This window comes from Engystomops pustulosus, chromosome 7 (assembly GCF_040894005.1).
Source record: "Engystomops pustulosus chromosome 7, aEngPut4.maternal, whole genome shotgun sequence".
NCBI classification, from domain to species: Eukaryota; Metazoa; Chordata; class Amphibia; order Anura; family Leptodactylidae; genus Engystomops; species Engystomops pustulosus.
Genome location: NC_092417.1, coordinates 150,915,648 through 150,972,193, shown reverse-complemented (window position 1 = coordinate 150,972,193; position 56,546 = coordinate 150,915,648). Strand labels below are relative to the sequence as shown.

The window sequence follows — 56,546 nt, the reverse complement described above, 5'->3', positions numbered from 1 at the left end:
ATGTATCACTGTTAATACAGGTGACATGGCTGTGGCATTTTAGTTCAAACGATAACCCTCCCCTCTTCTGGAACTTAACCCCCCCCCTCCCCATCACTATTTGCCCCCTGCTCAAAAGCGCAATATTTTTTTATTAAAAATGTTTGGGAATCTAGTATCATTACCTTGACTAGGATTTAAAGGGAACCTGTCACCTGAAACCCTTTTATTAGCCTCCTCCATACAGACAATAAACAGCAAATTCCCAAAACATAAATTATTTAATAATAATAATAATGTAAAAAAAACTTTGCACTTGCGCGATCCCCTTGCGGAGGGGCAAGGTGTCATGATGAACATGCTATATATATATATATATATATATATATATATATATATATATATATATGCAGCAATATACCTGGCTTACAGTGCAAAGATCACAGTGCTCATCAAAAATTTGGGTTCCCTTTAAACCTGCTCCCTCAGACACAAACCTCCAACAAGATCTAATATAATACAGCAATATATAGAGCAGCATATCCCCTTTGTATCCCTATCAAAGTTCTTCTAAAATTATATGATGCTCTAATTTGATTTACTGGTGGGGGCAGCTTTGCAGCTGTCACGCTGAGATAAGAGGGCGCTCCCGTGGCAGAGATCTGCATTATGGTCCTGGACAGTAGCGTTTCTTTATCTTCTTCCACAAATCAAATAAGGCCAGTCCTCCCTTTAATGTGGTATATGATGTTCTTCATCTGGGTAAATGTCCTGCATAGTTAGGGCAGGGGTTCTATGTGCTGAGCACAATCTTCATGATCCTTCCGTCAACCAAAGGGTCGAACCCAGATACCACAAAGAAAAACAATGTAAGACCCCATTCAGACATCTGTATAAGAGTGCACCAGCCATGAGGTGAGTTGAGCCTCTTGGCTCAGGCAGCACCAGGGGTGGGTGCAGCAATTGAGTCACAGTCACCTGGTACAGGATCCGACAATTCCAAATAGCGTCTCTTCACACCTCAGATCATGGATGTCCATGACGAACGCTGTCACTAAAATAGGGTAGGAAACGCACTGTTTTATAGTTTGCCTCAGGCGGCAGAAAGTGTAGGTTCATTCTTGGCCGTATCCTTGTCGTACTAATGGCAGCTAGCCTACGCTTGCTTGGTTGCTATAGAAGTGAATTGTGCACGGCACAATATGGTGAGCACACGTCTGTCTTTTGCCACACTTACGGCCCGGGACCCCGTCTCCCTATGGAGAGAGGAATTATGAGGGGCGGATGCTATGCCCAACGGTGCCTTAAAAGAAGCCTAAATGCATTTTTGCTTAAATCTGGTAGGACAAGAGAATACATTTGACACCCCTGTGATAAGAGGAAGGAGGGGTTATGTTGGTTTTCTGGTATATTTATATGTTTTATTGTTACTAGAAATGTTACTTAATTTAACTTGATCACTTGCATGTAATTATAAAAATATACATTTGCTTACATGTGAGAACTATAGCTCAGATGTATGAGCAGGTGATACATAACTGTCATAAATCTGATGTTTTTGATAAATTTCAATAAAAATATGATTAAAAAGAAAGGAGAATAAATTTATGGTTAGTCACAAGGTGAACTACCAAATTTAAAGTGGAAAAAAACAGGAATCATCCAGAAAATGTTAATAAAAGCTCATCAATGAAACATATGTACCCCTACAAGCTGCTATTAATCAGTAAAACGTATCCCACAAAAAGCAAGCCCTCAATAAACTTGTCAGGCTTCTGGGGTAGTGGACCCACTGGACCACCGTGGATGATGATGTAAGCTGACACCTGGGACCAGAATCAAAAACGGGTTGGACTTGCTGCGGCGTGGTACCACCAGGACGTTCCACAGGTGCGACTTTGTCCACGGTGGAAGCCAAGGGGAGGTACAAAGACATTAAGCAGAATCGCAGTCGGGGGCAGGCAGGAGGTCAGGACAGGCAGCACGGGATCAGAGTCGGGACTGAGCAATAGGTCAAGGCAGGCAGCGGAGGAGCATAGTCAGGAACGGAATCGGGGTCACAACGGGAAATCACAAAACCAGCAAAGGGCATGGAACACAGCTTTCTCTATGCAGGGAGAGGCAGGTTTATATAGAATTCTATGAAATGGCCAGCGCCAATTAACGGTGCACGGGCCCTTAAGGAAGACAGGGATGCGCGCGACAGCCTGAGGATCGGGATCAGGAGAGAGGTGAGCAGCGTGAGCGCTGCCGCACTGACGTGTACAGAGGGGCACCCATATCTCAGGTTGTGGGAGCACCCACGACAAAACTTTTTCACAGGCGAAAGTGCAGTGATATTTATACACAGCCAATGCCATAAGCACGTAGTATGTTCTCTTAAATGAGCGAATCAATCAGTAAATAACGTAGCATTGGCAGAAAATGTAAAAGGTAAAGTAAGGAAAAGTAAAAATGGCTCGGTCATTAAAGACTGAAACAGGACACTCGATAAGTGGTAACGTTGTCCATACGATGGGGCACATTTACTAAGGTCCATGTGCCAGTATCTGTCAAACTTTATGTGCAAACTGCTGGCACATGTATTTAAGAAGCATCCACGCCCATAAGTGTCGCACGTGACCCTTTTGTGTCCGGGCTGCACTATTCTTCATGTGACACAAATTTCTGCACTGAAATGGACGTTCCGGTGCTCAGTCGGACCATGAGCCACATTTATAATGCAAAGTCCGACAGAAGTGTGTCGTATGTTAAAGGTGCGCCAAAAAACTTGATGCACTCTGTCGGATCAGTGCAGAGGGCGCCATGAATTTGGTGCACCCTACACACGCCAGAGGTGAAGTGCACACAGTACATAGTGCACTGTTTTTAGTGAATGTGTCACAATACGTATTAGATTATCAGCAAATCCATGGGATATAATGGGGTTGGTGTTTGGGGGAAAAGACTACCAACCAATCAGATCATGGTTTACAATTTGACAAGATTAAATGCTGGATTCTAATTGGCTGCACCTGACAACCTGCCCGTGCTGGTGTTCATTATGACATCACTGAGTTGTCATAGAGAACCTGAGACGGATAGATGTTGCTCAGATACTTAGGGATCTTCTTTGAAGACGAGACACCATTATGCCGCTATGGTGACTTGGGGGGCTCATTTCTGCTCTTCTCATATTAAAGGGGTTTTCCCACATAAGTTAGGCCCTATCCACAGGGACCTTAGGGATCTGTGACCTTGGGCTGCGTTCACATGCTGCATTTGAATAATTTTTATAAAATCCATTATAAAGTTACAGCTTCTTCCCCGATTGCATATGAATTTAGACCTAAACACTTCTGATCAGGAATACAAAACGTTCAAAATGTGTTTGTTCCAAATCGCAAGTGTTTTATGTCTAAATAGATGTGTAGTCAGGGATTACTCCTCCCTGCGTTTCTAAACGTAATTCAAACGCAGCGTCTAAACACTGCTTCAGTTGGCATTCACGCTTTGCGTTTTGCTTGCATTAACGCATGCGTTTTCAAATGCATCACAACAGCTGAGGAGAGAAGATTTGCCGAATTACATCTCTGTCACCATTGCATTTACACAACACATGCATTACTGGTACATTAGCGCATGTGTTAACAATGTGTAAACATGTGCGTTTCGTAAACACAATGTTGACAACAGTGTATTTAGGCAAAGGTCCTCTTCTCAGCTGCTTTAACGCAACGTGTGAATTTCATAATGCAACGCATGAAAGGGCTTTGGCCCAATCACAAATGCTTTTCCAGGGAAACGCTTGCGATTGTTAACCAGCCCCCGATGTCTTGCATTGAAAGAATAAAAGACACCAGGGTCTGGTTACCAATCACGTTATTCTACATTGCTGTATGTGTAAGGCCGGTGGCACACGTGGCGTTTTGAACCCGGTTTTGGGCCGTTTTTAAGCAGTCCGTTAAAAACCGCATCCGTTTTTTCTGTTTTTCCCCAATTATGATATTTATGGTAATTGGGAAAAAGGGACAAAAACTGGAAAAAAACGGATGCGTTTTCAAAAAAACTGATGTGTTTTTAAAACGCATTCATTTTTTTTAACAGACTGCTAAAAAAAGGGCCAAAAACGGGTTCAAAACGCCAAGTGTGCCACTACCCTAAGTAGATGTTACAATGCATTTGGCTACTCTGGAAGTGTTTTTCTTCGTTGCAGTATTTTCACATTTAAAAACACATGCGTCCTGATGCACCTATTTTGACGCTTTCAAAACGCCAAGTGTGAATGCACCCAATGGATCAGTTTTTAAAAAAATTTTCATGAATAAAACACATAAAATAGAGGGCGTGTTCACATGTTGCGCTTTGGTTGCGTTTTCATTGTGTTTTAAAACGCATTACAACAGCAGAGGAGAGGGGATTTGCCTAATTACATTTGCGTTTACAAAACACATTGTAAACACAACGGTAACACGTGTGTTAACACTATGTTAATGTGTTGTTTTGTTAACGCACGCGTTAACATCGCATTGACAAATATAAATAGTAATGTAATTAGGCAAATCACCTCTCCTCAGCTGTTGTAATGCAACGAAAACGCAACCAAAGCGCAACGTGTGAACGCACCCAAAGGGTTAAGACACACATGGCGTTTTTGGGCCGTTTTTACTAAGTGCGTTTTCAGATCGTTAAAAACGCATGCGTTAAAAAACGCATCCGTTTTTTAAAACACGCATGCGGTTTTTTGAAAACGCACGCGTTTTTGTCCGTTTTTCCAAAATTGCGCAATGAAAAACGGACAAAAACGCATGCGTTTTCAAAAAACACACATGGCGTTTTTAGGCCGTTTTTGGGCCGTTTTTACTAAGTGCGTTTTCAGATCGTTAAAAACGCATGCGTTAAAAAACGCATCCGTTTTTAAAAACCGCATGCGTTTTTTGAAAACGCGTGTGTTTTTGTCCGTTTCCCGAAATTGCGCAATGAAAAACGGACAAAAACGCATGCGTTTTCAAAAAACGCATGCGTTTTTAAAAAACGGATGCGTTTTTTAACGCATGCGTTTTTAACGATCTGAAAACGCACTTAGTAAAAACGGCCCAAAAACGGCATGTGTGTCTTCACCCAAAGGGTCAGTTTGTCTACTGAAAATCACGAACAGCATACTGAAAAAAGAAAACATTGCGTTTAGGCCGCGGTCTCACCTTACGCTAGCGTCGCGTTAATAATGCGACGCTAGTACACAGTGGGCAGGCCTCGGCCAGTCGCATATGCGTTTCCAGAGAAACGCATGCGATCAGGTTATCGATCGCATGCATTTCCCGGTGAAATGCATATGCGATCGGCGCAAGGCCTGCCCCCTGTGTACTAGCTTCGTGTTATTAAGGGTGATGCCACCAATGGCGTTTTAAACCTGTTTTTGGTCCATTTTTAAGAAGTCTATCCAAAAAACGCATGTGTTTTTTAAAAATGGATGCGTTTTTGACTAGTTTTAATTAAGATAATTGGTAAAACCTGTCAAAAACTGATGCGTTTTCAAAAGCTCATGCGGTTTTTAACGCTTGCGTTTATGGACAGACTGCTTAAAAATGGACCAAAAACGGGTTAAAAAATGTGTGGCATCATCCTAACGCGGCGCTGGCGGAATGTGAGACGGCGGCCTTAGTTTTGAACCCGTTTTTAAGCAGTCCGTAAAAAAAACGCATGCGTTGTCAAAACACGTGCGTTTTAGAAAACACATGCGGTTTTTGAAAATGCATCCGTTTTTGACATATTTCTCCAATTATCTTAATGAGGAAAATTGTAAAACGGACATAAAAACGGTCAAAAAACGGATGCGTTAGAGCCAGGAATTAATTTGTATGTGCACACCTAATATTTAGCAATAGTAATGCTTTAATCAACAAAATACTTGTATTCATTTAACATAAATGATCAAATTCAATTTAATATTGCAATTAGTAATAACCAAATTAAATATAAAAATGAAATTACAAAAAAAAAAAAAAGTTTGACCCCGACGTGATTTGAACACGCAACCTTCTGATCTGGAGTCAGACGCGCTACCGTTGCGCCACGAGGTCAGCTTACTGGAGAGAGATGTCTAGCAGTCTATGTACACAACTCCCGCCCTCCGTCTTGTCCTGGATGTCTCTGTACTGAGCAGCCGCAGATCGTCACTGAGCTGTAGATATCATGATGTCTCACAATTGCAAACACAACACAGAACCTAATGCTCTGCTGCACTGCAATCACTGATGGGGCAATCAGAGATATTATAATGCCAGACTATGTGATCAGCTGCAGTATATTCCCTTATAGTGCTATTTACTGCAGCATATACCCTGATTGTACGATCAGCTGGAGCATATCCCCTGATTGTGCAAACAGCTGCAGCATATACCCTGATTGTACGATCAGCTGGAGTATATGTATTCCCCATGAAGGTGCGATCAGCTGCAGTATATGTATATTCCCTGAAGGTGCGATCAGCTGCTGGACGTTCGTCTCCTGGAGACTGATACAAGCTTTGTCCTTTTAAACAAACATTCTCTGCAGTGTCACTGATCCTCCTATACAATGTGATCTCTCTGTAACACCTCATGGACAACACTAAAGTTACTATGTTATGTATGAACGTGGATGTCTCTTTGGAGACTGATACATTGCTGTATGTCAGCCATCCACAATTAGGAGTTTCCGTAGTGTAGTGGTTATCACGTTCGCCTCACACGCGAAAGGTCCCCGGTTCGAAACCGGGCGGAAACACTTTTTTTTTTTTGTCTACCTATGCTATGTATTTGCTTCTGTCCGGTGGGAAAGACTTCATTAGTCAAAGCCAAAACATTTTTTGGCCCTAAAGATTATTTTAAGGCAGCAGTCACTGCTAGCAGCCCCAGGAGAACGCATGTGATGGGTAACCAGACCCTGGAGCAAGACACACGTACGCTATTGTTGTGTTAACGCAGCCTCAAAGCACATTTCATTTATATTTATAACATCACATGAAAATCTTCTTTGAAACTTTTTGAAACTTGCCAATAAGAGAACATAACGGAGGTGAATGACTAAATAAGTGACCGTATTGGTCACGTTGGCTGTTCTTCCCAAATCTAGTGGGAGGGTTGTCCACTGAAAGTTACTCTGATGCAGATTTGGTGTGATCACGGGGGTAGCAGACATACTCCAGCACCTGTTATGGGGCCCAGTAACTGAAAGGGCCTCTGTCCACTTACAACATGACATGGCTAACGACTATAGACAATACACATTTAGACGACAACCCTAGTCCTAATTATTATATGAAGTCCAATAAAGGTACATGTTGTGTGCAGTCACATTGTGTAGGGACCCAGATGTTAAGGGCGCCAAATGTTTCCACCGTCCCACGTATGGACTGCTTGAGCCCCAAATTATGGAGCAGGCATATAGGTGCTGTACTGAGACACATCTAAATACAGCCTCCAACCCCCCAGTAATACATATTTATGCAGCCACCAATCCCCAAGTAATACATCTATTTACAGTCTCCAACCCCCCAGTAATACATCGATATACAGCCTCCAACCCCTCTGTAATACATCTATATACAGCCTCCAACCCCCCAGCAATACATCTAAATACAGCCACCAACTCCCCAGTAATATATATATATACAGCCTCCAACCCCCATTAATATATGTGCATACAGCCGCAAACCTCCCAGTAATACATCTGCATATAGCCACCTCATCCCCCAGTAATACATCTATATACAGCCAACAACCTTCCAGTAATACATGTATATACAGCCAGATCAATCCCCCAGTTATACATCTATATACAGCCACCAACCTTTAAGTAATACATCTTTGTACAGCCGCCTAACCCCCAGTAATACTTTTATATACAGTAACCTACCCCCAGTAATACTTCTATTTACAGTCGCCTAACCCCCAGTAATACATCTTTACACAGCGGTCAACCCACCAGTAATACATCTATATATAAAGCCACCAACCCCCAAGTAATACATCTTTATACAGGCACCAACCCACAAGTAATTCATCATTAAACAGACACCAACCCCCCAGTAATACATCTATATACAGCCACCTCACCCCCCCGGTAATACATCTTTATACACCTACCCCCTGCCAAGTACAACCACCCCCTGCCTGAATCGCCCACACTTGGTGGGGGTCCCTTTAAGGGGTGGGGGCCCCGGGGCATGCGACCGCTCTGCTGGTGCTGTACTGAGACAGACTAGTGTTTTTAAGGTATATGTTTTTTTATATATGTTTGCCAAGTATCATGTTTTCATTTTATTTAATATTAAAACAAATTACAGTACTTGATTATTGTCTACTTACAACCACGTACCAAGCCATATGCTGAGCACAGCATGCAGTTACCTTTTGGACTGAATTTGCAGAGTGGCAATTACAGGAATGGTAAAACTGTTAAAGTAAACCCCTGTTAACCCCTTCACGCTCTGCGGTGGATATATCGGCCACAGAGCTATGAAGGGTGTATAAAGAGGGCTCATGGGCTGAGCCCTCTTCATACAGAGATGGGCTTTGCTGCATGTAGTCCCATATAGATCCATCGCTAACAACCGCAGTCGGTGCTTGCACCGTTCGTGGGTGTTAACTTTTTCTCTACCGCGGGCAAAGTCGCCGGCGGTACCTAAAACATGGCGCCGCATGGGCACCGCCATGTTTCTTCCGATCGCTGCTACCCCGAACATCATCGGTGGGCGGCGATCAGTTGCCATGATAGCCTCGGGTCTTCGTTGGCTCATTGTAATGAATCATATGCAAAAACGCCAGATACTGCAATACAGAAGTATTGCAATATATGGTAGGAACGATCTGACCATCTAGGGTTAATGTACCCTAGAGGGTCTAAGAAAAAAGTTTAAAAAATGTAAAAAATGAATAAAATATAAAAAATTCAAATCACCCCCCTTTTCCTAGAACTGATGTAAAACATAATAAACAGTAAAAATCACAAACACATTAGGTATCGCCGTGTCCCAAAATGCCTGATCTATCAAAATATAAAAACTGTTGATGCAGTGACCTCCAAAACTGGAAATGGCGCCCAAATGTCCAAAACACAACTTTTACACCTTTTTACATGACATAAAAAATGTAATAAAAAGTGATCAAAATATGCAAAAAAAGGTACGTAAGATACATATCTATCTATACAGCCAACACACTATATACAACATATGATCAAAACAAATTCGGTATCACGGCGCTCGTACCGAACCAAACAATAAAGTGGAGGTGTTATTTGGAGGGCAGAGTGAAAGTAGTAAAAACTGAGCCCACAAGAACGTTACGCACGTGCATTTTTTTTTCAATTTTTCCTCATTTGGAATTTTTTTCCTGCTTCCCAGTACCTGGCATGTTATAATAACATCACGGGAAAGTAAAATTTGTTACGCACAAAATAAGCCCTCACACAGCTCTGTACACGGAAAAATGAAAAAGTTATGGGTTTTTGAAGGTGGAGAGCGAGAAATAAGCAAAAAAAACCCTGCGCCCTACCATGAAAATAAAAAACCCCAAACCAAAATCTAAACATTGAAAAAAGGCCATAAAAATACAAGTTTTTCAATACATGTACCCCAAATTAGTACCCTCAAAATACAGCCTGCAAAAGGTAGCAAGGTATGGGTTTCAGATAGGGAAAGGATGTTGCTTTACAATTATCTGTGGTATTGAGGGGTTAATTCTAATATATGTTGATTTTAACTTCACCAATATGTAGGAAAAAAGTTAATTTGAAAGGCCCCAGCGAGATTTGAACTCGCGACCCCTGGTTTACAAGACCAGTGCTCTAACCCCTGAGCTATGGAGCCTCTTTGCAGAGCTGCTGGAAATAATGCCTTACCTAGCTACAGACAGTGATCTAGTCTGTGGAGTATGCATTAGACTGTGCTGTGCCTCCTGTATTCACATAATGTAGTCGTGGCCGAGTGGTTAAGGCGATGGACTTGAAATCCATTGGGGTTTCCCCGCGCAGGTTCGAATCCTGCCGACTACGAATTTTTTTTTATTTTGTGTTTTGTTTCTAAATTTGTCTAACAATATTCTAAGCGTATATCTATCTACTTCAGACATGTGGAGAAGTCAATATTTGAATTATATTACACAAATATGACAGAATTTAACTAGTAGCAAAAGTTTATAAATCGATTTTAGTGCTCTTTGCTTTAAACTATTTTGTGAAATATTCATGAAAAAGGTAAAATAAAGAATTTTAAAAAATACACAAGCGATTAACCCTTTGTGTAGGGGATTGTCGGCAGTTTTGCTAATTTTAAGAAAAAAAAAAAAAGGATAGGCACTGCTGAGATTCGAACTCAGGATCTCCTGTTTACTAGACAGGCGCTTTAACCAACTAAGCCACAGCGCCACCTGAAAGCCAGGGCAGTCTGCACTCATATCTATCTCCACTGAGGAAGACCTGTGCTAAGCATTTGCTTCTATCTGGTGGGAAAGACTTCATTGGATAAAACAAGAGTGATTGCTACTAGTGATATTAACATCTCCTGGACTGGATAACTATAGAGCATTACATATAAGGCTGATGGCACTAATCATATGAGCAGTAGATTTGTCTTACTAGAACTCCACAGTATACACTGTTCCTGCTGCTCATATCAGGAAATTAGAGGAAGTGATACAAGTTTAAAGGGGTTTTCTCTCCATATTAAGTGATCCTCTACCTTGTGTATATACAGGTGGGTGTGTTTAAAATTACTTTGACAGAAAACTGCATTAAACTTTCATTGTGTATATAGAGGGCAGCCCCTTTAAGCTGAGTAATGCTGTTAAAGGGGTTGTCCGAGGTGGGCTGAGGGTCTGTATAAAAATATAAACGTGTACTTTCTTCAATGCTCCCGGTCTCATCCATTGGAGCCCTAATGCTGTTCATTTACAGGGGCAGACGCTTTCTATTCCGACACTATCTGCCCATCCGTCCCCTGTCCCCGCGTTGTATCAAGTGGGTGGAAGTTGTCAGAGTCAAGCATGCTTGCCCCTATAGAGAAACAGGGGTATAGCTCTGTCTTAGAAGGTAAGTAAACGTTTAATATTTTTTACAGCCCCGCCCCCATCCCACCTCTAGATTTTTTTCATAAAGTCTAACAACACCTTTAAGGATGTCTGAAAAGGGATCACATCTATCACCCGGATGAAAGACTGTATGCAAATGAGCCTGAGGGGCTCCAGGCTCCATTAACACCCATGGAGCTTGGAGTTCCTCAGGCGCATTTGCATGCACTCCTTCATCCTGGTGGTAGATGCCCTTTAAGGACATGGCATACATCCACTGCTGGTGCCTGTTGCGAGTGTTAACCGGGGGTTTTGATGCTAAATATGTAAAATTTCATTCAAAACTGTATTTATCCCCAAAATAGTCAATTCTGAAAATCCGGAAAAGGGATATTCTATTTGCAAGCCGCGTGACATCAAAATAAATTATCCAAACATTTCAGAAATTATGAAAATGTAAAGTAGACAAATGGGAAATGTTATTCAGCAATTTATTTAGGTGGTAAATCGATCTGCCTGAAAACGCAATGATTTTGAATTTCGAAAATGGCAAATTTTTCCAAAAATGTATCATATTTTCTTTTTTTTTGTAAATAAACGCAAAACTTATCTGCCAAAATTTACCACTAAAATGAAGTACAACATGTGGGGAAAAAACTATCTCAGAATCGCTTTGATAAGTAACAGTGTTCAAAAGTTATAACCGTATAAAGAGACGCAAGTCAGAATCCAAAAAATCGGGCTGAGCCTTAAGCTACAAAATGGCTGCGTCCTTAAGGGGTTAATAATGTTAATTTGAAAATGTAATAAAAAAAATAATATACATTACAAAAAAAAACTTTTTTCCTCTTTTAAACCCAAATAAAAATGAAAAAAAAAAGTTTCAAACTTTTATTACTTTTTTAACTGGCTCTATGTGTCCCGAAAAAAAAACAACACAAAAAAAAATTAAGGTAGCATGCAAAAAAAAAAAATTATAGCACTTAAACCGGCGCTTACAAAAATTTGCTAAAAATGCCGGGTCACTAGAGCCTCGTCACTAAAGGTGATGTCACGCGTGGTGTTTTGGAAGCGTTTTTGGTGCGTTTTGAGAAGTCCATGCGTTTTTGAAAAACGCATGCGCTTTTTGAAAACGCATCCATTTTGACCAGTTTGAATTTAGGTAACGCATGCGTTTTTTGACAGACAGCTTAAAAACGGGCCAAAAACGCCTTCAAAACGCCACATGTGACATCACCCTAAGGACTAAGGGTGATGGCACACGTGGTGTTTTGAACACTGGGCCATTTAAAGCTGTCCGTCAAAAATCGCATGCGTTTTAAAAAAACTTTTGACAGGTTTGTCCAATCATCTGAATTCAAACTGGTCAAAAATGGATGCGGTTTCAAAAAACGCATGTGGTTTTTGACCGACACAACTGTGTTTAGAGCCTCGTTGTATTTTGCGTAATTGGCGCGTGTAAGTGACCGATGACATGCGGACTGCAAACAACAGAGCATTGTGCTGATGTATGTGCCATGTAGACTTTTCCTAATCGGGCGAACAATTAAATATTGTAATCAGCAATAATAGATATCTTGTAGGCCCCAGCGAGATTTGAACTCGCGACCCCTGGTTTACAAGACCAGTGCTCTAACCCCTGAGCTATGGAGCCACACCTGCACAATTGTTTCACAGTGTACTAGTCATGAGGGTCGGTTGGGGGGGATGTTTGAAAGTGCAGTGAAAGGTCACTTACTTTTTACAGAATTAACAGACAAATGACAGATGCCCAAATACTGATCAGAACTGCAATCATTTTCATAAAAAAATCTAATATTTTCCAATCTAAAAACAGTTTTCAAACATCTGCCACTAGAGGGCTCCCTTCACATTTGCTGTCCACTGCCTGTTGCAGAGCACATTCTGCAGATAGTAGGTATGTGTGTACCTACCAATAACTGCATCTGCTCCCAGGCACATTCATTTACCCTTCTGATCCGGATTCAGAAGTACATCTTGGGTGGCCACTGCTGCAGAACCTCACACCTACTCAAGTTGCTGACAAACACTTACAAGTACCCATCCCCACATTTGCACATATACAACTATTGACAGGTTCCCATAGAGCCCTATTAACTAACTAATGCCCTTCTTTTAGCTAAAATTTTTTCCGTCACATCCCCATAAATCAACAATTTTTTATCCTACCTGAATTCAGAAGGGGCGTGTCCTGCTCAGCTGATCCCTCCCATCTACTCCTCCCCATGTCCCACGCCTATTCTTGGAATGTCAGGTGACCAGGGTGATGTCATCTAAGGTCCTATATTGAGTAAAATTTGCAGTGTCTGTATGTATGCACGTGATCATGAAGTCAATGCAGGCATGCTGTGATTTCATGTAATCAGATACATACATGGGGTAGACATTGCAAATTTTACTGGAAAAAGGACCTTAGTTGACATCCCCCTGGTCACATGACATGAACTGCCGAATGACATAACAGAGTTCTCTCTCAATGCTCCATACAGCAGCATGTAACAAGGAGGCAGGGCAAAGACTCACTGTCATTGGACTCACATCAGGTGAGTTGTACATAATGTTAAAAACTGATTTGCATATGCGTTTCCAGCGGTATTTTGGGTGGCTTAATTTAAGTGGCAGGTTTTAAATGGTTATTTTTAATGTCTTGCCCATGAAAACTTTAAATGATAATAATAAATAATAAAAAAGGAATGAGAAATAGTGAAAGGGCCACATTTTGAAGAAAACTGGTGTCGAGCAAACTCTGGCATCAAAGCTCCAAACTGCTAGGAAAATAGTTGTACCGGCCCTCATTCAGCCCAAGAGAAAGACAGAAGGAAGCAAAACAAACAAAAAGAAAGCAAACAGGCTACACCCATTATACCCAACACAGAGAGATTCTACAGGAGACCGTATTTACATCACAGACAGGACGGACAGGATTACAATGGCACCTAACACCTCTATAGAAAACGCCTTAAAGGGTTTTATTGAAAGAGTAAAAATCAGATTACAAACACCTTAAAGGGTGTTCTCATCTTAACTATTCATGACATTGTGTCAGGTTATAAATTGATAGACACAAGATGCCGATCCTTTCTTTGGGACCTGCACCCATCTCACGTACATCTCACATGTGCAGCCACTCTCCATTCATCTCTATGGTCAAAGGGTCGAAATGGCTTCATATGCACAGCAATCTCTCCAATCAGCCCGGCGGAGGTGAGCGGACCTCCATTCCAGAGAAAGGTGAAGGTCCTACTGCTATGATTTATTATTACCCAACCTTGTCCGCCACCACCTGCAGGTATAAGGTATAAGCCGGCCAAAAATATATGCCTATGAACCCTGATCAATAAATGCCCTGTGGTGTGTAAAACATGTAGTAAGCAAAATTACTGCAGACTACACAAAGTACACTGAGCTTATGTCAAGCCACACTGGCCCAAACATACAACGATAAAAGCTCCTGATCTGGGAGTGGAAGGTAAGTATAGAGATTATGTATCCTGCACTCAGGCAATGGACAGAAAAAGTGAAGGGAGCCCTCTAGTGGCAGCAGTTTGATAACATTTTTTTTGAGTGGAAAACATTGCAGTTGTTCAGAATTGGATAATGTGTTTTTTTCTGGGAATAGTTTGTGAATGTGATCAGTTGGCTCCATAGCTCAGGGGTTAGAGCACTGGTCTTGTAAACCAGGGGTCGCAAGTTCAAATCTCGCTGGGGCCTGATGTCCAATTTTACTATTTGGAACTGATGATAAATATTCAAATTATGGAATTTCCTCATGGTGAAATCTAACAATTCCTAACACCCGGAACCATCATGACTGACAATAGATGATGTCACATCTTATCTCCCCCCCCCCTCCCTGTACAATGACCTCTATATAGATAACACTTACCCATCATTACATCACTACTAACAATAGATGATGTCACAGCTTATCTCCTCCCCCTCCCTGTACAATGACCTTTATATAGATAACACTGACCCATCATTACATCACTGCTGACAATAGATGATGTCACAGCTTATCTCCCCCCCCCCCTCCCTGTACAATGACCTCTATATAGATAACACTTACCCATCATTACATCACTGCTGACAATAGATGATGTCACAGCTTATCTCCTCCCCCTCCCTGTACAATGACCTTTATATAGATAACACTGACCCATCATTACATCACTAATGACAATAGATGATGTCACAGCTTATCACCTCCCCTTCCCTGTACAATGACCTCTATATAGATAACACTTACCCATCATTACATCACTACTGACAATAGATGATGTCACAGCTTATCTCCTCCCCCTCCCTGTACAATGACCTCTATATAGATAACACTGACCCATCATTACATCACTAATGACAATAGATGATGTCACAGCTTATCACCTCCCCTTCCCTGTACAATGACCTCTATATAGATAACACTGACCCATCATTACATCACTACTGACAATATATGATGTCACAGCTTATCTCCTCCCCCTCCCTGTACAATGACCTCTACATAGATAACACTGACCCATCATTACATCACTACTGACAATAGATGATGTCACAGCTTATCTCCTCCTCCTCCCTTATTTATATGGCAGTTGCAGAACAAATCCCTTTTTTTTAAGGGATACGATCACTTGAAAGCCAAGGATATGCGCATTGAACGCTCCCCCTATTATATTAGCTTTATAAGGAAAGTATTTATCAAAGACAAGTGTTGAAAACTATGAGCCCCGCCCTGACACATGTAATGTCCCCTTAGGGACTGTGGGACTGTCTAGAGTGGAGGAAAATGTATAGATACATTAGTGCAAACACAATAACCGCACAACAATAGTGCAATCAGCATCTTCACAGGTTGCAGAGAGAAACCTACAAAGTCCAGCATAAACCCTGTATTTTTGATGCAGTTAACCCTTTGGTACAGGTCTTTTTTTACTCTCATTTAGGCTAAAAGGTCTCATCAAGAAACATTTGTTTTCAAGAAAAAGGAAGGCACTGCTGAGATTCGAACTCAGGATCTCCTGTTTACTAGACAGGCGCTTTAACCAACTAAGCCACAGCGCCCTTCATGTGTGCTGCAACTGTCCTGTAGTGGGTGATGAGTGGGAAGACTGTTGAATGCAGGGGTTAATTACTGATGTTATTGTATTAAATTTTTTACTTTTTTTTTTAACCCCTTGCCACACCGTGATGTTCATGGTGCGGCAGCAGGTGTATGTAGAGGGCTTACAGGCTAAGCCCTCTACATACACCCTGGGTGTTTGGTACTTAATGCAGCAAACACTCATCGCTAACACGTGCAATCGGTGGAAGCACTGATTGCTGGTATTAACCATTTATATGACCCGGGAAAGCCACCGGGAGATTTAAATGCCCGCAAGACGTCATTGGTGCGGCAATTTATTGTAAATACTCACAAAACTTGTGTATAAAAAAGCCTTAAGTATTAAAAACTTCTTTGCACGCTTGGTATCTCGCCCGACTCAGAGTTTCACCGGGATGGCTTCTTCCGGGGCTTACCAACGTGCAATCATGCATCACTCTGATGCCTCTGACTTTCTACCAGATGTCATCGGCATGCAGCTCCCGTTAGCTGCGTGCACTCGTCCGCGAAACCTGGCGTCTGCGCATGCACAGGACAGCAGACCCGCGGCTGCGCAGCTCTGGCTTCGGAGCAGTGACTGCGCAGATGGTTTTGCAGACAAGGGCTGCGCACTGAAGACATCTGGTAAGAGGGTCAAAGAGACTACTGGGGCTTGGAGTAGCCGTAGCGCGCCGTGTAGCCTCACCGCCGGATACTCCACACCCCAGTAGCCTCTTTACAAAATTTACATATTAGGGAATTAAAAGTTAGTAAAATATTGGGGGGACGTGAGGATTAGCCCTTAAAAGGGCTATCCTCACGTCCTATAGATGCACCTACCACTCGATCTATCTTTATAGGTAGATTCGTGGTGGTAGGTTCCCTTTAAGAACAAACCTAAAGATTTACAAGCTTTGGGGGCAATGGTCAACTGCAAGAAATAGGAGGTCATGCTCTTCGGGGATTGGCATCCTGCTTCTCCTGCACATCTTCCCTTCACCATCCAGCAAGACTTCATCAAGAACGCTTGGCCAAGGTGAACCAACGGATTGGACTGTGGGCCCTCAGACAGCTTACCCTCACGGGGAAAGCATTGGTCCTGCGTAATGAGGTGCTGCCTGTGCTACACTACATGGCACAGGCATGGCCGCCCACGGCTGAACTCAGCAAGGCCATTACCAGCACCATGTTCAAGTTTGTTTGGGGTTAAAAGGTCAGTCATGTACAAAGAGCCTCACAAGGGGGGTAAGGGCATGCCCGACATCCCCACTTTGCTATGGATATCTTTTGTGTGTGACATCGTCCAAAGAACTCTAGGAATACCAATGACTCTGCCGGAAAGTCCACGTCCCGCTTTTTCCTTCTTCTCCTGTGGCGGGGACTTGGTTAGGACAAGTGGAACAGCTCCTTCCCTTACAACTGGGATCCTCCCTGATACTATGAGGGGGCGGTGAAATTTGTGAGGGAGCAACATCTGGAGGGACTCAAGCCGGATTTGTGGAAGCCCAAGACTATCCACAAACTCATCAGAGCCAAGAACATTGTGGAGTGTGTTCCGGGGCTGTCCTCCAGCACCATGGATACTGTGTGGTCCAACATGTCGTGTGAAAGGCACAAGGATTTGTCATCGATGGCCAACCAGGAGGGCCTCCACTCCTGGTCATTTATGGCAGCCCGCAACTTGAGCAAAACCCAGTACTGCCCCTGGTGTCCCTTTGTTGAGGAGGCATCATTGCACCTGTTTTGGGAATGCCCCTTTACTCAGGGCCTGTTGAAAGTCCTGGATCACAAACTCCTCCTTTCTGTGCCCATGAACACCATGACGTGCCATGCTGCTCTTAATGGTTTGTTCCGAGGCACCCACATGGTGGGAGCCATTTAGGATGCCCGGCGTCTTATGAATTGCTTCAAAGACCTCTTGTGGTATGTCAGGAGGCGCCTCACCATACACAGAGAAACTTTGTCCATCCAGGACTGTTATTGGCTAGACTTGAGCCAGCTCAGATACTACGCCTCCTTTGACAGTAGGATGGACTTAGAAGAAGATGACTGACAAGCTACTTCTTCACCTTTCTCTTGTGGACTTTGACCTTTTTGTTTTATTTGATCATGGACTTTATTTAGGGAGTTATGGGACTTTGCCTCTTTCTTCACAGATTGAGGCATCCAGGAAGTAGAAGACTTACCATCCTCTCCTTCTCCCCTACCTCCCTCATGTGTCTGTTATTTTTCAATAAAGCTACGGGCCTGTGACAACTTACCCCCTTCCCTCCCCACCATCCCACCTGTATCCCCTGTTGCAGGTAGTTGCTTTAACCCCTTCACGCTCCGTGACGGATATATCCGCCATGGAGCTGTGAAGGTTGTATGAAGAAGGCTCACGGGCTGAGCCTTCTTCATACAGAGATGGGCTTTGCTGCATATCGCAGCAAAGACCCATCGCTATCACCCACGGGCGGTGCTTGCACCGATCGCGGGTGTTAACGTTTTCTTTGCCGCCGGCAAAGTCGCCGGCGGCACTTTAAATTTGGCGGCGCCATCTTACCTCCGATCACCGCTGCCCCGAACGTCATCGGGGGGCGGCGATCGGTTGCCATGGTAGCCTCGGGTCTTCGTTTGACCCGAGGATACATGGCTTCTGCACATGCATTACATTGAGCCTGTGGCTCATTGTAATGTATAGTGAGCAGAAATGCCATATACTGCGATACAGTAGTTAATGTACCCTAGAGGGTCTAAGAAATAGTGGGGAAAAAAAGAAAAAAAAAAGTTTAAAAAATGTAAAAAAATAATAAAATATTAAAAGTTCAAATCACCCCCCTTTCCCTAGAACTGATATAAAATATAATAAATAGTAAAAATCACAGACACATTAGGTATCGCCGCGTCCCAAAATGCCCGATCTATCAAAAAATTAAAAAACGGTTATTGACGGCGGTGACCTCCGGAACGGCAAATGGCGCCCAAATGTCCAAAACGCGACTTTTACACCTTTTTAGATGACATAAAAAATGTAATAAAAAATTATCAAAATGTCGCACAGACCTCAAAATGGTAGAAATGAGAACGTCGGCTCATTTCGCAAAAAATGACCCCTCACACATCTCCATGCACCAAAGTATGAAAAAGTTATTCGCGTCAGAAGATGGCAAAAAATGTTTTTCTTTTTTGTAAACATTCGTTTAATTTTTTAAAATGTATTAAAACGCAATAAAACCTGTATAAATTTGGTATCACCGCGATCGCACCGAACCAAAGAATAAAGTAGAGGTGTTATTTGGAGCGCAGAGTGAAAGTCGTAAAAACTGAGCCCACAAGAACATGACGCACATGCAGTTTTTTTCAATTTTTCCACATTTGGAATTTTTTTTGCGGCTTCCCACTACATGGCATGGAATAATAAATAACATCATAGGGAAGTAAAATTTGTTATGCACAAAATAAGCCCTCACACAGCTCTATACACGGAAAAATGAAAAAGTTATGGATTTTGAAGATGGAGAGCGAGAAATTAGCGAAAATACCCTGCGTCCTTAAGGGGTTAATTGCAAATGTGTGTTTTTTGTTTGCCTGAGCTAGAATGCTAGAGTAGCACTTTATTCTGCCATAGTGTTAGGATAGGTGCTAGAAGTGTATCTTAATTTATTGTGTGCTTTGTACAAAGCCCATGCTGCGTCATGGCACACAATGTCTGTAAGTTTTACTGTGTACTTGTGAATAAAGGCTCTTTCAATCAAAAAAAAAAAATCAGCTCTGCCCGAATCCTCCAGATGCTGACAGAGCTTATTACAGCGATAGTGCAGAGATCCGGCAGCTCCCTGCACTATCGCTGTGCTTCTGCGCTGTATGTTGCAGTGACGGCAGGCGGAGTGTGATGATGTGTCTGCTGACTTCAGAGCTACACACAGCAGAAGGATGGAAGAGAGGAGGGAATGGGGAGTACATGTTTTAATTATTTTACTTTGGGGGTACAATAAGGGGGGGGGGCTGCTGGGGGCCAAAATAAGAGAGGAAGTTGCTGGGGGCAACATCAGATAGGGAGCTGCTAGGGGAGCAAAATAAGAGGTGGAGCTGCTGGGGCTGTACAATAACTGGGTGCTACTGGGGGGTGGGCACAATAGGATGGGGAGCTGCTTGGGGGAACAGTAGGAAGTGAGTACAATAAGTGATTGAGCTGCTATGGGGACAAACATAATATGAAGGGGAGCTGCTGCGGGGCTTTCATAACATATATGATGCCCCATTTACAAGTGGAACACAAAAATATAACAAAATATGTTAAAAAAAAAAAAAGTGGAAATGTCCCTCATCTGTTTTTTACTATGATTTTTCCTTTGATTTTTACTTTTACCCTATGTGTCATGAAAAAAAAATGCAACAAAAATGTTTACTATATTGCATAAAAAAAGAAAAGTTAAACCAATAAGTATAAAAATGTGTTAATAAAAGGCTCCCGTCATTAAAACCTTTTAAGGCTTGATCACAAAGGAGTTAAAAGGAGGAACACGGCCCTATTTGTTTCTTTTTGGAGGTTCTTGCTTCCAAACTTTTTTTCACAAGAATATTAACGTGCATCGGCAGAATCCTTTAGTTGTATTTCACTGTATCCTTCTCTGAAAATGAATGAATTTCAGAGCAGCTCCTTGTCCTTTGCTGGTTATACAACGCTGCCCCCTTGTGTACTAGTCATGTATTTTCAGGTGCTGTATTACCATATGTTTACTACGGTGTTTCCTTATTGCTCTATAGTGGAGAACGTGGGAAGTGCACGAAATATGTGAACATGTCCTGAGCACTTTCTCATTGTAAGTGTAACACAACAGGCAGGGGATGTAGCTCAGTGGTAGAGCGCACGCTTCGCATGTGTGAGGCCCCGGGTTCAATCCCCGGCATCTCCACACTTTTTTTTTTTTTTTTAATTTTCTTTAATTGCTTAGTGAACAATAGGGATTTTCTTTAAGAATAAAAAAAGTACTAATTTGTTTAATGGGCAATTGTAAATATATTCGTAAATGGCTGGAACCTTTCATATCATCGGATTGTGTCTCATGTGACCCATTTATGAAAACTTTTGACTAAGATACACACAAATGTCTTTGTTCAAGTAGCATATACACTGTTTGCTCAGAGAGAGTGGCCATTCAGGTAGGTGGCACCACCAAGACGAGGTGGCCGAGTGGTTAAGGCGATGGACTGCTAATCCATTGTGCTCTGCACGCGTGGGTTCGAATCCCATCCTCGTCGGAATGTTTTTGGTAACATCAATCAAACAGTCTTCGTAAGTGCCACAAAGAAGACTCCCCGGTTGTAATAAACTCCTATACGTCTCAATCTAAACAACCTTTATTCTATATGTTTCAATGATTTCGGACTGTGTCTAAAATTTATGGAGAGAGATGCCAGACTGTTTGCACTGTTGTGCCTGTATTTGGGAATTTCCAGGTACTGTCCACATCCTGCCATATATCAATATACAGACGTACAGTTGTTAAAAAGTGTTCAGTATTTTTAACCTTGAACATTTAGACGACGCGTTTCAGATCTACGCGTTTCACTCCTCCCTTTGTAGTTTTCTCAGTTATACAGGGAAAAAATTGAGCTGCAATATTTGGTCCCAGAGCACCAGACCAATAAAAAAACTCTTAAATTATCAATATGATTAACCAGTTGTCACTATACAAAGTCCAAAAACCTTGGGGAAGGCAAGGAATTTTATTTTCCATCAAGTACTACAGGACTTATGGTGGGAGTGATATGACAACCACAGAATGAAGAAATTTCCTAGAATGTATTTTTAAATTTTTTTTGTAACATTTCAAGTAGCTAAGCGTCAAGCACTCGACTTCCCTTCATTTATCGTCAGTGTTATAAAGTTAAAATGTAACAAAAGAGTTTGACCCCGACGTGATTTGAACACGCAACCTTCTGATCTGGAGTCAGACGCGCTACCGTTGCGCCACGAGGTCAGCTGATGACCCCTGCACAAGGCTCCCTTCTTAATCTCATTGTGTACTGCTCTGTGACCCTATGCAGAAAACATGGCAATCACCAGGGGAACATTTAGATCGATATAAGAAAAGAGATGAATAGTGTAGCCAAAAAAAAAAAAATCTTTACTATCTGCTATACAAAAACATGAAAATAATTAATGTGTGGGCATAGGGTACGAAAACAAGATGTCCAACCATATGCAAAAAATGGTATGCAAAACTATAACAAAAAGTCACGCCTACAGATCATTCCAATACAGGCAGTCCCCGGGTTACATACAAGATAGGGTCTGTAGGTTTGTTCTTAAGTTGAGTTTGTATGTAAGTCGAAACTGTATATTTTATCATTGTAATCCCAGCCAGAACTTTTTTGGTCTCTGTGACAATTGGATTTAAAAAATGTTGGGTTGTCATAAGAATCAGGAATAACACTAAAGCTTCATTACAGACGCCTGTGATAACTGTTATAGCTGTTTATTATAGCCCAGGGCTAAAGAACAAGAAATTACCAATATCCAGAGGTCCGTTTGTAACTAGGGGTCGTATGTAAGTCGAGTGTTCTTAAGTAGGGGACCGCCTGTATAAGTGCAATACAAATGAATAACAAATAGGAACACATCCCGGAGAGTGAATAACACAATCTTAAACATGCACCATGAATAATGTACAAGTACAGAGAATGAAAGACACAGGCTGCATTCACACAGGTTTATATTGTCTTTTGAAACACAATTTAAAAGCTGAGAAGAGGAGATTTACCCAATGACATTACTGTTAACATTGCATATTATAAACACAAATGTTAACACAACGTGTTTACAGCTATGTAAAGAGGCTCCTCCCCTCAGTTGTTGTATTGCATTTCAAAATGCAATGTAAAAGCCATGTGTGAACGCAGCCTCAGGCATTACCAGAAGAGTGGTGGTGGGGTGGGACTTCCAACGGGCATCACCTATTAACCCCTTATTGAACCTCATTCATAACATTGCCACTTTTCCTTCTATGGAGTAAAGAGGAGTGACTGGGGCATTACAAAACATATCATTTTAACTGTCATGAGCACTTATTTTAAGGATTCCCGTTGGGATCGGCGAATGACCTCACACCATCAGAATCAGCTGACCTCGTGGCGCAACGGTAGCGCGTCTGACTCCAGATCAGAAGGTTGCGTGTTCAAATCACGTCGGGGTCAACCTTTTATTTTGTTATTGTAGAAATTTTAAAAAAGACTTGTTAAAAAAGTTGACAAAATATATTTGAATACTAACTACTGTGAATCACGGTACTTTAAAAAAAAATTAAAAAATGATCGAAGATCAAGAACAAAAAACCCCCAAAAAACAAAACATATTCATAACAAAAAGTAAAAAAGAACAAAAAAACAAAACAAAACAAAAACACATTCATAATAAAAAGTAAAAAAAATATATATATTACCTTAAAGGAATTAATTTAAGAAAAAAAAATAAGTAAAATTAATTCATAATAATTATTGTGGTGATGTAGCACATAACTCACAGTTATAAAAGTTTTAAACTAAAAAGAAAAATCTGATAAACCATCCGATCTGATTCCAACGTGCACCGAAATACCGGGGTTATTGTTAGACAGTATTTTGTTTCAACTGAACAAACAGGTAAGATGAGTTTCCATGACGCAGCTGCCGTTTCTCTTCCAGCCTGTCTGCAGGCCACAAGCAGGTGGTTCCATGGTGTAATGGTTAGCACTCTGGACTTTGAATCCAGCGATCCGAGTTCAAATCTCGGTGGAACCTGATCATTTTGTTGTTACTTTAGCCGTCGTTATCATACAATAGTAACGTTATAATGAATTGTCAATACAAAGGACAAAAAAAAAACTGAAGTAATCTTCCGTGTGCATGGTGATCTGCAAGATCTCATTAATTTTATGTCTCCAACACAGAGTCTGCACCGGGAGCAGTACGTGTTGGCTTTGTGTTTTGTCACCATTCCCAAAAGATCTGGGTCAAAGTGAACTCTCTACCTGACCGTTTAACTAATTACAAGCCACAGTAACATGACACCCTAGTGATTTTTAGGAAGAGGGTGCTGCCTGTGTAAGCTTATTGGTGTCCCTGCAGTATGATCAGAGATTCATCGTATTATTAAAGCGACAACACGATAAAACAAGTTCAACTTTGTTGTTACTATTGTCTTTTTTTTTTGCATTTCTTCTCTGTTCACAGTGTATTAGATCTGTGTCACTTCAAAAAGACTGTCATACCTGCCTGATGAAGGGGCCATAGCCATCCCGAAAGGTTGTAACATCTTATATTTTAGTTAGGCTATATTCACACTGCCATATTGGGGACATATATACATGGGCGGCGTATATACGTCACCCATAGACGATAATGGGCGCACGACCCATTATCGTCTATGGGTGCACCATACCGTTTTATACCCGGGAGAAAGATAGGACATGTCCTATCTTTCCCTGGAATACGTGTTTCATGTTTCTGTCCCATGTTTCTCTATGGAGAGGGGCGGGGGTGACGGCCCTCCTCTCCTTAGCGCCAACGTACTAGGGTACGGCGGGCATACGTTAGTGTGAATACAGCCTTAGCCATTGAAAGGTATCACAGTCTCAAGGAGATTACTTTATTTGACCTATCAAAAGCAACAGGAATTTTTTTTATAAAAAAAAAAATGCTGGAATAAATATTAAATAGACACATTTTTGGTATTGCCACATCTGTTGCAATCCAAACTATAAAATCAAGTCTATACAGCTACAACAGAACATTAAAATATGTTTGTGTCTTGGAACAAGCCTATTGTTTTCATTGTGGCAAAGTAGTAAATACATCGCGACAAAAAATAATTATAAATGTCAAAATTGTTGCTTTTTTGTATCCCATCCAAAAAATGATATAGTATCTTAGTAAATAAGGTTGGAAAAAGATGCAGGCCCATCAAGTCCAACCTATAAGATGAACAAAATGCTTTGTTCCCATAACATATTATAGTCTTGTTCTCAAGAAAGGCATCCAGGCCTCTCTTGAACAAGTATCCGATATAACAACCTCCTGCCGCAGAGAGTTCCACAGTCTCACTGCTCGTACAGTCTATGTTGATGGTAGGTGTAGAGGTTGCCCCCTGTCTATGGTGATGGTAGAACCTCCTCTCCTCTAGGGTCCCTACACTATGCCGACAATGCTCACAATGACGTCAGCCGCTTACCAACGTCAAGTGGCCGAGAAGAGCCGGAGGAACCCAAAGACTGAGCTAAAGGACCTGAAGCTAGAAGAGGATCTGCAGGGGGCTTCAGAAAGGAGAGTATAGTGTTAGAAAAATAGAAATTAGGTTTGGCTCGGGGCAGGGGCTGGCCGGCTGTATACTTGGGGGACGGGCTGGCCATATACTAGGAAGGCAGGGGCTAGCAGGCTATATACTGACGCGCAAGGGCTGGCTGTGCACTGGGGGCAGGGGCTTGCAGACTATATACTGGGGTATATGGGCTGGCAGGCTATATACTGGGGGGCAGGGGGCTGACTGTATACTAGGGGGCTGGCTGTATACTGGGGGGCATGAGCTGGCAGGCTATATACTGGCTGGAGGCTGTGACCAATGTATTTTCCACCCTTGGCTTATACTCGAGTCAATAGATTTTCACAGTTTTTGGTGGTAAAATTAGGTACCATGGCTTATACTCGGGTCGGCTTACACTCAAGTATATATGGTATTCATTCTTTGGGTCAGAATAATCATGAGACTACCAAATGTATATAGGTTTTATAAGGTTTTAATAGATTTAAAAACTTTTGTACAGAATTTTTTTTTCTTGGTTTCATCCTATTCTTAAGCCAATACCTTTTTCATAGTACAGTGAACAGACACTTTTAGGTGAAACTTGTAAGGTGACACTTTCTGAGTGACAAGCTGACGTTTTAGTTTTTACCATTTTTGGTCATGGATGACCTTTTAACCACTTCTTATTCAAATTTATGTGTTATACGTGAAATGGTGAAAAGTGGCGATTCGGACACTTGGGTGCCATTTTCTGTTACGGGGCTCACTGCAGGAATAACACTTTTTATACATACATAGAGCAGTTTAAATTTGTTTATTTATTTTATTTGTGTTCTATGAAAAGGGGCTGATTTTAGCTTTTTAACCCCTTAAGGACGCAGCCATTTTGTAGCTTAAGGCTCAGTCCCATTTTTTGGATTCTGACTTGAGTCTCTTTATACGGTTATAACTTTTGAACTCTGTTACTTATCAAAACGATTCTGAGATTGTTTTTTCCCCACATGTTGTACCTCATTTTATTGCTAAATTTTGGCTGCTAATTTTTTAAAATTAGCCATTTTTGAAATTTGAAATAATCGAGTTTTCAGGCAGATAGATTTACCACCTAAATAAGTTGCTGAATAACATTTCCCATATGTCTCCTTTACATTTTCATCATTTTTGAAATTTCTGGATAATTTATTTTGCTGTCACACGGCTTACAAATAGATTATCGATTTTCTGTATTTTCAGAAATTACTATTTTGGGTATAATTTCCGTTTTGAATGAAATTTTACATACGGTATTTAGCATTAAAACCACCCTATATAACCAACCCATAAGATAATAAGAGAAAACCCACCATACAATTTGTTCTGCCATTTCTCACGAGTACGGAGACCCCCCAAATTTTCGCTTTTTTTGTAATTGGGGCCATGTGACGGCATTTTTTTTGCGGGATGAGATGCTTTTTCCAGTGTTACCATTTTGGGGTTGGTATCCCATATTGTTGAAAATTTAGTAACTAGAGTAGGAGTAGAAAAGCAGCAATTCTGTAGTGGATTTTTTACTTTTTTTTCGTGTTCCCCGTATAGCCTAATAATCATGTTATCTTTATTCTATGGGTCGATGCGATTACGGGGATACCAGACATGAATATTTTTTCTTATGTTTTACTAAATTTGCCAAATAAAACCCTAATGTGGAAAAAATCTATTAATTTTGCATCACCGTCTTCCAAGTGGCATAATACTTTTACTTTTTTGGCTACGGAGCTGGTTGATGGCTCGTTTTTTGCGGGACATGTTGTACTTTGCAACAAGATCATTCTGGAGTACATATGTTTTGTTGATCACTTTTTATTGCATTTTTTGTGGGATTCAATGGGTCAAAATCATAATTTTTGGCAGGTTCATCGTACGGGTTCAATAATTATTTAATTTTATTCTACGGGTTGTTACGGACGCAGTGATACTATATATGTGGGGTTTGTGTTATTATTTAGACTTTTTTGAGTGTTATAAGTCTCTTTATATGTTTTGGGGCTTATGGGCATTTTTATTGATTTATAAACTTATTTTTATTGAATAACACTTTTCTTTACTTTTTTACTATTTCCACCATGGGACATGAACAAGCAATCGTCTGATTGTCAAATTACTAGATCTTTAAAAGAGCCTGCTATAACAGAGATGGATCCCGTGGTTGGGATTCCTGTCATAGCAACTGCCCTTCGATGACATTGTGACACTTAAAGAGAACCCGTCATGCAAAATAGCCCCCTAATCTAAATATATTTTCATAAACTGCCTTTAGAGAGCATTGCCTCTATCCCTTCATCATCCCTCTACATGCCTGTAAACTTAAGCAATGAGGTCCTAAAGCTTTATGCAAATGACCTGTGAAATGTTCAATGAGTCATTAGCATATTCAAACTGTCCAGCTTATTCATGCTTGACTGACAGCCTGTATAATGGCTGTTACATGTGCTTCCTGGTGCTGGCGCCCCCTGCATCCTGTGTGTGTGTAGGAGAGATACAGCTATGTTATAGCAGAACATGTCAGGTACTTGTGTAGATGAGGTCTGTGTCTCACATGTGTATTAGGAGGATGCAGCATGTCAGCAGATAAAGCACAGACACTAGCAATGCTTTACTATACATTACACACAGACCTGAGCAGAGGAGAGGAGAGGGGTAACAGGAGTGACATCACTGCCTCTGACCATGTGATCAGCCTCATTTACATAATACAGAATAGATGATTTTATAATGATTAATGTAAGAGTTGACTAGCGGAGAATGGCTCAGGTGTTCACTATATGCATAATTGTGCACACATTCATATGTAGGAGAGGCGGCTCGAGGTGCAAGAGGCGTGCATAATTATGTGTATACGGAGCAGCCGAGCTGTTCTCCGCCTCCCTCGGGTGCTACAAGACTGTGGTGTCCAAGGATTTCCAAAATCTTTTTCTATATGCATGGAACGTTCCTGGGCCTTACCCACAGCACCCCAGCAGTGTAAGTGAACTCGCTCATAACCACTAGGAGAGGTAGATTTCGGACCACAAACTACCACCAGTCTGTTGCCCAGGACAATGACACGATCACTATGCCGACCTTCTATATTCTAAGGGAATTTACTTTGAGGGTAGGTGCACATGCGTTTTGCCAATGGTAATTGGGCAAATCTCCTCTTTTTAGCCCGTGAGATCTGCTTGAAAACGCATGCATTAACGCCACGTGTGAACGCATCCTAAAAATAATAGGCAGTTTCTAGGGTTTTTAATATTTTGTTAACCTCATTTAGTAAAGGGAGATTAAGTGGAGATTAAGCAACACTTAAACACAGATTGGCGCCAAGTGTTAGCTGCATAATGAGGGTTACAGATACGTCAAATGACATTAAGGTGTTTAATAGTACATGCGTCTTTAAGACGCCTCGAAGCCATGGGCCTGGAGAAAGTTTGTGGGGCACCGTACAGAGGGCGGAGCACTGTATAGTGGGGCCCTTTATAGAGTTGGGGAACACTGTATAAAGGGGCCCTGCATTGGATTCCACTGGAATCAAACAGTGAATGTGGGAACAGTCTACAAAATCATGAGGAATTGATACAGAAAGTATTTTGGAACATTGGATAACTTTTCACTATAAAATTACATTTATTCGCTGAACTGGACAATCCCTTTAATGTCACCCATCAGTAGCACCACAGCACTGCTACATCTCATATTAGCTACCAAACCATGAATCTTTAATACCATATATCAAATTGTGTATCTTGGCCACTTTGTGGGGGGCAGGATATTGGGTAATTTAGCAATATAAATCTTTCATAAATTCTACTCCACTTTCTTGATACGTAAAGTAAAGCCCCTTGTCTCTTACCTTTTATCTCATAAAATGGCCGAAGACGGAGGGTCCTGTGATCTCTATCTGTCTATGAGCAATCGCCCTGTTTGGACCTTGATCTTATATTCATAAATACTATCATGAGGTCCTGGCAGGGTGATTGCTCAAGGACAGATAAGACCACATGACCCTCCATCTGCGGCCATTTTATGGACAGGAATGTCCAGCTGATGAGGTAAAAAGACAGGAGGCTTCACTTTACATATCAAGAAAGCTGCACAGAACTTTTAATAGATGTATATTGGTAAATTACCCAATTCTCCTGACCCTCAGCCCAAATGTATACATCACACATACAGTGCAGACAAATATTACATACTGTATATGCACATTGCATGCATATATTACTTTCAAACACATGCACTTACTTTTATGCTTCATAAGATGTTATCTAGAAGGGGTCTAGAAGTTGACAAGGATTCAGAGAGGATGGTCTCAGTTCAGAGCTGCCATGTCCTGCGCTTGTCCTGCTTTCAGCGCCACTTTCTACAGATTCCCCTCCCACTCTGTCCCGACATCTGGAGAGAGAGACCTCCACTCACACCAGGGAATGGCTGCCTGTCCTGCTCTCTGTAGAAATGGATTAAAGGATGGAGAGAGGCAGGAAGCAAATAGTGAGCAGGAAATGGTGAGCTTGTAACATTTTCCCACCTGCAGTATGAGACATCACCAGCTCAGCTACTTCTGTCTGTCTGGCTCTGCTAGTGATGCCTACGGTACTGCTGCACAGTGTTGAGATCTAGTCTAACCTTACACCCAGTAAAAATGATTCTTGAGGCCCACTACTTAGGCCGGTGACACAAATGACACAATTGTCACGTTTTTCCTGCAATTTCTAACGCATTGCAAGCTCATGCGGATGGCTGTGTCTCTTGGAATTAATTAAAATGCAGAGATCTTCTCCCTGCTGTTTGTGCATGGAATCACATGCGTTTCTAAACGCAGACCACAAACATGAAATGCAGGGGAGAAAACGCCAAGATAAGACACTTTAACCTAATACCCATTGAAAAAGCCAATATTCAAATATGATGCGTTTTTCAAGGATGCAAAAAACGCAATGAAAGAAATGCAACAAAACAGCATTTCAAAACACGTTTATCAGTATTTTACACCAGTTGTCCGGCATAGAAGTGCTGTAATAATTGCAAATTGTGATTACTATCGTCACCAGGCCATGTGGGTGTGGAGGGGGCATAGAAAGGGGTGCAGCCGCCTACCAACTGGGAAGGTTTTTACACAAAACTACGCTCTGATCGCCAGGGTATGACAAATTCCCCCCATCATTATTACTCATGGTAAATACCCAGATGTTTTTGAGTTGTATTTTTTCATATGCAAACACATATGGGTAGATGTATTAAAGGGGTTGTCTAACATTTATATAAACTTTACTGGTGGGGGTTCTATGAAAAAAAAATAAACCTATACTTACCTCCCTTGGCTCTCCCGGTGTCCCGTGCTGTGGTCCATTGCTACCGTTGCACTGTTTGTAAACAGGGGTGGGGCAGCTTTGCTCTAACAACTTCTGGGCACGCTCACCCGTCTCCTGTTCCAGCATCTGCGACAGCACTGTGACATAGGGAGGGATAGGAGTGCCAGGCGAGCGGTGTGCCATCATGGGACACCGGGAGAGCCGAGGGAGGTATTAGGATAGGTTTACTTCTTTTAGCAGCTTCCTCCCTCAGCCCACCAGTAGTGTTTTTATTAATGTAGGACAACCCCTTTAGACCAGTGTAGAGTAGAACTACCCTGTTTCCCCAAAAATAAGACAGTGTCTTATATAATTTTTTTCTCCTAAAGAGGCACTAGGTCTTATTTTCAGGGGATGTCTTATTTTTCCATGGACAAGAATTTACATTTATTGGTGAACAAAAAATCAACTTCTCAAACATCCTTAAAACTCTCCAAACTCTGAACTATTGGAATATTTGACCCCAATCTCTCATATTTAGTAATAGTACTTTCCTTAAATGACCACTTCATGTCCATGAAGCTGCTTGTAGCACATTTGTCCTGCAACAGTCAGTGATTTTATTCCACAAATTCTTCACCCATGTCACAACCTATAAAAGATCTACTAATACTATTGTACGGCTTGTGAAGAGATTTAGCAATGGCTGCTGCTATTTTCAGGGGAGGCCTTATATTGCTAAGATTGAACCAAATTGTACTAGGGCTTATTTTCAGGGGATCTCCTATTTTACGGGAAACAGGGTAGATGGTTGTCTGCTGCACCAGATAAATAATTGTGGGAGATTTGATAATCTTCTGCTGTTATTGGCACAAAAAAATTGTCTGCACCACATTTGAGACAGTTTGACAAAAAAGGAAGTGGCCTCGCGCCAAAACAGTCTGTGTTCCAAAAATAATGCTGAGACGACATAATTTTGTCCATGTTTTCAACTAATAGGAGTAAAGTACGACTAGATAGTCTTAAACTAGTAGAGATTTATCATCCAACATCAGAGACTTATATGACTTAGGCATTAGACACGGTGCCGCATAAAAGGTTGGTATATAAAATGAGACTGCTGGGAATAGGGGAAAATCTGTGTATTTGGGTAAGTAATTGGCTTAGTGATAGAAAACAGAGGGTGGTCATTAATGGCACATTCTCAGATTGGGTTGATGTTACCAATGGAGTGCAGGCAGGGGTCAGTATTGGGGCCACTTCTTTTTAATATTTTTATTAATGATCTTGTAGTGGGTTTGCACAGTCAAGTTTCAATATTTGCAGATGATACTAAGCTGTGTAAAGTAATAAATACTGAGGTCGATAGTTTAGCATTACAGAGGGATTTGTGGAAGCTTGAGGGATGGGCAGAGAAATGGTTAATGAGGTTTAATGTAGATAAATGTAAAGTTATGCACATGGGCCGTGGAAACAAAAAGTATAATTATGTTCTAAACGGTCAATTACTTGGTAAAACTGGAGCTGTAAAGGACTTGGGGGTATTGGTAGATGGTAAACTTAATTTTAGTAACCAGAGCCAGGCGGCTGCTGCTAAAGCAGATAAAATTATGGGATGTATCAAGAAAGGAATAGATTCTCATGATAAAGACATAGTTTTGCCATGAATGACATGAATGGAAGCCATAAACTACCCGCACAAGTTGCAGCTAGATCACAGCCACCATTTTACACAAAAAGATGTGCCGTGAAGGATGAAGCAGGGCCTAGTCATGTCCATATTCGGAAAGGCCTCCCGGCTCGCTATGGGGATGATATTGGTGAGGAGAGCTCGACCCTGCCATTTCCAATGAAGGTCTGCACATAATTGGGTGCAAGCCAGAGGAAATGTGCAGCCCATTATGTGCACACCTTCGTGCATTTTGAAACGCATTTGATAATTGCTATGATAAGTAAGTGTTCAAAAGTTATAACCATATGAAGTGAGGCAAGTCAGAATCCAAAAAATGGGGCTGAGCGTTAAGCTATAAAATGGCTGTATCCTTAAGGGGTTAAATAATCTGCTTTATATATTATATCATGTGGCAGGAGGGGAACATTACACACGGGCACACAATGTACTCGCCCCTCCTTGTTTTAAACACTCTTGGTAGGATTCCAAACAGCAAGGGCTCCATAGCTCAGGGGTTAGAGCACTGGTCTTGTAAACCAGGGGTCGCGAGTTCAAATCTCGCTGGGGCCTTAAATCCAATTTTACTATTGGGAATCTATATAGATAACACTGAACCATCATTATCTCACAACGGACAATAGATAATGTCACAGATTATCTCCTCCCCTCCCTGTACAATGACCTCTATATAGGTAACACTGACCCATCATTACATCACTACTGACAATAGATGATGTCACAGCTTATCTCCTCCCCCTCCCTGTACAGTGACCTCTATATAGGCAACACTGACCCATCATTACATCACTACTGACAATAGATGATGTCACAGCTTATCTCCTCCTCCTCCCTGTACAATAATAGAGTTAGGAAATTAAAATTAAAAAAAATTATAAAATGACACAAGCATATAATATTAACTTTGTCAGGAAAGTATTTATCTAAGACAAGTGTTGAAAACTATGGGCCCCGCCCTGACACGTGTAATGTCCCAGGGACTGCCGGACTGTCTAGAGGGGAGGAAAACAAAGATACATTAGTGCAAACACAATAACCGCACAACAGTAGACTGCAAACAGCATCTTCACAGGTCACGGAGTACGGCATAAGGACTACAGCCAACACTGTATTTTGATGCATTTTGAACCTTAAATACAAGTTTTTTATGTGCTTTTAGGCTAATGTTTTATCATGAAACACTTGTACAACAGTAAAAGAAAGGCACTGCTGAGATTCGAACTCAGGATCTCCTGTTTACTAGACAGGCGCTTTAACCAACTAAGCCACAGCGGCACACACATTAAGAACTTGGTACCACCCAACTATTACTTGAACCCAATTCAGGTGCCCAACCACCAAACTGCCACGGATATAAGGTGACCGAAGTTTTACAGTATCACAAAAAAGAATTTGCTGGAAAGGCAAAAATGAGGACGATGTACTCTTAGATTCTGTGAGGATATGGCCCCAGATATGCCCGTTATCTGAAGAGGAAGATGTCCTGCGATCTTTACCACTAGACTTGGGTCCGGGTTCCCCAACAACATCTGAGAAAAAAATTGACCGCACATCTCTGTGTGTACTGGTCATTTATCTTATGTTTTTTTTTCTTTGTGATTTATTTTGGCGCCTTTGCACCACAATTTACAACTTTTCCACTTGCCTAGCAAAGTTTGTGGCACCAGAGTTCTTTAGTGTTGTACCTGATCCATCATTAGAAACCAGATGTGGATGTTGGAAAAGACTGGAATAAGTACCTACTGTTGATTCCATTTCCATGAGTTCACCATGATGACCATGTGGAGGTTGACCTCTGACTTCCTGCACGGACAGGAAACAGAGAGGTTAAATCCCTCCCCTTGTCCTTGACACCAGTGTATTTACAAATAACTGAAAGGAATATCACATAGGACAACAACATAGAATAAAATGGAGGGAATATATTAGGGCCGTCCTGGTGGACTCATGGAAACGGAATTAACGGTAGGTACTAATTCAAGTCTTCTATGTCATCCCCCATGATGGCCACATGGAAATATATCAAATATCATATCCTGTAACCACTGCCTGCAAATCTTTCCGTCCGATCAGTTCCCTGACATTGTGGAGGTTTAGGCGGCAAGAGGACTAGACCACCTAGCTGAAATACATATCTGTTTGATTGAGGCACCCCCTCTTTCCGCCCAGGATGTGTTCATAACCCTTGTGGAATGCGCCCTGATATAAGAAGGTGTGGGGACACATTGTTATAACCATAGGCGTTCTGGTGACATTGGATAATGTTCTGGAAACCTAATATATTCCCCCAAAGCATCAACTAAAAACCCCATTATGGATTTTAACATTGTAATTTGCTGAAAAAACTTTAACTCGACTTATACTCGAGTCTAAAAAAAACCAAATAACACTATACTCACCTTTCTGACACCCCCCATAGGTCCTCTTCTTGCTTCGGATCCGTCTATGCGTCCTTTGGCTCCTCTTCGGGTCCCTATGCAATGCCAGCGGAGCACAATGACGTTGGCAATCGGCTGACGTCATTGTGTGTGCCGGCTGCGACTGGAGAAGAGCCGGAGGAACCCAAAGACAGAGCTGGAGGAACCGAAGCTAGAAGAGGACCTGGGGGGGGGGGGGGGGCTCAGAAAGGTAAGTATAGTGTTAAAAAAATAAAAATTAGGTTTGGCTCTGGACGGCTATATACTTGGGGATGGACAGGCTATATACTAGGAGGGCAGGGGCTGGCAGGCTATATACTGGGGGCATGAGACGGCAGGCTATATACTGGCTGGGGGCTGTGACCAATGTATTTCCCACCCTCAGCTTATGCACAAGTCAAAGGATTTTCCCAGTTTTTGGTGGTAAAATTAGGTACCATGGCTTATACTCGGATCAGAACAATCTTGAGACTACCAAACGTATATAGGTTTTAATAGATTTAAAACCTTTTGTACAGATTTTTTTTTCTTTGTTTCATCCTATTCTGACGCCAATAACTTTTTCATAGTTCAGTGAACAGACACTTTTAGGTGAAACTTGTAAGGTGACACTTTCTGAGTGACAAGCTGACGTTTTAGTTTTAACCATTTTTGGACATGGATGACCTTTTAACCACTTCTTATTCAAATTTTTATGTGTTATATATGAAATGGCGAAAAGTGGCGATTCGGACACACGGGCGCCATCTTCTGTTACGGGGCTCACTGCAGGAATAACAATTTTTATAAATAGATAGAGCAGTTTAAGTTTGTTTATTTATTGTATTTGTGTTCTAGGAAAAGGGGCTGATTTTAACTTTTAAAATATTTTTTATTTACTTTATTTCTAGACCCCCTAGGGCAGTGGTGGCGAACCTATGGACCATCTCCCCTGCTGTCTATATATAAATCCTTAGAACTCCCGGCAGGCAGGAAAAGCTGCCGATCACAGAGAGCTCCAGTGATCTCTTTCACTGAAGGCTGCGTCTGACCTGCTCTGTGCTCATTAGTTCTGCCTAGAGACACAGCAGCAGGTGCTGGAGCACGCAGCAGCCGGTGCCCAGTGAGTACAGAAGTGCAGCAGGAGGGCAGGAGCTGCTCTGTGTGTATTACACAGGCAGCAGGCAGGCAGCTTTGGGACACTGAACAACTATAGGTGCTTATTGTTTAGTGTCACAAACTGCCCTGTATGACACATGTCTGTGGCCACATATATTCTGCCCCTGGTCCAGATCTCGTCTCTGCTATGCTGCCAGTGACCCTGGGGTGCACTACACTGCCCTCACTGACAGCATGGCACAGGTGCCCAGAGCTCCAGACCAAGGGCAGTATATATATATATGTATATATGTGTGTGTGTGTGTGTGACCACAGACATGTGTCATATGTGGTGATTTGATGGTAAATTCACCTCCCTGGTTCCATGTAGATTTGCTGTTCAGTGCAACCACCCTCCACCATACACATTACCCTACACACCCCCTGCCAAATTCAACAATCCTTCATATTGCCACTGGATGGGGGTAGTGTTCCTCACTGGATGGGGGTAGTGTTCCTCACTGGATGGGGGTAGTGTTCCTCACTGGATGGGGGTAGTGATCCTCACTGGATGGGGGTAGTGATCCTCACTGAATGGGGGTAGTGATCCTCACTGGATGGGGGTAGTGATCCTCACTGGATGGGGGTAGTGATCCTCACTGGATATGCTTTCTGATATAATTGGTGATGTTGGTCTTTCTATGGTGGTCTGTTTATTATCAGTATGGTGGTATTTATCTTGTTGTACTGGTAATGGTCATCATGTAGCAGTATTATATGTCCCTTATAGAGTGGTATGGTGTGATTTTAGTCGTGTTGGCACTTTGCGATAATTACATGGACTTTGGTTTGGAGTTTGGGCACTCGGTCTCTAAAAGGTTAACTATCACTGCCCTAGGGACTTAAACCCCAGGGGGGTCTCATCCCTTACACAGTCTACTGCAATACTACTGTAAAATTACTAGATCTGTAAAAGAGCCTGCTATAACAGAGATGGATCCCGTGGTTGGGGTCCTGGCTGTCATAGCAACTGCCCTTCAATGACATTGCGACGCTTAAGTGCCACTATCGCATCTGATGGCGGCACGTAAAGGAAATCTACCACTGCTATACGGTGGTTATGAGCAGCACTCACTTACACACTGCTGTGGTGCTGCTGTCTGAAAGAGCTGTGATGCTAAAGCACAGGAACAGTCAGTTTGTGAAGAAAAAGACTTTTCAAATCCTTGAAACTGCAGCCATGGAGCGCCCAAGGGGAAGTTGAGAACGGCTTAGGGTGATGGCACACATGGCATTTTGAACCCATTTTTGGCCTGTTTTTAAGCAGTCCATTAAAAAACGCATGCGTTTCAAAAACATTTTCAAAAAATGCATGCGGTTTTTGACGGACTGCTTGAAAATGGACCAAAACCGCGTACAAAACGCCACGTGTGCCATCACCCTCAGGGCGTAGTCAAACGTTCCGCTAGCGTCGCGTTCATAACACGACGCTAGCGAACATGGGGCGGGGCTTGGGGCGATCGCATATGTGTTTCCGAGAAACGCATGCGATCGGGTTATCAATCGCATGCGTTTCTCGTGAAACGCATATGCGATTGGCCCGAGCTCCGCGACGCTAGCGGAACGTGTGAACACGCTCTCAGGCGTTTACTATATGCATAATTTTGCACGCATTGCTATGTAGGAGAGGCAGCTCGAGGTGCAAGAGGCGTGCATAATTATGTGTATAGGGAGCAGCCGAGCTGTTTTGGATCACAAACTACCACCAGCCTGTTGCTCAGGACAATGACACGATCACTATGCTGACCTTCTATATTCTAAGGGATTTTACTTTGAGGGTAGATTCACATGCGTCTTGATAATGCAATGTTGACATCAATGTAATTGGGCAAATCTCCTCTTTTTAGCTGCTGTGATGCGTTTGAAAACGCATGCGTTAACGCCACGTGTGAACGCATCCTAAAAATAATAGGCAGTTTCTAGGGTTTTTAATATTTTGTTAACCACATTGAGTAAAGGGAGATTAAGTGGGAGCCTTGAGGGGCATATAAAGGGACTTAAGCGACACTTAAAACACTGCGTTAGCTGCAAAATGAGGGTTACAGATATGTCAAATGTCGTTGAGGTGTTTAATAGTACATGCGTCTTTAAGATGCCTCGAAGCCATGGGCACTTACTTTTATGCTTCATAAGATGTTGGAAAGGGGTCTACAAGTTGACAAGGATTCAGAGAGGATGGCCGCCCTCAGGTCAGAGCTGCCATGTCCTGCACTTGTCCTGCTTTCAGCGCCACAATCTACAGATTCCCCTCCCACTCTGTCCCGACATCTGGAGAGAGAGACCTCCACTCACACCAGGAAATGGCTGCCTGTCCTGCTCTCTGTGGAGAAGGATTAAAGGATGGAGAGAGGCAGGAAGCAAATAGTTAGCAGGATAGGGCGAGCTTACAACATGTTCCCGCCTGCAGTATGAGACATCACCAGCTCGGCTACTTCTGTCTGTCTGTCTGGCTCTGCTAGTGATGCCTACGGTGCTGCTGTTGAGATCTAGTCTAACTTTACAAATGATTGTTGAGGCCCACTTAGGCCGGTGACACACGTGGTGTTTTTGTCGCGCTTCTGCTGCAATTTCGAACGCATTGAAAACGCATGTGTTTTTACGTATACGTTTTTCTAATGTTTGCTTACATTTGTGTTTTTTAAAAACGCAATGCTTGATGTGCGGTAATTGCATGCAGCTGTGTCTCTTGGAATTAATAAAAATGAAGTGATCTTCTCCCTGCTATTTGTGCATGGAATCACATCCGTTTCAAAACGCAGACCACAAACAAAAAATGCAGGGGAGAAAAATACATTTATCAGTATTTTACACCAGTTGTCTGGCATAGAAGTGCTGTAATAATTCAAATTGTGTCATGGGACACAACAGCTCCCCCCCTCCCTCAGCCCACCAGTAGTGTTTTTATTAATGTAGGACAACCCCTTTAGACCAGTGTAGAGTAGAACTAGATGGTTGTCTGCTGCACCAGATAAATCATTGTGGGAGATTTGATAATCTTCTATTGTTATTTGCACTAAAAAATTGTCTGCACCACATTTATAAAGGGTTTGAGACAGTTTGACAAAAAGGATGTGGCCTCGTGCCAAAACGGTCTGTGTTCCAAAAATAATGCTGAGACAATTAAAAATAATGCTGAGACAACAACGTTAATTTAACGCGAAACACCGGCGGCTCCTTCCCGTTCGCAGGCGTTTCCATAGAAACGCCGATGCGATCGGGCCGAGGCCCGCCCCGGTGGGCGCGACTTTGTCTGCGTTTGCAAGCGCAGACAAAGCGCCCTGTGTGGCGCCGGCCAAAGCCAGGGGGATGCTGCTAAAGCAAATAAAATTATGGGATGTATCAAGAGAGGAATAGATTCTCATGATAAAGACATAGTTTTGCCCTTATACAAATCCCTGGTCAGACCACACATGGAATATTGTGTACAGTTTTGGGCACCAGTGTATAAAAAGGATATAGTAGAGCTGGAACCAAATTTGGGATTATTCAGTTTAGAAAAAAGACGACTGAGGGGAGACCTCATTACAATGTACAAATACCTGAACGGACAGTACAAGGATCTCTCCAAAGATCTTTTTATACCTAGGCCTGTTACCAGGACAAGGGGGCATCCTCTTCGCCTAGAGGAGAGCCAGTTCTACCATTGCCATAGACGAGGATTCTTTACTGTAAGAGCAGTGAGACTATGGAACTCTCTGCCGCAGGAGGTTGTTATGGCGGACTCTATGTAAATGTTCATGAGAGGCCTGGATGCCTTTCTGGAGAGAAAAAAATACTACGGGTTATGGGGATTAAAGATTTATTTAATTCTTAAAGGTTGGACTTGATGGATTTGCGCGTATTTACGGCCTTATATACTATGATACTATGAATCTTGTGGAGTATAAGAGTGTCTAGTCTAGTTCTTACCTTACACTTAGGCCGGCGCCACACAGGGCGCCGATGCGATCAAGCCGAGGCCCGCCCCGGTGGGCGCGACTTTGTCTGTGTTTGCGTTTGCAAGCGCAGACAAAGCGCCCTGTGTGGCGCCGGCCTTAACATAAATCTGCCCCATTGTGTCTGATACTGGATCCTATTGCACCTCCTATTGGTCTTCTTTGCTGTGCCAACATAATTAATTGTTTGGCACACGGTCTACTTTCCTACTGGTCCCGCCCCTTTAATTGTGGTCACGCAAATTTTTTGGAAAACGTTTTTTTTCAGGTGCAATTCCGCATTGTGTGAATGCAGCCTAAGGCTGCATGACATGAATGGAAGCCATAAACTACCGGCTCAAATTGCAGCTAGCTCACGGCCACCATTGACTTCCATTTTACACAAAAATGGAACAGGGCCTAGTCATGTCCATATTCGAAAAGGCCTCCTGGCTCCCTATGGGGATGATATTGGTGAGGAGAGCTCGACCCTGCCATTTCCAATGAAGGTCTGCACATAATGGGGAGCAAGCCAGAGAAGTGTGCAGCCCATTATGTGCACAGCTTCGAACGCATTTGATAATCGCTTTGAAAAGTAACAGTGTTCAAAAGTTATAACCATATGAAGTGACGCAAGTCAGAATCCAAAAAATGGGGCTGAGCGTTAAGCTTCAAAATGGCTGTATCCTTAAGGGGTTAAATAATCTGCTTTATATATAATATCATGTGGCAGGAGGGGAACATTACACACGGGCACACAATGCACTTTCCCCTCCTTGTTTTAAACACTCTTGGTAAGATTCCAAACAGCAAGGGCTCCATAGCTCAGGGGTTAGAGCACTGGTCTTGTAAACCAGGGGTCGCGAGTTCAAATCTTGCTGGGGCCTATAATTTAATTTTACGACTGGGAATCTATATAGATAACACTGAACCATCATTATCTCACAACGGACTATAGATGATGTCATAGCTTATCTCCTCCCCTCCCTGTACAAAGACCTCTATATAGATAACACTGACCCATCATTACATCACTACTGACAATAGATGATGTCACAGCTTATCTCCTCCTCCTCCCTGTACAATCACCTCTATATAGATAACACTGACCCATCATTACATCACTACTGACAATAGATGATGTCACAGCTTATCTCCTCCCCCTCCATGTACAATAATAGAGTTAGGAAATTAAAACAGATTAGAAAAAAGCTTATAAAATGACACAAGCATATAATATTAACTTTGTCAGGAAAGTATTTATCTAAGACAAGTGTTGAAAACTATGGGCCCCGCCCTGACACGTGTAATGTCCCAGGGAAAAGATACATTAGTGCAAACACAAAAACCGCACAACAGTAGACTGCAAACAGCATCTTCACAGGTTACAGAGTACGGCATAAGGACTACAGCCAAAAGTGTATTTTGATGCACATTTTGGACCTTAAATACAATTTTTTATTCGCTTTTAGGCTAATGTTTTATCATGAAACACCTGAAGAACAGTAAAAGAAAGGCACTGCTGAGATTCGAACTCAGGATCTCCTGTTTACTAGACAGGCGCTTTAACCAACTAAGCCACAGCGCCGCACACGATGGAACCAGTACTATTAATTGAACCCGATTTAGGTGCCCAACCACCAAACTGCCACAGATATAATGTGTCTGAAGTTTTACAGTATCACAAAACAGAATTTACTGCAAAGGCAACAATGAGGCCGATGTATCTTGGATTCTGTGAGGATATGGCTCCAGATATGCCCTTTATCCAAAGAGGAAGACGCCCTGCGATCTTTACCAGTAGACTTGGGTCCTGGTTCCCCAACAACATTAAAAAAAAAAAAAATTGACCGCACATCTATGTGTGTACTGTCTGTGTATTTTTTTTGTGGACCTATTGTGGTCATTTATCTTATGGTTTTTTTCCTTGTGATTTCTTTTGGCGCATTTGCACCAAAATTTACGACTTTTCCACTTGCCTAGCAAAGTTTGTGGCACCAGATGGCCACATGGAAATATATCAAATATCATATCAGGGAGGAACCACTTCCTGTAAATCTTTCTGTCCAATCAGTTTCCAGACATTCTGGAGGTTTAGGCGGTAAGAGGACTAGAACACATAGCTGAAATATATATCTGTTTGATTGAGGCACCCCCCTCTTTGCGCCCAGGATGTGGTCATGACTAGAGATGAGCGAACATACTCGTCCGAGCTTGATGCTTGTTCGAGCATTAGCGTACTCGAAACCGCTCGTTGCTCGGACGAATACTTCGCCCGCTCGAGAAAATGGCATCTCCCACCGTTGTGATTTTTGGCGGCCAGAAACAGAGCCAATCACAAGCCAGGAGACTCTGCACTCCACCCAGCATGACGTGGTACCCTTACACGTCGATAGCAGTGGTTGGCTGGCCAGATCAGGTGACCCTGGGATAGACTAGCCGCTGCCCGCGCTGCTCGGATCATTCTGTGTCTGGATGCCGCTAGGGAGAGAGCTGCTGCTGGTCAGGGAAAGCGTTAGGGTGTTCTATTAGCTTACTGTTAGGCAGGAGTGAGTCTACAAGAACCCAACAGCCCTTCTTAGGGCTACAATAACGTTTTATTTTACTTTTTTTTGGTTTGCCTGTGGCTGGGCTTGCTGCCATTAGTAGTGCAGCTAGTACCATATTGTGAGGAATTTGCAGGGAGACCTGCGAGCGTTGTGTTTAGCTCTTAGTGACACGCATATCCACCTCAAACACCAAAGTGGGACAATTTATTAGGGGTTTGATTAGAATTAGGCTGAGTCTGCTGATTTATTTTTTTTTACCTTTATTTCTTTTTATAGCTCAAAGTCATCTTGCAAAGCAGTGTGCTTTCAGTGTAGGCTACAAAATAGCCATAGGAGAACCCCAACGGCTTACTTAGGCCTACAATAGCGTTATATTTAACTTTTTTTTGTTTGCTTGTGGCTGGGCTTGCTGGCACTAGTAGTGCAGCTAGTACCATATTGTGAAGAATTTGCTGGTAGACTTGCGACCGTTGTGTTTAGCTCTTTTTTTTTTTTTAACTTTTTTATTTGAACTTAAGTGGTACATATACAATTACATATATACTTTCCATGTACAAATCTGAGTACTCACTTACAGTTGCATTTTTCATATATCTATAACATTTTCTGTTACAATAGTGACATGTCACTACCTCTTTACATGTTATTTTGAGACTATAAATCAACCATAACTAAAACTTGTTTAACACAACCATGAAACAAGGTCCACATATTCCAATTAGTTCGACCTTATATAGTTCTATTTATTAGTATCTCTATGTACATCAATATCCTGTGGGTGATTTCTTACTGCATTCGAGTAACATGAGGATAGCCACTTCTCCCAACTTGAATAGTATTTCTTGCTATTACCATCATTAAATGCTGCTGCTCTCTCCATTGTGCAATTGTGGTTGACTCTGCTCGTGAGTTCCATAAACTCAGGTATTTTGGTAGTTTTCCATAATTTTGCTAGCAATGTAATTGCCGTAGTTGTGACATGAAATATTATCGTTTTATCTGCTAAATCGAACTCTCCCAGTCCTATTCCCAGTAGGACCAACTCTGGGGTGAATTGAATCTGCATTTTCAGTACATTTTTTAAGAGCACATTCATTTGGTTCCAAAAATTTTTTATTTTTGAACACTCCCAAAAAACATGCAAAATCGTACCCTTCTGGTCTTTGCATCTCCAGCACTTATCTGACGATGTGGGATAGATTAGTGCTAGTTTACTCGGAGTGAAATACCATCTATACATAACTTTCCGCCTTGTTTCAAGGTGGAGAGCACATTTTGATATCGTTTTGGTAGCTCGGTATGAATTTTCCCAGTCATTTATATCCATAGCTTTCCCTAAATCTTTTTCCCAGTGGGATAAGCAGGTCATAGGGGTTTTGTAAAATTCTTCCCCCATTGCTTTATATGCTATTGAAATACCTTTTTCCATCTTTTTGGGATTCAGAAAGGATAATTCAAAGACGTTTTTAGGTGACATGCACTCCTTTGGAATGGACAGTATAAAATGTCTAATCCTAAGATATTTATAGAATTCTTTGTTAGATATATTAAACTTATTACTTATTTCCTCAAATGATTGTAAATGGGTCCTATCCCACATGTCCGCTACTCTCTTTATACCTTTGTCAATCCAATTTTTAATTTCCAAATTGGGTATGAAAAATGATAACATTTCACTTGGAAGATCCCATATGCGAAGGGTAAATAACTTTGCATCTATTCCTTGAGCCCTCCAAATCTTAGTACTAGCTGTCATTGTTTTTAGTGGGGTACTTGAAATTGATTTTTGAAAAGCCACAGCCCACAATTGCACATTTAGAGGAACCGTTTCTGATATGTCATTTTCAATTTGTATCCAATGTTTATCATTGTCTACTAACAAACACTGCCTGGTTTGTTCAAGAATCGCAGCTTTGTAGTAATTACCTATATGTGGGAGACCCAGCCCCCCTTTGTTATATGGCAAATAAAGTATTTTCGCCGCAGTTCTTGGTTTCTTATTTAACCATATATATCTGTTCAATTTAGTTTGTAGTTTCTTAAGAAATTTCTGAGGAACTCCTATTGGAACATTACGAAATATATACATTAGTTTTGGGAGGACCATCATTTTAAAAGCTGCGATTCTTCCAACCCATGAAATGTTTATTTTTGAAAAGAGGTTCAGGTCTATATCCATTTGTTCTAGTAATGGGGTGTAATTTATCTGAAATAATTTGGAAGATGGAAATGTCAATTTTATACCCAAATATGGTACATGCCCTTTTGCCCACCCAAAAGGATACGCTTCCTGCAGATATGATGATGTTGCATCAGACAGGTTCATTTCTAATATTAGGGATTTACCTGCATTTAATTTATAATACGAGATCTTACTAAATTGCTTAAGGATTATGGCTACCGCAGCTAGAGATTTCGTAGGTTTGGAAAGGGCTATTATGACGTCGTCTGCAAATAGACCGATCTTATGAACTACTTTTCCCACTTTAATTCCCGAGATTGCTTTGGACATCCGGATTGCCGCTGCTAGGGGTTCCATTACCATTGCAAAGATAAGTGGGGACAAGGGGCAGCCTTGTCTAGTACCATTAGTTATGCTAAATGGTTTTGAGAAGTATCCCGATGCCATGACATATGCCGATGGTTCCGTATACAAAGCCATTATACTCATTATTGCGGCTTCAGGAAACCCGAATAGCTGTAACACTTCTCTTAAGTACTTCCAGTGGACTCTGTCGAACGCCTTCTCTGCGTCCAAAGATAGGAGCAGAGAAGGCGTACGAGATTTCTCCACCCACTCAATAAGGTCAATAAACCTTCTAGTTCCATCTGACGTTACCCTTCCTCGAACAAAGCCTACCTGGTCATGGTGTATCAGGGTTGGTAAAATTGTAGATAATCTGCTAGCGATAATTTTAGCATACAATTTTAAATCTGTGTTTAACAGAGATATTGGGCTAAAATTACCTGGTTGGGTAGGAGACTTCCCTGGCTTAGGTAAAGTGATTATTGTTGCTCTCATCATCTCCTGTGGAATCAGGCCAGAGGATTGAATATCATTGAATACGCCCAGTAGATGTGGCTGCAGAATTTTAGCATATTTACTATAATATTCGTTAGTCCATCCGGACCCAGAGCTTTATTGCGTTTTAAAGATGTTATAGCTTCTGAAATTGCTTTTGCCGTAATAGGTTTAGTTAAGTCCTCTGCCTGTATCTGTGTTAATTTAGGGACTTTAACTGACCTTAAGAATTGGGCAATGCCATCCATAGTTGGTTGGGGAGTATCAGGGTTATCACATAAGTTATACAATTTTTTATAATATAATGCCATTTCCTCCGCTATTGCCTGTGGATCAAATATTTTTTCATTCTTGGTATTAAGCAGGTAAGATATCCTACTTTGTGCATTCCTCTTTTTCAATTATTTTTGTTCAACGCGTCCAATAGGGTTAACGCTGACGTAATATGTAATCTTGCCTCTTTCCTTTTTTTCCATTTCTGCTGCTTCAATGTTCACATAATGCCCTTGCATAAAACTTTTATGAGCACACCACTGATTCGCTAAGGAAGTTTCAGAAGAACTATTTATGGAGAAAAATTCTGTCAAAGCTTCTTGGGTCTGTGTCTGGTATTTTGCTAAGTGTAAATAGTATGGTTTTAAGCGCCACAAGGAGGTCCTTGGTTTATCGTATGCTTCGGCTAGTGTAATATGGATGGGGGCATGGTCGGACCATGTGATTACATCAATTTTTGAGTCTTTCACCCTATTATATAACATATGGTTTGCAAGGAAGAGATCTATTCTAGAATAAGTTTGGTGGGGATGCGAATAAAAAGAATAATCCCTTTCTGTAGGGTGTTGCAGCCTCCATATGTCTAATAAATCTTCTCTTTGTGATAAGTTATATATTTCCGAGGGCCCTTCTTTTTTAGTTGTACTAGTCGTATCAACTGACGGCCACATCGTGGAATTAAAATCCCCCGATATTAGCACTGCTCCTTGCTTGCATGTATTTAGCACAGCAAAAAATTTCTTGAAAAATTTTCCCTGTTTAGAGTTTGGGGCATAAACCGATGCTAAGGTATAAACAATATTGTTAATAGAGCATATTAAGATAACATATCTCCCTTGACTGTCAATCAGCGAATGGATAAGTTGAAATGCCACAGAGTTTTTTACCGCTATGCATACCCCTCTTTTTTTTCCCAAAAAAAAGGCGCTAAAAATACATATGGGTAGCTCTTATGAGATAATCTGCTAATGTCTTCCGTATTTAAGTGTGTCTCTTGAACACATAATATATCAGACTTGGAATCTTTAGCTGCTTTCCACAGACGTGATCTTTTAAAGGGGCTATTTAACCCCTTAGCATTAATAGATGTTACCCTTAGTACCATAATATCCTAATGGGTATATTCCTGTCTTAGAGATTTTATACTTTAGATTCATTCTCCACCCTAGATCCACATTATCTCTCTTTCGTATACCTATGTTCCTTGTTTCAAAAACATTAACATAAACAGAGTATAACAGTAACATAAAAAACACCGTGACTATACATGTCACCAATTTTGTGGTACCCCCAATCCTGGGGATTTTGGGGGAAAACATTAAAGTCATTCTCCACCTGCTCAGCATAGGAGCCGAGTCCCATCCCTATAAACTTATATTTACTACCTGCGAGAAACATAAGGTCCAAACAAGATTAACCCTATGAGCAAACTTCTCATTTTCTGTTTAATCTTCATCTCTTCGTCACTTTCTCCCACTCTTGATCCACGCGATTGATTGCAGGTTTCTTCCCTTGCAGTGCTTGCATATCAAAGTCCTCTGGAAGCAATTCCCATTCTTGTAGTAGTTGTACTACTTTTGTTGGAGAAGATGCCACAATTTTCCTGCCATCTTTAGATATGATAAGCTTCACGGGAAATCCCCATCTGTATGGAATGTTGTTGTCGCGCAATACTTTTGCCGCTATCTGGAATTCGCGTCTCCTCGCCAGTGTGGCTGCAGACAGGTCTGTATAAAGGGATATTGCTTTAAACCTTTCTGGAATATTTGTTGCTTGTCTTGCAGCGCTCATTAGTTGCTCCTTAAAATGAAAAAAATTTATGCGTGCTATTACATCACGCGGCACCTCCTTAGGTAAAGATCTTGCCTTTGGGAGCCTGTGTACTCTGTCTATTAGAAGATCAGATTGTGGGGCATCAGGGGTTAATGCTGCAAAAAAATCTGTTAAGAATTCTGATAGCTTTTCAGCGCTTACTTCTTCTGGTATGCCCCGGAATCTAATATTATTCCTGCGCGATCTATCTTCTATATCAGCAATTTTAAGCTTTAACTCTTTCACCTCCTCTTCTAAATTATTGTTAGCATCCACCACTTCGTTGTGTGCCTCTGTCAGCTCCGCCATTTTATCTTCTAAGTGTAATGTTCTTTCACCCAGTGCTGTACATTCCTCTTTAAATGTGTAAACTGCATTTTGTATTTCTTTTTGTAATGAAGAATGCAATTCTCCTAATAGAGCCTTCAGCAACTACTCTGTAATAGGTTTACATGCTCCTGCAATCTCAGTGCTAATGGATGGTGTGGTTTGCTGCGAGTGACATGCTCTCATCATGGCCGCTTGGAACGAGGAGCTTGTTCCCGGGCTGTGCCCCAAATCTGCCCTCTCTCTGTCTCTCCCCGTTATAAAATTCCCTGGGGTACCTGTTTGCACTGGTGACCCACGGTCCGAGCTTACTGAATGCTCTGGAGAGCTGGCATCCTCCCCGCCATACATCGAGTTCCTCGTGGTGCGTCCGCCATTTTGGGATCTTGCTGACGGGAAAAACTCTAAGTTTCTGTGGGCCACTTTTCTTTTTTTAACTTGCCCATCTTGTTGTGTCTTCCTGAGTCCTTTAGCTGGTGTTTGGGACCCATTTTCTCGCTCGGTAAGCCGATTTAAGCCGCTTTTGTGGGATAGGATGCACGGAGCAGGAGAGTGTGCTTCCTACTCCATGAGCTGCCGCCCACGCCCCCCCCGTTGTGTTTAGCTCTTAGTGACACGCATATCCACCTCAAACACCGAAGTGGGACAATTTATTAGGGGTTTGATTTGAATTAGGCACAGTCTGCTGATTTATTTTTTTTTAAGTTAATTTCTTTTTATAACTCAAAGTCATCAGGCACAGCACAAAATCCAGTTGTGTGCTGTCAGTGTAGGTTAGAAACTAGCCATAGCAATAGGATAGCATCGTTTTGTTTTAAAAAAAAAATAAAAAAAAATTTTTAAGTTTACACTTTAATTTGGAAAATGTTTAACCCAAGGGCTAGGGGTAGAGGACGAGGGCGTGGACGTGGGCGTCCAACTACTGCAGGGGTCAGAGGCTGTGGTCCTGGGCGGGGTGAGACACCACCTGCTGATGAGGGAGCAGGGGAACGCCGCAGAGCTACACTCCCTAGGTTCATCATGTCTCAAGTTACTGGGACTCGTGGTAGAGCACTGTTGAGGCCAGAACAGTGCGAAGAAGTGATGTCGTGGATTGCGGACAATGCTTCTAGCCATTTGTCCACCAGTCAGTCTTCCACGCAGTCCACCCATGTCACCGAAATCAGCACTCCTCCAGCTCCTCCACCTCAGCCTCCTTCCCCCCAGTCTGCCCCCTCCCAGCAAAATTTGGCATTTGAACCGGCATACCCTGAGGAACTGTTTTCTGGACCCTTCCCACAGTCACAAACCACTTGTCCGGTTGCTGCTGAGCTATTTTCCGATGCCCAGGTTTTCCACCGGTCGCAGTCTGTGGGTGATGATGACATTATTGACGTAGTGGAAGAAGTGTGTAAAGAGGTGTCGGACGATGAGGAGACACGGTTGTCAGACAGTGGGGAAGTCGTTGTCAGGGCAGGAAGTCCGAGGGGGGAGCAGACTGAGGGATCGGAGGATGATGAGGTGACAGACCCAAGCTGGGTTGATAGGCCGAGTGAACACAGTGCTTCTGAGACGGAGGCGAGTCCTATAGCAGAACAGGTTGGAAGAGGCAGTGGTGGGGCCAGAAGGAGAGGCAGGGCCAGAGCAGGTGCATCAGCACCAAATGTTTCCCGTAGTCAAGCTCCCGTGGCGAGGGCTAGATTTTCAGAAGTCTGGAGGTTCTTTAAAGAAACACCGGATGAGCGACGGACTGTGGTGTGCAACCTGTGCCAAACCAGGATCAGCAGGGGTTCCACCACTACTAGCTTAACTACCACCAGTATGCGCAGGCATATGAATGCTAAACACCCCACTCAATGGCACCAAGCCCGTTCACCTCCGGCCGGGCACACCACTGCTCCTTCCCCTGTGTCATCTGCTAGTCAGCCCCCTGCCCAGGACCCCAGCCCAAATACCTCCCGTGCGAAAACCCCATCTTCGCCTCCACGATCCTCCACAGCATCCACCAGCATTCAGCTCTCCATAAACCAGACGCTGGAGCGCAAAAGGAAGTATAGCGCAAGTTGCTTAGCCTGGAGATGCTGCCCTATAGGCTTGTAGAGACCGAGGCCTTTCGAAACCTCATGGCGGCGGCAGCCCCTCAGTATTCGTTCCCCATCCGCCACTACTTTTCCCGATGTGCCGTCCCAGCCCTGCACAAGCACGTGTCAGAGAACATCATCCGTGCCCTGACCAACTCCGTTTCTGACAAGGTCCACCTGACCACGGACGCGTGTGCTGCCGGGCAGGACCACTATATATCGCTGACGGCACATTGGGTTAACTTGGTGGAGGCTGGGACCGAGTCTGACCCTGGGGCTGGTCATATACTGCCGACGCCGAGGATTGCGGGGCCTACCTCGGTCCAGGTCTCAAAGGTCTACTATGCCTCCTCCTCCTCCCACCCCTCCTCCACCGAATTACCATCCGTGGGCATGGCGCCATCAGTCGGTAGCTCTAGGCACAGCAGCAGTGCCGTCACTAAGCGACAGCAGGAGGTGCTCACACTGCTGAGCCTAGGCGATAAAAGGCACACCGCCCAAGAGCTATTACAGGGCATCATGGCGCAGACCGATCTGTGGCTGGCACCGCTGAACCTGAAGCCAGGCATGGTTGTGTGTGACAACGGCCGTAACCTGGTGGCGGCTCTGCAACTCGGCAGACTGACACATGTGCCATGCCTGGCCCATGTGTTAAATCTCATAGTTCAGCGTTTCCTCAAGACATACCCCAATCTGTCTGATTTGCTCACGAAGGTGCGCCGCATCTGTGCGCATTTCAGGAAGTCCAGCACAGATGCTGCCACTCTCAGGGCAGTGCAGCGCCGCCTCCAACTGCCCGCTCACCGACTGTTGTTGAATTCCACCTCGTGGGCACGTCGCACATTAACCATGTTATCCAGAGTTTACCAGCAGCGCAGAGCGATTGTAGACTGCCAGATGTCAACTTCCACCAGAACTGGTAGTCAGGTCAGTCAGCTTCCTCAAGTCTACAATGAGGAGTGGACGTGGATGTCTGATATCTGTCAGGTGCTGAGTAACTTTGAGGAGTCAACACAGATGGTCAGTGGCGATGCCGCCATCATCAGCCTCACCATCCCGCTGCTTGGCCTGTTGAAAAACTCTCTGGTCAGCATGAAGTCGGAAGCTTTGCACTCGTCACAAGAGACGGGGGAAGAAGATTCCCTTGTTGATAGCCAAAGCATCCTTAGGTCTGTTTCTCAGCGCATATCGGAGGAGGATGAGGAGGAAGAGGAGGAGAATGTTGGCGAGACAGAAGAGGGGACCATTGTTCAGTCCTTCACTGTTCAGCGTGTATGGGCAGAAGAAGAGGAGTTGGAGGAGGAGGAAATGGGCAGTCAGGCCAGTGAGGGGAGTGAATTCTTGCGCGTTGGGACTCTGGCGCATATGGCAGATTTCATGCTAGGCTGCCTATCCCGTGACCCTCGCGTTCAAAGAATTTATTCCAGCACCGATTACTGGGTATTCACTCTCCTGGACCCACAGTACAAGCAAAATCTTTCCACTCTCATCCCTGGAGAGGAAAGGAGTGTGAGAATGCATGAATACCAGCAGGCCCTGGTGCACAAGCTGAAACAGTATTTCCCTTCTGACAGCGCTAGCGGCAGAGGGCGTACTTCTGCGGGACAAGTAGCGAGGGAGAGTAGGCGAGCAGGCAGCTTTTCCAGCACTGGCAGGGGTACGCTTTACAAGGCCTTTGCCAGTTTTATGTCACCCCAGCAAGACACTGTCACCTGTCCCCAGTCTCGGCAGAGTAGGGCTGATCTTTACAGAAAGATGGTGAGGGAGTACGTAGCTGACCATACCATCATCCTAAATTATCACACAGCTCCCTACAACTACTGGGTTTCAAAGCTGGACATGTGGCACGAACTGGCGCTGTACGCCTTGGAGGTTCTTGCCTGCCCTGCCGCTAGCGTGTTGTCCGAGCGTGTTTTCAGTGCAGCTGGTGGCATCATCACTGATAAGCGTACACGCCTGTCGACTGACAGCGCTGACAGGCTGACGCTTATCAAGATGAATAAAGCCTGGATTTCTCCGGATTTTCACTCTCCACCAGGTGAAAGAAGCTCAACCTGAATAATGTATGCACTCCTCCTCCTCATTGTCCTCCTTCTCCTCCTCTTTGTACACTAAAGCATAGGAAACTGGCTATTTTTTGCCAGGGCCAACTGGCTCTAGCTATAGTACTCTATGTATTTAATTTTTCTGGAGGGCCACCTACCCGGTCCTCTGGTTTGAAAAATTTTTGGGACTGCCACATACAGGCACTATCCAAATTAAATTGTCTCCATAGCAGCCTCCACATGTCGTCTTTTTAGCTGGCTCCACATGTTGTCTCCATTGCTACCTCCACACGTCATCGCCATAGCTGCCTCCAAAAGTCGTCCATATAGCTGCCTCCATACATGGTCTCCTTATCAAACGAACTGTGTCAAGCAGAATTTTGGGTTGTTTTCATGGATTCCACATCAAACTTGTTAACTTTGTTGTCACCCTGCTGTGTAATCCACAAAATATACTGGCAAACTTTTATCATTTACCGATATTATTTTAGCGCTTCTTGCGCATCTGTTTACATTCCCCTCACCCGCCATAACCCAAACTTATAACAACACTACTACACTTGATCTTATACAAAAGGTTCTTAGAAGTGCTGTTTGGGGAGTAGCCTAGAGACAGGGGCTTGGATTGGCGAAAGCTCGCCTGGCAGCGGAGCGCCAGCTCCATCTCAAGATCCAACTAACAAAGTTTTAACTGCAGTACCTTTAATCTACTACTAGTTCACTGCCTCCATACATGGTCCCCTTATCAAACGAGCTGTGTCAGGCAGAATTTTCAGGTGTTTCACCAGATACATAGTGGAACTCGGCCCATCCGTCGCCGCCATGCTGGAGACCTGAAGTTGCAATCATAGCCACGCAATATGGATGCCCCATACTGTCGCTCTTAATCATGGAACCATTTCCGTAAAAACAAACCACTATGCTATTCCATTATTCCTAGGTGAAATATTCAAACGACCCGGCCTGCTTTGAAAATTATAATTAAACGCTTCTGGCCCCCAGGCCCATTTTGGGTGGGGAGGAGCCGAGAGACAGGGGCTTAGACAGGCGAAATCTCGCCTGGCACTGGACCGCCAGCTATATCCCAAGATTAGGCAGCCTCAGAGGCATCCATGCATGCTGCCCCTGCTGTTTCCTGTCCATTTTGCCTCCACGATCCTCCACAGCGTCCACCAATGTCTCATTTCAACTCTCTATACCCCAGACGCTGGAGCACGAGAGGATATGCAGCACATCATTCCCTTATCAAACGAGCTGTGTCAGGCAGAATTTTCAGGTGTTTCACCAGATACATAATGGAACTCGGCCCATCTGTCGCCGCCATGCTGGAGACCTGAAGTTGCAATCATAGCAGCGCAATATGGATGCCCCATACTGTCGCTCTTAATCATGGAAGTCGTCTCCCTGGCTGCCTCCCCATGTCGTCCCCTTATCAAAAGAGCTGTGTCAGGCTCATTTTTCGGGTGTTTCACCGGATACGTTATGGAACTTGGTCACTATGTCGCCACCATGCTGTGTCATCGACTAAATATACCGTCAACCTTTTGTTCACATAGGAAATCATTTCAGCGCTTCTTGCTCACCTCCTTTGGTGAAGCCTGAGTCCATTTAGGGTATGTCGCCACGACACTCTCTAGCCTGCCACTGCTGTCGCTGACTCTCCATGCCGTCCCCTATAGTGTCAGGGTCAATTATTTTGTTTTAGATGCTATCTAGCCTCATTCGGTCACTCTGTCATGGCCATGCTGTTGCCCATAATTTTGGCATAATGGTGCGATTAAGCAGCCTCAGAGGCATCCATGCATGCTGCCCCTGCTGTTTCCTGTCCATTTCCGTGGTGTTTCCATCCTTTTCTGAGGTTCCCAGGTGTTTGGCCAAGCTTCCCTGTGCAGAGCCTTGGTCCCCTTGAAAAATGCTCGAGTCTCCCATTAACTTCAATGGGGCTCGTTATTCGAGACGAGCACTCGAGCATCGGGAAAAGTTTGTCTCGAATAACGAGTACCCGAGCATTTTAGTGCTCGCTCATCTCTAGTCATGACCCTTGTGGATATAAGACGGATGTGAGGACCATAGGGCCATTCTGGTGCCTTTGGGTAATGCTCTGGAAACCTAATGTATTCCCCCAAAGCAACAACTAAAAACCCCATGGTGGATTTTAACATTGTTATCTGTTGAAAAAACTTAACTCCACTTATACTCAAGTCTAAGAAAAATAACACTGTACTCACCTTTCCGACGCCCACCGCAAGTCGTCTTCTTGCTTTGGGTGCTCCGGGTCAGTCTTTGTGTCCTTTGGCTCCTCTTCGGGGTCCCTACGCGATGCCGGTGGCGCAAACAATGGCGTTGGCAAGCGGCTGACGTCATTGTGTGTGCCAGCCGCGAACTGAGAGAGGGCACGTTCAAACGTTGCGTTTTGGCCTGCGTTTTGAAATGCAATACAACAGCTGAGGAGAGGTGATTTGCCTAATTTTAACATTCCCGTTTACAAAACGCATTGTAAACTTGATGTTAACACATATGTTATCACATGCGTTTTGTTAACACATACATTAACATTGCGTTAACAAATGTAAACGGTAATGTAATTAAGCAAATTACCTCTCATCAGCTGTTGTAATTGATTTCAAACGCGATGAAAACGCAACCAAAACGTAACGTGTGAACGCGCCCAGACAGAGCCGGAGGACCCAAGGCTAGAAAAGGACCTGCCGGGCGTCAGAAAGGTGAGTATAGTGTTAAATAAATAAATAAAAATTAGGTTTGGCATGCTCAGGGCAGAGGCTGGCCGGCTATATACTTGGGGGATGGGCTGGCTATATACTAGGGGGGCAGGGGCTGGCAGGCTATATACTGGGGGGCAGGGGGCTGGCCGGCTATATACTGGGGGGCAGGGGGCTGGCCAGCTATATACTGACTGGAGGCTGTGACCAATGTATTTCCTACCATCAGCTTATACTTGAGTCAATAGGTTTTCTCTATTGGTTTCCCTATAGGTTTTTGGTGGTAAAATTTGGTACCTCGGCTTATACGGTATTCATTCTCTGGGTCAGAACAATCATGAGGTTACCAACTGTATATAGGTCTTTTAAGGTTTTAATAGATTTAAATCAAATTAAAACCTTTTGTACAGAATTTTTTTCTTTGTTTCACCCTATTCTCACGCCAATAACTTTTTCATAGTTCAGACTTGTGTAACATAGGTGTTAACATATGCGTTAACAATGTGTTAACACTTGCGTTTGCTGCTTGCTGTAGCAATACAGTGTAAGGTGACACTTTTTGAGTGACAAGCTGACATTTTAGTTTTGACCATTTTTGGACATGGATGACCTTTTAACCACTTTTTATTCAAATTTATATGTGTAGTGAAATGGCAAAAAGTGGCGATTTGGACACTTGCGCACCAGTTTCTGTTACAGACTCACCTCAGGAATAACAATTTTTAAACATTGAGCAGTTTATGCTAAGGGTGCGGTCACACGTAGCATTTACTGTATGCGTTTAAAAACGCATTGCTACAGCTGAAGGGAGATTTGCCCAATTAAACAGCTGTTAACACTTGCGTTTACAAAATTATGTACTCATAATTATGCATGCCTCTTGCAGCTCGAGCCGCCTCTCCTATGAAGGAATGCGCGCAAAATTATGCATATAGTGAACCCTTGAGTGCACTATCCCACGTTGCGTTTTGAGCCGCCGGTGTTTTGCGTTAATTTAATGCAAAACACCAGCGGCTCGTTTCCGATCACAGGCGTTTCCATAGAAATGCCGATGCGATCTGGCCGTGGCCCGCCCCGGTGGGTGCGGCTTTGTCTGCGTTTTCAAACACAGACAAAGCGGTGCATGTGGCACCAGCCTTAAGGACGCAGGGGTATTTTCGCTCACTTCTCGCTCCCCATCTTCAAAAATCCATAACGTTTTCATTTTTACGTGTACAGACCTGTGTGAGGGCTTATTTTGTGCGTAATAAATTTTACTTTCCCGCTATGTTATTTATTATTCCATACCGTGTACTAGGAAGCCGGAAAAAAATTCCAAATAAGGAAAAAAAAAAAAAAAAAACGTGCGTCACGTTCTTGTGGGCTTAGTTTTTACGACTTTCACTCTGCGCTCCAAATAACAGCTCTACTTTATTTTTTGGTTTGGTACGAACGCGGTGATACCAGATTTATACAGGTTTTATTGCGTTTTCATACATTTTCAAAAATTAAACGAATGTGTACGAAAAAGAAAAAAAATTGCCATTTTCTGACGCTAATAACTTTTTCATACATTGGTATGAGCTGGGGGTGTTGTCATTTTTTGTGAAATAAGCCGACGTTTTCATTGCTATCATCCTGAGGGCGCGTTCACATGTTCCGCTATCGTCGCGTTCATAACGCGACGCTAGCGCACAGTGGGCGGGGCTCGGGCCGTTCGCATATGCGTTTCCCGGGAAACGCATGCGATTGATAGCACGTCCTTTCATAACGCGACGTTAGCGCACAGGGTGAGGTCCTCGGCCCGAAAGCACATGCGTTTCCAGAGAAACGCATGCGATCGGCTTAACAATCGCATGCGTTTCCCTGTGCGCTAGCGTCGCGTTATGACGGACGCCTAGCGGTACGTGTGACCGCGGCCTAAGG

At 42.9% G+C, this 56,546-nt stretch overlaps 16 non-coding genes across 16 annotated transcripts; 9 read left to right on the top strand and 7 right to left on the bottom strand.

Annotated features, from left to right (window-relative positions):
• Positions 1-5,966: 5,966 nt before the first annotated feature.
• On the bottom strand, positions 5,967-6,038 carry TRNAW-CCA (transfer RNA tryptophan (anticodon CCA)). The gene has a single exon. It is a non-coding gene; the product is annotated as a tRNA-Trp (tRNA).
• Positions 6,039-6,650: 612 nt separating this feature from the next.
• TRNAV-CAC (transfer RNA valine (anticodon CAC)) lies at positions 6,651-6,723 on the top strand. Its single transcript has one exon. It is a non-coding gene; the product is annotated as a tRNA-Val (tRNA).
• Positions 6,724-9,735: 3,012 nt separating this feature from the next.
• On the bottom strand, positions 9,736-9,808 carry TRNAT-UGU (transfer RNA threonine (anticodon UGU)). Its single transcript has one exon. It is a non-coding gene; the product is annotated as a tRNA-Thr (tRNA).
• Positions 9,809-9,911: 103 nt separating this feature from the next.
• Positions 9,912-9,993, top strand: TRNAS-UGA (transfer RNA serine (anticodon UGA)). Its single transcript has one exon. It is a non-coding gene; the product is annotated as a tRNA-Ser (tRNA).
• A 298-nt stretch (positions 9,994-10,291) lies between these two features.
• TRNAT-AGU (transfer RNA threonine (anticodon AGU)) lies at positions 10,292-10,365 on the bottom strand. Its single transcript has one exon. It is a non-coding gene; the product is annotated as a tRNA-Thr (tRNA).
• A 2,222-nt stretch (positions 10,366-12,587) lies between these two features.
• TRNAT-UGU (transfer RNA threonine (anticodon UGU)) lies at positions 12,588-12,660 on the bottom strand. Its single transcript has one exon. It is a non-coding gene; the product is annotated as a tRNA-Thr (tRNA).
• Positions 12,661-14,665: 2,005 nt separating this feature from the next.
• Positions 14,666-14,738, top strand: TRNAT-UGU (transfer RNA threonine (anticodon UGU)). Its single transcript has one exon. It is a non-coding gene; the product is annotated as a tRNA-Thr (tRNA).
• A 1,276-nt stretch (positions 14,739-16,014) lies between these two features.
• TRNAT-AGU (transfer RNA threonine (anticodon AGU)) lies at positions 16,015-16,088 on the bottom strand. Its single transcript has one exon. It is a non-coding gene; the product is annotated as a tRNA-Thr (tRNA).
• Positions 16,089-20,933: 4,845 nt separating this feature from the next.
• On the top strand, positions 20,934-21,005 carry TRNAA-CGC (transfer RNA alanine (anticodon CGC)). The gene has a single exon. It is a non-coding gene; the product is annotated as a tRNA-Ala (tRNA).
• Positions 21,006-21,269: 264 nt separating this feature from the next.
• Positions 21,270-21,351, top strand: TRNAS-GCU (transfer RNA serine (anticodon GCU)). The gene has a single exon. It is a non-coding gene; the product is annotated as a tRNA-Ser (tRNA).
• Positions 21,352-22,001: 650 nt separating this feature from the next.
• TRNAW-CCA (transfer RNA tryptophan (anticodon CCA)) lies at positions 22,002-22,073 on the bottom strand. Its single transcript has one exon. It is a non-coding gene; the product is annotated as a tRNA-Trp (tRNA).
• A 1,144-nt stretch (positions 22,074-23,217) lies between these two features.
• On the top strand, positions 23,218-23,289 carry TRNAW-CCA (transfer RNA tryptophan (anticodon CCA)). The gene has a single exon. It is a non-coding gene; the product is annotated as a tRNA-Trp (tRNA).
• A 510-nt stretch (positions 23,290-23,799) lies between these two features.
• Positions 23,800-23,871, top strand: TRNAQ-UUG (transfer RNA glutamine (anticodon UUG)). The gene has a single exon. It is a non-coding gene; the product is annotated as a tRNA-Gln (tRNA).
• An 8,973-nt stretch (positions 23,872-32,844) lies between these two features.
• TRNAT-UGU (transfer RNA threonine (anticodon UGU)) lies at positions 32,845-32,917 on the top strand. The gene has a single exon. It is a non-coding gene; the product is annotated as a tRNA-Thr (tRNA).
• A 7,730-nt stretch (positions 32,918-40,647) lies between these two features.
• On the top strand, positions 40,648-40,720 carry TRNAT-UGU (transfer RNA threonine (anticodon UGU)). Its single transcript has one exon. It is a non-coding gene; the product is annotated as a tRNA-Thr (tRNA).
• A 627-nt stretch (positions 40,721-41,347) lies between these two features.
• TRNAT-AGU (transfer RNA threonine (anticodon AGU)) lies at positions 41,348-41,421 on the bottom strand. Its single transcript has one exon. It is a non-coding gene; the product is annotated as a tRNA-Thr (tRNA).
• Positions 41,422-56,546: the final 15,125 nt, after the last annotated feature.